The sequence below is a fragment of the Dreissena polymorpha genome, chromosome 11, assembly GCF_020536995.1.
Source record: "Dreissena polymorpha isolate Duluth1 chromosome 11, UMN_Dpol_1.0, whole genome shotgun sequence".
Taxonomy (NCBI): domain Eukaryota; kingdom Metazoa; phylum Mollusca; class Bivalvia; order Myida; family Dreissenidae; genus Dreissena; species Dreissena polymorpha.
Window position 1 is genome coordinate 58345737 of NC_068365.1, and position 60948 is coordinate 58406684.

At 34.1% G+C, this 60948-nt stretch overlaps 2 protein-coding genes across 2 annotated transcripts; both read right to left on the reverse strand.

Moving 5' to 3' along the window:
- Positions 1-22405: 22405 nt before the first annotated feature.
- Positions 22406-24861, reverse strand: LOC127851531 (uncharacterized). The gene is made up of 2 exons (XM_052385355.1): positions 24187-24861; positions 22406-23848 (listed from the first exon to the last, which is right to left on the reverse strand). The coding sequence occupies exons 1-2, from the start codon at positions 24783-24785 to the stop codon at positions 23743-23745; spliced, it is 705 nt and encodes a 234-aa protein (XP_052241315.1). The 5' UTR covers positions 24786-24861; the 3' UTR covers positions 22406-23742.
- A 6405-nt stretch (positions 24862-31266) lies between these two features.
- Positions 31267-59166, reverse strand: LOC127849867 (uncharacterized). Its single transcript, XM_052382621.1, has 6 exons — positions 59134-59166; positions 41901-41958; positions 40391-40504; positions 34486-34682; positions 33338-33442; positions 31267-32653 (listed from the first exon to the last, which is right to left on the reverse strand). The coding sequence occupies exons 1-6, from the start codon at positions 59164-59166 to the stop codon at positions 32252-32254; spliced, it is 909 nt and encodes a 302-aa protein (XP_052238581.1). The 3' UTR covers positions 31267-32251.
- Between the last annotated feature and the right edge of the window lie 1782 nt (positions 59167-60948).

Sequence of the window (60948 nt, forward strand, 5' to 3'; positions counted from 1 at the left end):
TTAACTTTTATTTTAATTTATATTGAAATATATATAATAAGTTTGTTACACAGTTTATATAAAATCATAAATATTTGACAAAATCGTATATACCCGCTCTAAAATGTCTAAGATAAAAAAAGGGGAACAACTTTTGGAATTTTTAACGTAAGATAAAAAATGACACATTCACAATTTCAAACTAAAATGAGCAATGCCTGCAAGTTTGAATGTCGTAAAGTAGATAACTGTATGAGAACGCCTCCGGAAAAATTATTCCGGAAACTTGATAGAAAATATATCGGCATGTTTGACAAACCACGTAGAATTCTAAAAGTTGACTTCTGTCAGCTCGCGTTTAGTATAAACCATGAGATAAACAATCTTACTCATAGTTATGAGTAAATTTATTATTCTCTATTCTCAAAATACTATTAAAATCTCATCATCTTTATAACCCATATCATCATCATTATAATTATCATACAAATAATAAACCAAAGACCAAATAGGAGTGAGTGCTTGTATTTGACAGGACTTTCAACATATAATTGCAAAAAACAATTCTTCTGACGCCCATATGTGTTATATGTGCAATGGATATAGACCTCAACGGCACCGCTCAGTAGATGAGTCTCGAGACGACTGGAAACGGTGTAACATCTTTGTTCACGTGTATAAAGAACTGAAACGATACTATTTAAAACTATTTAAATGCTGTAGGGCATGTAATTATGAATACTTCACATGCACATGTGTGTCATGTGAAAAAGTGCAAATTTATTCATAACAATTAGACGTCAAGTATATATCTCAAATAAAGAGTTACTGTTTGAATAAACTGATCCCCGCCGATGCCCAAAGTGCACACAGGACGCCCCCAATGCCCATCAATCACGCTAACTTGCTTAAATAGTATAAATTAACAAATGTGAAACATTAATTTGTTCAAAGAAGCTGCTAATATCTGCAAGATTCATCCATCACCACCAATCAAGAGAAGTCTACATGACTTCACGTGCACCCCATACAATAATCAGTAGTTATAAACGATTCAGGTAAAACCGCGAGCGGGATACGAAACCCAACTGTCATTTTTGTTTTCTTAATTTTTCTTTTAATGGCAGGGGGACGTATGAGGACCCATGGCTCGAGACCGGTGTCTAGGTGCCTTCATCACCTCCGGAAACCTCTAATTTGAGAAAAATCTACAAATAAGCAACTATTATTATACTGTAAACATTAAGTATTCTTTAGTAAAAAATGTAATTAAAACATTATCAATTTCATTGCGCAAATTAACATAACAAACAAACATTAAAAGCATCCCGCACACACCCCGGACATCAACAAGCAACACACAAATCACTCAAACCATAAAATCCATAAAGCACCTACAAAGAATGTTAATAAATCATAAGTATATCGAGAAATATATAAATGCATATGACGATTTTTTTTAACAGCTATATTAAACCGACTTAAACATCTAACAGGTCACACCAAATTAAAAAAAAAAAATAAGTAATCGTACAATAAGAATGTTTTTAAAATTAAACGTTCATTACGAAAGACAACACAAAATAATAACACTGACATTTAAACATACCAATATTTCAATAAATATGCTGGAGGTACTATCTCCAGGAAGTGAAAGTCTCGAAAAAACATGACACCCAGAACTTAAAAAACTTCATTCAAACACAATATTAAGTAAAAAATGAGTCAAAATAATCAAGAAAACTTAGCTGCTTCAGACTTAAATGAAAATACACCCATCGTCTTTCCCAGTAAAGGAATCGGTTCGTGTTAAGATCCCATCTCACATGGACTAAAAACCGAACTGAAAATATACTAAATATAGACTTGATAATTGCAAAATTATAAACATAAAAACCCTGTAACCAATTATTTAACCATACATATGTTCATTAAAGTCACTATCACGCTCACCAATACATACGGCTAGTGTATTATGCTATATAAAAACATTCGACAACAAGTAGTACCATACGATGGTTAATTACAATAGGAAGACCCTAAATACAAGTAACATTGATGTCAAAACGTTATATTACAAGCATTCGGCAAGTTTTAAGCATCTAAATATCTAAATATTGTTCCACGATGTAATCTACTTTCGCTTTCGAGTCAGGATCGGATTCATTCGGGTTGCATTCATTTGCATAATTTATACAAGCCATTTTCGCATTCGCTAAGTTCCAGTTACCCAGAATTCATTTTGATTTCACAGAATGATTATTCATGAGAGCTACGTCATGCTTCCGACGCTTACCGTATCCAATCTCGTGTTCGCCCGTTAATGTTCGGATATTTCACGGGAGATATAAATGGAATTATTTGTGGCCACAAAAAAATAAAAACGAGCATTTTGTATCTCGTTAAATTAATTCTACCAGACAACATCTAACGTTGAAATTTTGCATTTTGCTAAAAGGAACATTGATTTTTTATGGGTTAGCTTTATTTAACGAAATATTCGATATTTTTAGCGTGATTGTTACTTGAAGGGCGGACGGGCGGGGTTATCACCCTAACGTTTTCTTGTTCCATAACGTTTGCCTGTCAAATACACCCTCGAATGGGGACTCTATAGATGTGCAAATGATATATACCCCAAAACGAAAAACTCGTGCGCTTTCGCGCTAAAACATGCACACAAAACCCGTGCATTATTCGCGCTAAACCATTACCATAATCTCTCTTCTAAATAACACGTATTAAACCATACTATACCGTATTTATCAAACCGAGAATAATTTCATCTATTTACACACGTGATTCTTAAATATAAATGTATTTTTAAAGAAATCTTGAACTCCTAGCAATGAGACGCAATATTTAATAATAACAACGTACGCAACGGGATCATTTTCCGGCAACCGAAAGACGAGCGGACACTCTGTGTTTAATGTGTTGTCAATATAACAGAAGAACGTGTGTATGAAAATAAAAAAGACGTTGGGGTATAATGATTCAAACGATAATTGTGTGTGAGCATACACATTCAATCGAGGAACTAGATATTAACGAACTGGTGTTGGACGGCGACAGTAGTTACTACAAACTTCGAACTTATTGCAGATTGTCGATTGAAAAGTGGACGATCGGTGTATAATATGCGATGCTAAAATGTCCTCCGACTAAATAAAGCAATCTTTGAAGGAGAATAAGTAAGAGCACTTTCTTAGAAGTAGCATGTAGTACGCGGACTTTTTTTGTTAAATCAGTTTCGTATTTGGACGAGTTCATAAGGTAAATGTGTTGCATTTTATTTCAATAGAAACATAACATACTATCACTTTATACGATGAATTCTTCACTTGTTACGTCGAACTTGATCACTATATCAACGGCGTTCTAGGCTTTTGAGTCATCCTTTTTGGCATCTGCATGAACAGCTTGGTGTTACTGACAATGTCGAAGAAAAAGACCACCACTTCAACCTCCGTTTTCACTACTTCCTTAGCAGCGTGGGGCATATGCGTCTTAGTCGCTTCGCTAAAAACAATAACATTGCCAAACTTGAGCCAATGGTATTCAGCAGAGATCCAGTCCTACGCGACGAAGTACGTCTGGCCCGTGCTACAGACCGCACGGACCAACGTTATCTGGGTAACGGTCCTCTTTACCGTTTTCCGCTACATTGCTACGTGCCATCAGCTTCGGTCGCGGATCGCGTGTACCGTTTCAAGGTCCAGAAAATCTCTTGTTGTGATTTTGTAGTGGCTGCAGTGGTGAACTCACTTCGATTCTTCGAACAGGAACACAGTGCCAGACGGGACAACACGAACGTGAACTCCACCGACGAATTCGCCTTTGACACATTTAAGTATTATAACAAAGGTATATACGGGGTCCTGTTTCCAACGTTGATGGATTTCATTCCGATGTGCGTGATAAATGCGCTTAACACGCGTCTAATGCTGTCCACGAAACGGTCAATGAGTGACTTGAGGAAACTTCAAAGGCCAACAAAATGCGTCAGCAGACAGAGAAGCTTTAGAACTAAGAAGATGAAACAGTGCTCACGAAGAATGACGCAATCCGTGCTGATGGCGATCCTGACTACTTTGTTGTGCCAAATACCGGAATTGGTGTACGACGTGATATATTCATTTTCACTACTTTCACATGATAATACCTTTACAAGTGTGGCATTTATTATAAGAAATTTTGCTATTCCGGTCAATAGCGTTTTAAATGCCTTCATTTATTCCTGGCGCAGAGGTAAGTTTCAATTGATTCTGCGACATATATTACGGGCTCCACTACCAAACTTGATAATAAAAATAGCATACATATTAAACCTACAAGAAACAGGGATTTGTGTATCAACAAGCTTCGCTCCCAAGTTTGATGATCGAAACTGGCCGTTTCAAGGAACTCAAAATATTCCTGTTGTATCTTTGTACCATTTGTTTGATTATGTGATTATTATTTGTTTTGATTATGTGATTATTATTAAAGTTTCAAATAATTGCCGAGTGCATAATTATTATTCAATGACCTATGGTCTTGTTATCCATTGTAAACGCAACTACATTGGTCGACTAACACGCGTTGGTACGCTTGAGTGTAGCAAAAATGGTGTGCTTGATTCAATTTCAAAATAAACCAAGATAATACGGTATCGTAACAACTTCAACGTTCATATTGGGTCCGTTTACAGGGATCACATTTACTTCCTCGAATGCGATTACTTTCCCATAGGATCTCTTTAGTGACCACTGCCCCCGCATTAAAAAATTCAACGTTAGAGTATTGGTGGATAAGGGTGTTCGTGTACTGAGTGGATTACCAATACAGGTGTTTTATATTTAAAAAACGCCGTAAAACGGACACGATCCCAAACCGCAATTGTAAAAAATCCATTTTTTTTTACAAAGAGAGTCTTATGTTTATTATATCTCAATTTCATTTCATAAACATGTAACAAAGTATATATTAAACTTTTCGCGCGAATGGCATTTATTCCAAAATGGCGAGGAAAATGCCTGACGTGTCAAAATATGTTGATATAAAAATCCCAATTTGGTCCATTTTTTTCGATTTTTTTTCCAAACCTTTCTATTAAATCGATATGTAAGATTCCAAGGTGAACAGACTCCTTTTCCAATTATGGCTTGAAAAATACCTGTGGTTATTACGCTAATAAATTGACACAGCTGTATTTTGTCTTCAAATGTTGTAATACAGGACCCGTATGGGACCCTTATTGGTCATCCAAAAGAGTCAGTTCGATGTAGATCGCATAAGGGAACAATATGGGCATACCCATGTGGGTTTTCACAGAAAACGCCCCCAATGGAGCCAATGCATTAATGTCTACTGGGTCTGTACACACGTTAGTACAAAACTCGGGACACTCCCTTAAAGATATGCACAAACGCAGCATATCTTGATGAAGATATGCTTACAAACGCTGTACATATACACGTGCCGATACCAGTCACGTTCACTATCGTCTTTATACAAATATACACGCTAGGATACGAACCGTGTATTGCGATCAACCATTTTACAACTCTTATTGCACATGAAACTTCCTTCAAAAATATGTTGAACAATACGTAGCATCACATTATGGCGAAGGCCAACCGACAATCAAAGATAACTTAAAGTCCTCTTTTACACAAAAAGATCGATGTAAAATGTTTTTGAAAACGAGTTTGTTCAATGTTCAGAGATAAGTTTATCTACATGTATGTACATTTAAATTGTTTTTCTACAATAACGTAATTCGAAACTCGTGTGTGTAATAAATGTTTTTTTCATTTTTATAGAAAATTCTAAACAGACATAAAACGACCACAATTTTAATCAAAGTACTGACAGTTCGAGTACGACGATGCTTTTGAGGAGGATTGATATAAAAGCATCTATTTAAGTTTATATACATCACCACAATTGTGTATGTGGGTACGAACATTTTGGATAGGAAAATAAATGGGTTCGAACATTTTGGGTACAAAAATTATGCCCAAAATAATTTGGGTACGAAAAAAGATTTGGTTGCGAAAAAAAAATGTGGGTAGAAAAAAAAATTGGGTACGAAACAAAAATTTGGGTACGAGCAAAAATTTGGGTACGAAAAAAATTGGGTTCCAAAAATGTAGGGTACGAAAAAAAATGGGGGTACGGGGAAGTAGTACCCGTGGGGAACTTGAACCGTTCAGCGAGTTACATTCTCGATCAAATATAACAAGAAATATCTTTAAAAAGATGTTCGACGTGTATTTCTGTACCATTTATCTTAAAAAAACTTTCTATTACAGTAAAACGTTTGTGGGTTATAACATTACGTTTCAGCATATAAATTCGAAACTTGACATGCTCTTTAATTACACCATGCTCTTTAATTTCACATGTATTTCATACCAAACTTTATATTACGTTGTTTCCTTTCCTCAGTTAATGATTCTATGTGTACGGACGTGATTTCACATGCCCATGTTCATGAACATATAATTTTTCTCTTTTGATTAGTATTTGTTTTCTCTAATTCAATAAGCTTAGGCATGTTTGTTCGTTAAGTGCGGCAATAATTTCATGATGATTCCCGAAAGTAGGTATGAGCACATAGTCGTAAGAGCACTTGAATACGTGAGTTCGCCCATGAACACATGGTAAGGTTAACTAAATCTCCGCGATATGACCTAATATGTGTTTAAAACAGCAAACAATATCCAACAAACGAATGAATTATCAAACATAGTATGTGCACTGATGTGGCTCTGTAATTTCTGTTTGCAAAGTTTATTAAATATGCAAAATGAGAAAGCACGCATAAGAGCTAGTTTCACATATGTTATACGGCTAGTATGCTGTTTATATACCATAGTCGCTACAACGTTTACAAATGACAGGTTCGAAATAATTCGTTTTCTTTACACGCATGATCGCGTTGAAAGTTAATTATACACGTTTTAATTCGCAATTTATTTACTGAATCACGACAAATGTCAAATACAATACAGAAAATGCATAGTTGTTTCATTGATCTATAAACATATAATGGATTGAATATAACTGATTTCAAATTAACGCTTTCAATCTATTATTAAATCTTTTTCCCAGAATATGCTGTCATATTTATAGCTGAGCTTCCTATACCTTTATCAATGACAATCAGCGAGGTATGCCGATTAGAAAAATCGAGCTATCTCAATCGGACTGGATCGGTCTTTTACAAAGGTCGCCATTGTGTAGAATTTGTTCATGGTATGATAACTTAGACGAGCTGCTTCGCAACATCGTCAAAATCACATCTAAAGAAAAAGAGTCACTTAATAAAATAATTCGAAAACACAGTAATATTATGGGGTTTTGACTGATTAAATTCAGCTCATGTTTGATACAAACTATATTTATTTTAAAAATAAATAACATTAAACTGACAAATTAAATTTGTAATAAATTGAGTAACAACAGCAAGTTATCACAGAATACGTGGGGGGCAATTCTATATATTTAGATACGAATAAAAACTTGCCTCTCTGATATAAAGTAAATTGACTCAAGTCGTCAGTTAAAGCGAGACTAAACGATTTTGTCAAATATTGAGTAAACAACTTACTTTACATATATTTCAATATAAATTAAAATAAAAGTTAAGAAAAACATGTATCGAAAAATGCGAGATAAGCCAGATATTTAATTTTGAAATCGAAAATGTCTGTACAGTCGAATTCGTCAGCATGTATATCATGCATGTACGATGCGAACCTAAATTTAGTTTAACGGTTCATTTTAAATTCCTGCAACGATATCTATTCATACGACACACGAACACTAACTAAAAAGACGAATGATTCGGTTATTGTAGGAAAATATGTACGAAATATCTTCGTCACAATCGGCTCGGGGCGCTAATTTGTATTCGCTGCATTTCATGAAATTCGTCTTAAATGTATCATTGTTCTTGCCTAGTGTGTGTTATTGTAACATATTTTTATCAATATATTACAATTGAACACATATAAAAATCGTATAGTCTCGCTTTAAAAAAGCAATTACAATAAGTAAGCAAATACATACTTGTAAACAATGCTTCTTATTTCAATACAACCAATCACTTGCCTCTCTGATTTAAAGTAAATTGTTTCAAGTCGCCAGTTAAAATAGCAAAAATACTAAGTTATCAAATACTTACTTGTAGACAATGCTTCTTATTTCAATACAACCAATAACTTGCCACTCTGATTTAAAGTAAATTGTTTCAAGTCGCCAGTAAAAAAAGCAAAAATACTAAGTTATCAAATACACGTAGTTACTTGTAGACAACATTTCTTATTTCAATACCTGTCTGATATAAAGTAAATTGTTTCCAGTGGACAGTAATTACAGTAAGTTATCAAAGACTAACTTGTAGAGAATGTTACTTATTTTTTTACGACAAATGGCTTGACTCTCTGACAAAAAAATGAATTGATTCAAGTCGTGTGTTTAAAAAAAAGCAATTACAGTAAATTATCCAAAAGTTACTTGTAGACAATGTTTCTTATTCAATACGAACAATGACTTGCCTGTCTGATACAAAGTAAACTGTTTACAGTCGCCACTTTAAAAAAGCAGCAATTACAGTAAGTTATCAAATATTTACATGTACTTGTAGACAACGCTTCTTATGCCAATGCGCACAATGACTTGCCTCTCTGATACAAAGTAAATTGTTTCCATTCGCCAGTTTTCCGTAGATTCTCTTCCTCAAGACTAAACGATCCTGTCGTCTGATTCAGCTGGGCCAAGCCTTCATCGCGAATAGTCTCCCAAGTATTCTCCAACACATTATTGCCCCTCGCTTTGGGAAAACGGGACTTAATGCATGTGCGTAAAGTGCCGTCCCAGATGAGCCTGTGCGGTTCGCACAGGTTAATCTGGCTAGGACGACACTTTCCGCCTAGAATTGATTTTTTGTTTAGAGGAGACTTCCTTATGACGAACAATTACATAAAAGCGGAAAGCGTCGTACTCAATTAACCTACGCGGAATGCACAGGCTAATCTGTAATTACACTATATGCACATGCATTAAGTTCCCTTTTACAAGAGCTATAGTCAATTTAAGCATAAATTTTACATTGCTTTCCGAGTTATACCGCCATTACCAACATTTTGTCTAACATCAGTGTTATATTTGAGTTCGAGTTTTCAATGGCCACAAATTATCTGACTAATCAATTTCATGACGTTGTTTTGAATCAAAAGGTTGTCGTCACCGGGAAATGAAATTCCCGCCAGTAAACCCTGTTTTACTTTCTTAAATTATATTTTTGTCATGAGCATGGAGCCCTACAGCAACATCGTAAACATCTAGAAATTTAAGGCATTTACAGTCTTTTTTAGAGTTAATAAGAGCGATACTGGTCAATATTCATTTCTATCGATCAATTTACAAATAAAGCTCAATCAAGGTTTGAGAAAACGTTTGTGAAAGTTTAACAGACATTAAAAGTTGTAAAAGAGTTGTTTTAATCACAACACACTGATGTTAAATATTCTACAGCGGAAAAAAACAGACAAAGTACCATAATTCTGCTAAAACTCCTCGAAGCCAAAACTCTTTTCTTGACGATCATATCAGGGTTCAGGATCACGTGACTTTGTGGGATTCCGAATTACAAGTTAACGGATGTAAACAAACCGGTAAGTGGTGCTTGTTTTTAAAATAACTGTTATTTTTATGCTGCTTATGGCAATGTGAAATACATCAAAATTACTTTATTTAATAAGCCTGTGTTCTTGTTATGAAATTTCTTTTGTATTGCAAGAATATGCTTCACGCATCGTGAAATTTTGTCACCGATTTCAGGCGTATTCAAGGATTTATTCTTATACCTTAAGATATCGGCACAAACTGCAAGAAAAACTGTCTTTTATGCACTTAATATGATTGCTTATGTATTTCAATAACTTAAGATATTTACAAAAATAAAGTTCTTAACGGTGTGTTTGAATTCTGTTGAATTCTGATGATAATTGGCACACGTGAGGGTATCTGGGGATGGGTAGCGTCTTGAATGATTTTATCTCGCAGTTTTCAAGGGTGTAAATACAACGTATTTAATTATTGTCAAAGATGTTGACATGCCATTAACAGTTCAGGGTCTCACACTTATAGCGAGCATCTACGATTCCAATGTCAACATTTTAGTCCCGCAATCTTAAACAAACATATGAATATGACCATAAAATGTTAAACAACATTATTTATCAATCTTTATATAGAACCATTAATCCAATATTGTTCTTTCCAGTAAAATTTATAACAAGCAAGATAACGCCGATACCGACACGTTTACTCATATTTGTTGTAGAACCAAAATTTTGTATGTGTCGATGAACATATGTCCATAGGAATGGGGATTTTTCAATCGAGAACTTGTCTTGTGTACATGAATGAGTGTTCTGCTGTACTGCAGTAAATGGTTTGCAATTGAATAAAACATATTTCGTTCATTTCCCTGTGCTACTTCTTCTAAACTTGGAATAAGATCGTAAGGCAACTATCGCTTTAAGACAACAAACACAAGCCCACTTACGTTACATTCAAATGGCCAATCATTTTAATGGATAAATCCATATTTTACATCCATGATTATCCAATTAGAATTTAGTTACTACAATACTAACCTATTATACTTTGTGCAATAAGTATCAATTTAATTAAACTCGAAAGCATTTTCTTCAAACTAGCTTTATATTATTGATACTTCTTACATATATTATCAAAGTTTTGACATCATCGGAGTCCGTTCTGAAATGCAATACAAAAACCAAAGCAAACATTTTATCTAGAGGAAGTTATCCAACCAGTTTTAATATTGTTTTGAAATAAATGAGAATAACGGTCACATGCTTACCGGAAATATATTATACCTTATGAAAATAAACTGTATTAAGTGACCTATGACGTTCATAACAAGTATCGTATCGTTTAAAAAATGATTATTCCATCCTTTTTTCAAAGATGCATATAAAATACCATTTATACTTGTATTTTGGAAAGGTTTAAAAATCGAATATTCAAATACTGAACAAAACGAATATTCGAATATTATTTCAATATTCGTTCATAGCGCTATGGTAGCAAAACAATGCATCTCCTGGTGATGTTTGTGGAAATTGATTATTCCTATATTTAGTGCGATCTGCACGTAATGTCTTACTAAAAATCTTCCCGGAAGATGTTGAAATGTATACTAAAAGTATAACGTGAGGACTCGTTATGTGATCCTTATCACCGACATTTCAGATGACAAGAACCAACGTGTCAAAATCTTGCACTTAATTTAGTTGAAACCTATTTATTTTAGCTCGATTTCAAAGAAATACTAGGGCTTATTTGAATCGCTCTCGAGTCCGTTTCCTGGGACTAGAACCAGTACTTGGTTTCTATGGGGGAAATCTAAAGAACGCTTCAACAGTAGGGATCGAACCCGTGACCTCCCGATCGCTAGGTGGACTCCATATCCACTACACCACTGTGACCTAAAAAATTTGCAGTTGCACCATAACACACCGATCCATGTTTAGCCTTTGAGAGTCAAACTCTAATTTAGCTTTTGTACAAGGCGTTTAACCGCTAAAATCGAGATATCCAAACACATAGCTTGGGTTATATAGCATAATAAGTTTGGTTCGATTTCGCTAAAAATGTTTGGAATCGGATAATTAAACTTCATTACAACAAAATACATTCCCACTTTCAATACTATTCGCTGAAATATTGTTATGACCTTGTAAGGTCACTAAAAAGCTTCAATGCAGTTAACGCTATATTCTGTCTTCTCAAATTGTGTAACTCTTACGTGCATCGCTTTTTCATGCCTACGATCCAGTATTTTCTGTGCTTGGTGATTTATTCATCCTCCTATATTTCCCGCCTTCCTTTCTTCTATCCTCTGCCTTTTCCGAACTCTATCCAATCCCAAACTCATTTTTGTATAACTTGTTTCTAACTTATTTTCAACTGACTCTCTAACATCTAACTTATTTCCAACTGACTCTCTAACTGTTTCTTCCTAACATCTCACTGACTTTCTCCCCTTTCAAAACCCTTTCAACCCTAATACCAAGTCACGCCCACACGCATCACTGACCAATCATATCTATCTTTCATCCACTAATCACACAGTACCTTAATTCCTTACTTCTATAAGACTGTAATTAATTAGCACCTAGTCTAAGAATCTTTAGATCTTTAGTCACAGTCATTATTAATAGCTAGAGCTGATAAGCATGCAGCCTGCATCATGAGTGTGAATTCAACATGAAAAGACTTCCTAGACTGTAACTTACATAATGTTATTACAATTCAGGGCGACAAGCGATTGTAATTTTGTAATAACTTTATTACAATTGAGATTGTTTAACACATTGTTTTTGTAATTGATTTGTCGTATTTCGTTATTAATATTTTATATACATGTATACACTATATTTAGCAATAATTTGTGTTTAAAAATGCGATCAGATGCAATTTTAAATCAAGTAATAAGTTTATTACACTTTCGGGCGTTATTACAATTCAGGTTGTCAAGCAATTGTAATAATGTAATAACTTTATTACAATTGAGGTTGTATGAGAACACCTTTTTTTTGTCATTCATAGGTCGTATTACCCTATCAATATAAATTTTATATACATGTATGCATTATATTTTACAATAATCTGTGTTTGAAAATGCGATCAGATGCAATGTTAAACCAAGAAATAAGTTTATTACACTTTCGGGCGTTATTACAATTCAGGTTGTCACGCAATTGTAATAATGTAATAACTTTATTACAATTGAGATTGTTTAACACATTGTTTTTGTCATGGATTGGTCGTATTACGTTATTAATATTTTATATACATGTATACACTATATTTAGCAATAATTTGTGTTCGAAAATGCGATCAGATGCAATTTTAAACCAAGCAATAAGTTTATTACACTTTCGGGCGTCATTACAATTTAGGTTGTCAAGCAATTGTAATAATGTAATAACTTTATTACAATTGAGGTTGTATGAGAACACCTTTTTTGTCATTCATAGGTCGTATTATCCTACCAATATCATTTTATATACATATATGCATTATATTTTACAATAATCTGTGTTTGAAAATGCGATCAGATGCAATGTGAAACCAAGAAATAAGTTTATTACACTTTCGGGCGTTATAACATATCAGGTTGTCACGCAATTGTAATAATGTAAAACTATATTACAATTTAGGTTGTATGAGAACACTTTTTTGTCATTCATAGGTCGTATTTCCCTATTAATATAAATTTTATATACATGTATGCATTATATTTTGCAATAATCTGTGTTTGAAAATGCGATCAGATGCAATGTTAAACCAAGAAATAAGTTTATTACTCTTTCGGGCGTTATTACAATTCTGGTTTTCACGCAATTGTAATAATGTAATAAAGTTTATTACAATTCAGACCGTTATTACACTTCAGGTTGTAACACAGCTAAAGATCTACACAATTGTTTTAATGTATTCCTAACATTGAGACACATGGAAACTGTTAACACAGATATTAACGGCTATAATTGATATATTTAGCAAAGGTGGACAAGCTAATTATGTATTTTACTATAAAAACCACCCCATTGAAGTTGTTAAAAATTATAAATACCTCGGCATTTTATTCAATAGTAGTGGCTCTTTTTTACAGACAAAAAATGAATCTAGCCGAACAGGCAACCAAAGCTATGTACTGTCTTATCAATAAATGTAGTAATCTGGCTTCACAAATAGATATGAAAATTGATATATTTAACAAGATGATTAAACTTATTATTTTGTACGGTTGTGAATATTGGGGGTTAGGAAATAATTATGTATTATAAAACGTTCAGTTGAAATCATGCAATTGAAAGCGCTAAGTTTGATTGGATAGAGTGTATTCGGAACTGTTTTGTTAAATGCGAAATTATGAATATTTGGCAATCTCATAATTTTCCGAATTTTGCATATGGTTCATTCAAAGTATGAACGAAAAACTAACCAATCTGTTTATAAACGAATGGTACTCAGATGTAAATAATTCTAGTAAATGCTGTAATTATATATTGTTTAAAGAGACATTTGTTTTTGAATCTTACATAGTAAAAACTCCAGATAAATTTATTAAATACATTATACGAATTCGCACAAGAAATAACAGGTTACCCCCGTCGAAAAGGAAGTTGGCATGGAATAGAATTGAACCAAAAACTATTTAACTCCAATACTCATATTGGCGATCAATTCCATTATTTACCTGAATGTTATGCCTTCAATGATCTAAGAAAATGTGTAATTTTATATATATATAAAGGAAAATATTGAAACAGTTTTAATGGTTAGCGTGTTTGCTTTTCTATACTGCTTCGTCTATGCTTTCAATGTTAAAATAGTGTACGTATTTGTTGAATAACATGTACATATTCTCTCCCTTTACATGTAAAAAATTGCTGCATAGTATGTAGCCCTTCAACTATGTACCTATTGATGCACTTTGTATAAGTATTGCTCAAAATGTCATATTATGCATGAACTGAGCTTAAACTTAATGAACATGAAAACTTGGATAAAACGATTCGAGAACGTGGTTAACAGTTTGGACTCTTGAGTTGCCTTAAATTTTTTACCCACTGAACATTATAATATCTATTAAGGCTTAAAAGATATTATAATGTTAAGTGTGTAAAATGTTCAATGAAATGACATAACTTTGATTAGTTTTTCCTTTGACAGTTGCAGTAAGCTTGTTGTACAGCTGGATATGTTTCCGAATATAATGTTGTAATATCAGTTAAAGAAGTAATTGTATGTAATGTCAATTTTAATTTATCCGGCTGATTTCGTTGAAGTTTTCATAGAAAGAAAATTAACATTTTTAGGAGGTGGTTGTATGACTTCAATTTCAATCAAAATCTAACAAATGTATTTTTTTCGATTTTTTTACTTGCTTCTAGTAATAGTTGATATGCATCAATTGAATGTTAGGTTCATGCCTTTCAAAAGTCTTATTACGAATTATTATGAAAATATATATGAAAAGCCTATGTTTAGCGCTTGATAGCAGAATTAAAACTGTCGAAGATAGAATGTTGAAGCTGCAAGATGTAACCGAATGGTTCGATATTGCTATAGCGCAAGTAACGAGCCGAGTGGAACATATGGATAAGGAGCGAACGGACTTCCGCGACGACCTTTCTTACCTTAAGGCCCAGTCCATGAGAAACAACCTCATTTTTACTGGCGTGCCCGCAAAACAATGCGACAGAAAACGAAACACCGGAAGTAACGGAGAAAAAGCTACGAGAATTTCTCCACACAGCATTAAAAATCCAAAAGGAAGTTGCTGATACCATGAGGTTTGAGCGGGTACATCGAACGTCGAGTGAGCGCACTCCAGGAAAACCCCGTTCGATTGTGGTCAAGTTTGCGTTTTTTAAAGATGGGGAAACGGTGAGACGCCAGTGGAAGCACTTAAGCGGTACTGGATTTAATGTTTTTTAAACAATTCCCACCGGAAGTAGTAGCTAAACGCCGCAAGTTTCTGCCGAATATGAGAGATGCCAGAGACCAGGGCAAACGAGCTTGGATCGCGTTTGATACTCTCTACGTAAACGGCCTTCCGGTGCGAGATTAGGGACACGAGGGAGGAGAACTCCAAATTATTTCAAGGAATGTTAATGGACTCACTAAATGTAAGAAAAGTAACCCTTCTTTTGTAAATATCCTTTCCAATTTTAAGATTTGTTTTATATATGAATTGTGGACTAATTCTGATAGCAATGTAACGCTAAATGGCTATATAAGTCATAACTTTCATTGAAAATTTCAAAATAGAAATGCTAAGAGATGTAGTGGTGGTATCGTTTTATATTACAAAGAATGTTTAAAATATGGTATCCAAGTTGTAAAAAAACAGAATGATGCTATTATATGGTTAAAACTTGATGGTATATTTTTTGGTACTGATCGAGGAGGATATATATTTGTGTGGCTGCTATATTTGATGTGAAGATTCACCTGCTTATAACATTGTTAATGTGGATTTCTTTGATATCTTAGAAAAATGATATTGCATCTTATAATTATAGAGTTAAAGTGTTAATATTCGGTGATTTTAATAGTAGAACTAGTAATAAATGCGATTATGTTATACATGACACATTAAATATAGTAACCCAAGATATTGATTATAATCCCGATGTGCATTCGGTCAGGGACTCAGTAGATAAGTCCCACAATAATCACGGGATTAAACTTCTTGACTTGTGTAAATCCTCGAGTTTTCGTATTGTGAACGGTAGGATTGGTGATAGTTGCAAGCACACATATTTTTCACGTAACGGGCTATCTACAATTGATTACTTGCTATGTCAAGAACGATATTTTTCGTTGATTAAGGATTTTACTGTGAACGATTTTAACGAATTCAGCGACCATGCGTTTTTGTCATTTTCGCTTTATTGTAACAATGTTTCAGCAGATAATCCTTCGTATGAGGAAATCACATTTAAATGGGACGAATCGTTACGCAATGAATTCTTCTCGGGTATAATAGCCAAATTACCGGATTTTAATAAAATTGTGAACGATATAAATTACTATTGTTATGAATCGATTAAAAATGCGTTGAATAGTTTTACTGACGTTTTTCGCAGAGTAGCAGATCCGTTTTTTTCAAAAACTATTATTATTTCTAATAAATCTGAATTTGAAGAAAGTGGTAGCTTTAAGCGTGAAGATTGGTTTGATACCGACTCTAAAATCGCACATTTAAACTATACAAGAATGTTAAACTTATTTGATTCTGACAGAAACGATGTCAATAGAATGCAGTTATTAGAATACAAACGGGCTTATAAAACATTAAATTAACAACAAGAAGAAAGAATACTATCAAAGAAAAGTAACCGGAATAGAGAGTTTGAAGAATAAAAAACCCAAAGATTTTTGGAAATACTTTAAATCTAAAAGAAAAAACAAAGGTGGCAGTGGTATTTTTTTAGTTCGAGAATGATGAGGCTGAATCATTTTGCGCTAATAATAATTTTGATTTGCCAAATACTCGATTTCCGGAACTTGATCAACCATTTACTGTTAATGAAATAATTAAAAGTATTAATTCTTTGAAACGAAATAAAGCTTGTGCCAGTGATTTCATTTTGAATGAATATCTGTTAGAATGTAAAGATATTATTTCATCTCATATATGTGACCTATTTAATGCAATTTTAAACTTGTGTTTATCCAGAAAAGTGGACTGAGTGTATAATACTCCCTATACACAAAAAGGGAAATACCACAGATATTAATAATTATATGGGAATAACACTTCTTAGTTGCTTATCTAAACGTTTTACCTCTGTTGTAAATGCACGCATTGAAACCTTTTGTAACAACTTTAATATTATTTCGGACGCACAGTTCGGATTTAGATCTAGAAAAAGGCGGTCCACTGTTGATGCTATTTTTATATTAATGTCTTTAATACAAAAATATGTTAATGAAAATAAAAGGCTATATGTTATGTACGTTGATATGTTAAAATGTTTTGATACTATTTATAGGAATGGTTTATGGCTTAAATTATACAAGTGTGGTATTGAAGACGAACTGCTCAGAATTATAAAAAATATGTATCAAAATGTCAAATCTTGTGTAAGACATTTTTCAAATATATTCAGAATATTTTAGTTATGCTGTCGGACTCCGTCAAGGGGTAGTAATGTCAACTCTACTATTTTCGATATTTATTGAAGACCTATAATTATTTTTACAAGATAATTCTTCTTCCAGTTTGCTCATTGATGATATTACACTTATATTGTTGCTTTTTGCTGACGAAATGGCAATTATAGGTAAATCACCTGAAGAAGTACAATCTCATTTGGTCCGTTTACTTAAATACTGCAATACCTGGGGACTAAAGGTAAATATTACTAAAACTAAAATTATGGTTTTCCGTAAACGTGGTCGTCTCTTACCATCCATACATTGGACATATAATGGTCAATGTGTGTGGTGTGTAACCTTTGTGAAGTAAACAAACAATTGACTTGTTAAAAAAAATGAAAATGTGTGATTTTTAACGTGGTAAAAGGTTGGATAAATGGATGGGAATGCAAAGTAAGGAGTTCTTTTTCATGTTTTTGATATGCAATACAAAATCTAATTATAAGTAAAACTGTGAAAGATGACAAATTCTCCAAAACGTTTTTTTCAACAATTCAAATGTATACTGTTCAAAAAAGATATTGTGTTGAACAATCCTGAACAATCATGAATAGAGAATCGCGTTTAGATGAGGAGTTGAAACGAAAAAGAGAAGCGTCCAGTGTAAGTGAGCTAGATAGCAGTGTGTATGTAACACCAAAAGTAGAGAAACAGAAGAAAAAGAAATCAAAGCAAAAGCAAAGTAGTTACAATAGTGGTGATATGACGAACTCTCTTGAAGATAATCATGATTTTATCACGCAAATGAAGAAAATCAAACCAAGGTTAGATAAACTCGTTGACAAGTTGAACACGTTTAACAAAAAACTTGAAAACGTCTTAGTGAACGGCGACGGGTCTCTACAAGGAGCAATAAAGGAAAGCCTTTTAAAAATTAAGGAAGATCTTTTGAAGTCTGTGATTAAAAGCGTGGAAATCCTTGAGGGAAGGCTGTTCGAAAAGGAACAGGAAGTAGAAAAGCTCAAAGCTCAGGCAAAAACTCTGGACACTGAATTAACAAACCAGAAGGACAAAAATGACAAGGTGCTTCAAGAGCTGAAGAATGTCGATGCAAAAAGGCAAACATACGAAAATGAATGTGAACAATACTCACGCGCCAACAATATACAAGTACGAGAAATCGGAGATACAAACCTTAGAGAAACATCACGGGAATCTGCGGAGAAAGTCATAAAAACGCTTCGTGAAAACAGCATTTGTAATATATCCATGGCAGATATCGACATTGCACACCGACTTCCCAACAAGAACAACCAAAATAGAGACATTATTGTACGACTGAGAAGCCGGCAAACCAAAAGTTACATTCTATCCAACAGAAAGAAACTGAAAGGGAGTAACATATACATAAACGATGACCTGACAAAACAAAATCTTCAAGTGCTCATGTGTGTAAAAAAGAAAATGACAGATGAAATTAGCGCTGCTTGGTATTCTAACGGGAAGATCCTATTCAAGAACCACATGAACAAAACTGAAATGGTTAAATTTGAAGAATATGAACACTGGATAAATTTGCGATGGCCAAACAGCTCACCACGTAGAGCATAAATCACCCTTTTGTCGTTGGAAACACTTTCTTCTTGCCACAGTGTATTGCACTATTAATAATAGTCTCGCTTGAGTAACACTTTGTTTTTTTCCCTCAGGCACTATGCGCACGTATTGTTTTAATCTCTGTCAGTATGGTTGAGTGTAAAATACCCCATGCATGACCTTTTGTACCGTCGATAATATAAAAACTAGACAATCTGTCAATATGCTTGAATGTAAAATACCCTATGTATAACCTGTTGTACCGTCGATAATATAAGACAGACAAAATTTAAGTGTTGAATATATTTAAATTATTAAAATTAAACTTATTATTGTATGCGGTATTATTTTACCAGAGTTTTTTTAATCGACTATTTGCAATGCTAGTACAATAAAACAAAAAGTCGGTGAAAATATGTTATACCAACATCACTGTTGTCAGGGATAAAAAAATAGACCTAATGAAACGCTTAGGATATGGCTAACGTCGCTGTATATTTTTGTTTTGTTTTTTATAAGCATACACTATCTTGATATGGCATGTCTTATAACTCACACACATATATATAAACTGCCAATTAAAAATATCTTCAATATTTTGTAACATATCATATCTAGGCATCCGTTTAATCATTGGAAGATTACTTACATATGGAAACAGCCATAAACATAGTATTTTTTGCTGTTTTCGTTCTAAGTAAAATGCTATCTCTTAGCAATGAGAAATGTATAATTGATAAATATATATATATAAACAATATAAATATGCGTTAATAAATTAAATAATGTAGCCTAATATATATATATATATATATATATATATATATATTTTGCTGCTTTCTCTTCTAAGTAAAATACTATTTCTTAGCAACGAGAAATGTAAAATTTATAAAAATATATTTATACACAGTATATATATGCGCTAATAAATTAAACACTGTAGCCTGGTTTATTAATAAACATTTATTAAAATGGATAAGTTTATTAAATAAATTGACATTCAAATTACTTAAAACAATCTCCCTGTTTTCCTCTTTTGAAATAGACGTTTTTGTTAGAAGCCAGTGTATTATTTTATTATTGTTCCAAAAACTGACATGTGACACATCTTCACAGACTGATATGAATAACTGTAGTATTGAAAAAGACATTGGGATTCAGTGCAACAAACCGGAATTGGTAGCTGAAGATATTGTAAGTGACGACATGTGTATGTTTTACACCGGCTTGCCAAACAAGGAAGTTTTCAATGCAATATTTAGCGAACTGGACGATGCAGAGGAAAGAACCAACCGATCAGGAAATGGGGAGAACAAGGGACGGCCTAGAACGCTTCGACTGGTGGATGAATTTTTGCTAGTTCTGATTCGCTTGAGACTTGGTTTGCTTTTAGAAGACTTGGCGTACAGATTCCGCATTTCAAAAGCAACCTGCAGTAACATTAATAAGCAGTGGATCATGTATCTAAGTGTGAAATTGGCATCAATGATACCATGGATATCTAGAAGATTTATAAGAGAGAATATGCCAGCTAAATTTAAGAAGTATCCACACTGCAGAGTAATAATAGACTGTACAGAATTTTACACGCAAAATCCACAATCATTGGCTGCCAAAACATTACTGTACTCACACTACAAATCACACATGACATGGAAGGCCTTAATAGGAATTAGTCCCACTGGTGTGATAACATTTGTATCAGATTTGTGGAGTGGTGGTATAAGTGACAAACAAATCACTATTAAAAGTGGTCTGCTGGAACTCTGTGAGGCTGGAGATGCAGTTATGGCGGACAAAGGATTCTTAATATCAGACTTGACAACCCCAAGGGGGCTACACCTAATAATTCCACCCATGAAATTCCAGCGCTTTAATCGCCGACAGGTGGAAGAAACAAGAAGAATCGCAAATCTTCGCATAGATGTGGAACGTGCCATGGAAAGATTAAAGAATTTCCGCATACTTCAAGGGGTTATGCCGATTACAATGTCTAAACAAGCATCGCATATACTCAAGATATGTGCTGCCTTGTCAAACGTTCACCCTCCCTTGATACAGGATAACTAAATGAGAAATTCTGTAATGGCATGTGTAAAAATCTGCATTCAATGACTTAATGCTTTGACAAAGTTATAAAGTTCATAAACACTTGCTTTACTATTGCAACTTTTTTAATTCTTTGATTTAGTTCTTTATGAAGGGATGTTTCAAGGGATTAAATTCTGAATTGTGTGAAAACTTTAAGGAGCATATCAACAGTTTAACAGCAAGTATTCAAAAACGAACACAAAGTCATTTTAATAAAAATCAAGGAACAACACTTAATTAAATCTTATAGTTTTTTTTAAATGTATTACTTTCAGAAAATAAAATACAGTTTCTAGCTGTTGATATCCCCTTAAGACAATAAAACAATGATTATTCAAATTAATTGGTTTTAAAGTCATAAGTTTTATCAAATAAAAAAAAAAATGAATTAACCCTTTACCACTTTAATAGATACATATTTTGACGCATTTGTACTCCCTTAGAAAGTTACATTTAATTAAAGACCTTTCTTACTAGATTCAAGTTTTCAAGTCTTCATTTCCAACCCTTAAATACTGATGAACAGCAAACAGCATAAAACCTGAACAGACTGCGAGTTACTCGCAGGCTGTTCTGGTATTTTGCTGTTTGCACATAGCGATTTTATCTTCGCTTCTGAGTGGGAATGGGTTAAAGAGGTATTCTAATCATGCTTCTGATATTTCGCAGCATTTCATTGTGCGTTTGAATATTTAACGCGCTATATTTGTTTTGTTAATTTATTTGTTGTTGCTTGCATTGATAATGAATAAAGATACAAGTACCATTCTTTGGATATTTTGTGATTAGGCTCTAACAAAAAGTTATGTGTTTTATGCAATTAAAGATATCTGTGCTAAGCTGGGATTTTTGTTATGAGTTTAACTTAAATTATTATAAGTGCTTTTATGGAATGCTACATTTCAAGACTAAACCTGGCAAAACCTGCGTGAAACACATACTTTTTTTTTATTTGGCCATCTGTGTATGCTATCAGGTTAAAACCTTATGATATAAAGATGAATGTTGTATTCACGCAAGATAAAAGCGCACATACGGAGACACCAACTTTTATTTCCAGCATTTAAAAACAAAATCTAAACAACACATTATGTGTTGAAAACATACATAGAAATCAGAATATATTTAATAAATGGACCTCAATATATTCAAGTGACTTTAAGAATGAATGATCAATTGTCTTATTTACTGTCTTTAAGTTTTATCAAATTCAACTCTTGGTGTCACAAGCAATATGAATTCAATGAATGAATCAATCCATTCACACAGTTTGATGATTCACATTATCGGTCGAAGAATCCATTCACACAAGTTCCTTTCCGCGTTTAATACGCTCCGTAAAGAATTCTGGAACAACATAGTGTTCGTAAAACAAATTCAACTTTGATGACATTTCTTTCCAGAAACTAGCATCAAAGGGAATTCTTTCAACATAATGTCCTTTCAATGTCCAAACAAAGAAGTCACACCAATGTCGTCCAGTCAATGCCATCTGACCTTGGATTTGGTAATAGAAAGAATGTGTTTTTTTTAATGAAATCTTTCCTTTGAGCACAGAACAATAAAAGGATTTGTCTTGACAGGCCTCATAAACAGAAGCATTCCTATGTTTGTATGGACATTTAATTTCCAAAACACCACACCTGTCCTGGCATTTCTCACAACAGTCCACAACACCATCAGGACTTGTCCCTAAATGTGGGTGATCTACATTAATAACAAGTCCAGATCCAAAAACCTTCAATCCAGGATGTGATGTCTGAATGATATTCTGGTAAACTCGACGTGCTGCTGCTTCATGGTTTCTCCCCCACCTTGTAGCTTCAGTATCAAATGAAGAATAGTTCATGATGTTCTTTATGATACTATCAGGTTTTGTATCCACTCTCTTCTTGCATACAGTCCCAAACATAGAACTTGTAATGCGCCCTATCCAGCTTCCATCCATGTGTCGTTCTTGCTTTGACCTTTTGTCATTTTTTCTATTCGTACACAGTCCTCGCTTGTTATATGTAATGATGACATATGGTTTTGGAACGCTTCTTTACAGACTGGGTTCTCTATGCTTACACTGTCACGATACATATATGGAACTGTATGCAAATTTGGGAGTTTAAAATCCTCTGCTTGTTGCACAATTTCTTTTCCAGTCTCCATACTTAGCAGCAATGCTGCATTCGGGGCACAGCTCTTTAATTTAAGACATAGCGAATGAAGATTCAGCGGTTTTACACGGTCCATTGTACATGTATTCAGTTGTTGCTTGTGTTTGGGTTCACATTCAGTAGTCTTTTCTTCATATTTAATTTTTTTTAAAGTTATGTTTTGCGACTTCTGAGGACTGAGTTTTCGTTTCCGAGGCCTATTCCACTAACATGGTTTTGAGGTTGATGCTCCTGTTCCATCTTTCCGTTTATCTGTAATGTCAACTAATGCATATAGCAGCGCTGCCACATGGTTGCATGATTCGCCCTCTCTGAAATGAAATTAAACATAATTTTTATTATCAATTTCTTACTTTTCTCTAACTCTTGTCAATTGAAAAAAATAAATCATCACATGTAAACGTCAGTGGCCAGATAGTTGCATTTAAAACAACATATCTCAGGTTATATTTAAGTTTCAAATAAATATAGTTCGCATCTACATGAACATGTAAGTTGTAACTTGTTTCATAAAACTTTTAAATGTTTAAAGCATTGTGTAACAAAGATATATTTTATTCAAACTACATGGGTATACATATGTTTTTGAATCTCAAATCTTAATGGTTTTTACATGAATCTGATAGTCTTACTCTATCCTAGTTCTTACCCAGCAGTGCAGTTGCAGCCAGCAGCATGAACCATTCCTGACATCTTAGCCAGACAGACCCAAGCATCGTAATCTTTTTTCTTATTGTCTGTTGGAAGGGATGGTATAACCTTTGCTCGGACATAGCAATGTGAACACTCTGGGGTAATCTGGTGGTATCGTACACTGTGCACATGTCTGTCTTCGTAAAACACTGCCGCTTTCAATTGACGCTTGGCATTCCTATTTTCCTTGTCATGAGAATGATGAGTCCTTGATTTGCTTAATACCAAATAGTTATACAAGTCCTCTTTACGAAAATTTGGAACTTTATCTAAATTCTCATCCCAGCATTCTTTTATATCCGACGGTGTGGGTAATTTCTCTCCGAGCGGCGTTGTAAACAATTGACATTGACGAACATCATGATCGACGTTGTCCGAGATTTCAATCTCTTTTAGCGTCCTCTTTCCTAATTTCAAGAGCCCCCTGGCCCTTTTGATCAATTCAGGTCGATTTCCTGATACATTTTCGCCTCGATCTTTCAGATATAATCGTAATTCACGCACTGATAACCGTTCAAAAACTATGTCACACTCTACTTCATTGTTCGTCGCCATCTTGGAATTCTTTGCTAACCGGAAGTTGAATCAATTTAAGAACGACAACTCATCAGGGGAGGCTAATCACTTATTGAACTGGGCAATAGGTCATCCTTATAGTGGCTTACGTATAGTGTAATACAGCATAATACACGCATTTTTGTATCCAATTAACAAAAGTGTTTGTGTCTTACAAATCTAAGAAAAATTTACTTTGCAATAAACCTTTTCAACAACCATAGCATTTTTTTCTATGCATAGCATATGTATAGTTATACATTCACAAATAAGCATAAAAAACGTATTTGTCAATATATAATAATTTATGGTCGTTAAAAAGATCTCTTATGTTTCGCTTTTCGAAAAAGATGTTTTCTTAGAGGCTTTGATGCTGTCTTTGTTTTTGTTGTTTTTATGAAAACAGTTCCTCCGAAGATACCTCTTCATTCTGAAGGGATTTTCTATATAACGGAGAGTCTATATCTCTATCAGTAACCAACATGAACGTTAGAATAAAACATTAACATACTTCAGCAAATTTGTTAACATATTTTTTGCTTTTCGTAAAGAATGTAAATGCAAATATTGATTTATAAACGATGTATTATATAAATAATATATTTTGACATTATGGTTGTTAAATCAAGCTCTTATTTCTCCTTTTTCAAAAAGAGATGTGTTGTAATAGGCAATTTATCTTATTGCTATATATATATATATATATATATATATATATATATATATATATATATATATGTGTGTATATGTTTATATGTATATGTGTATGTATGTTTGTACGTGTGTGTATATATGTATATGTATGTATATGAATGTATATGTGTATGTATGTGTGTGGATTCTTGATTCATAACATCATATGTAAACGTTTTACATAATTCACTCTCGTCTTAGATGTTTAAACAGTATACTGGACAGATATATCATTACTGTATAACACTCCCCATACCATTATCGTATGCCTTTATCCATTTTTTGCATCTCTTTGTTTCAATTGTTTGTTGTTTTTGTTTATTTTGTGTGTTTTTTCTAGTGTTTTTTTTTCTTTCCCCCTTATTCCATTCTATATGTCAAGATGAAATTGTTACTACATGTATATTTGTACATACACATCATTTTTACATCAAACACCAAAACATATAAAACTTTCATTGACCTATGTCTTATAATAAAAAACAACTGGACAGACACTCTAAAAATTATCATGTACTTAACCATCTTTTTATATGAGTATTAAAATTTGTACTTTGAATGTAAAAGGGCTAAACAATAAAGACAAACGCATAAAATCTTCAAATGGTTAGATGAAAAAAAAATAGCATATGCCTTTTACAAGAATGTCACTTAACACATACTTTAGCACAAACCATAAAAGATGGATGGGATGGAGACATCTATCTCAGTGGACAACATACTAATAAACAAGGCATTGCCTTTCTGATTAAAAAAAATATAGGGATCACAATTGAAAACTTTAACGAAATAATAACTGGTAGACAAGCAAGTATAGATATAAAAATACACGAAACACAATTAACATTAATTAACGTTTACGTTCCTAACATAAATGAATCCAATTTTTACGAAACATTACAATCCTTTATTATAAATAACCAAGATAAAAACATTATAGTCGGAGGTGATTTCAATATTGTTCTTAACCCATTATTAGATAAAAGGAATGGAAACCTTTATACTCACTCAAAAAATAGAAACATTCTGAATAACATAATTGAAAACTACAATTTGATAGACATCTAGCGTACAGTTAATCCGAATGAGAGCAAATTCACATGGCACTCAAACACAAAACCAACAATATTTTGCAGACTAGACTATTTTTTAATATCTGAGTCACTGTGCAATATTATTGACTCATGCAACATAAAACCAGGATTTATGACTGACCACTCGCTAGTTGAACTTAAACTGCATAAAATACAACCTGAAAGAGGAACAGGATACTTTAAACTTAATAATAGCATCTTATTAGATCAACAATACCAAACGCAAATAAAACAGGAAATAACCAATACAGTTCAAGATAACAAAGATGCAAACCCGAACATCTTATGGGAAATAATTAAAGGTATTATACGTAACACAACAATAAGCTACACGTCATTTAAACAAAAAAGAAACACACAAACTTGAAACTGAAACCATAAAAATCATTTAAACACTTGAAAAACAATTGCACGAAACAAACAAAAATGATACCACCGCCATTGAAGATTTAATTGCTGCAAAAAACAAATATTAGAAGGAATCTATCATACACACCTCAATGGCATAATTCTTCGAGCGCGGGCACAGCATGTTGAACACAATGAAAAAAATTCAAAATACTTTGCAAATATTGAACAACGTAGAAGCGAACAAAAACGGTACACAAACTAGTAGTTGACGGCAAAGACATAACAAACAGAAATCAAATGCTAGAAGAACGACGTCTATTTTTTGAAAACCTCTACAAACGAAAGCAACGGATTACTGACTGAATATGAATGTGGATAAGCTCTTAAAGAAATGCAAAATAACAAAAGCCCGGGATCTGATGGCATCACTATCGAGTTTTATAAAGTATTCTGGAACGATATTAAAACACATTTAACTAATTCACATAATTATTCATTTAACAGCGGAAGTTTAACCGCGCTTCAAAAACAAAGTAAAATATCACTCATTCCAAAAACCGGAAAAACGTAGAATCCTTGTCGAACTGGCGCCCAATTAACTAATTGAACAATGATTATAAAATAGCAACTAAAAGTTCAGCAAACAGAATTAAAAAATATTACCATCAATCATTTCAAGATCTCAATCTGGTTTCATAAAAGGACGTTACATAGGTGAAAACATTCGTCTTATACAAGAATGGATAAACTATTTTAACAATTCAAATAATTCTGGTCTAATATTCTTTGCAGACTTTGAAAAGGCATTCGATTCACTTGATCATTCATTTATGTTCTCTTGCCTAGAAAATATGAATTTTGGTGAAAGTCTCATTCAATGGGTCAAACTGTTCTGCACCGATATTAACAGTATAATCATTAACAATGGCTTCTTCTCAAACAGTTTTAACATCGAACGAGGGGTAAGACAAGGATGTCCACTCTCATCATCGCTATTTATTATATGCATCGAGTATTTATCACATCACATCCAATCAAATAAACATATAAAAGGCATATCATTAGAACCTGACGACGAAATTAAACAGTCCCTATTTGCTGATGATGCAACTTATATCTTAAATGACAATAGTGACTTATTCCATAACCTAAAAGAGTCGTTAACCCTTTTCGGAACGACATCGAGTCTTGAACTAAACAAAAGTAAATGCACTGGGCTACGAGTAGGTAAATTTAAACAAAGTAATATTCATCTTAAAAAAGAAATGAAATTTAATTGGACATCAGATGAAGCAACAACGTTAGGAATAACCTTTACAAACGATGAAAATGAAACAATTCTAAAAAACATTGCCTAAATTACAAAAATTTAAAATTGTTAAAAATCATGTCAGCATCGTAAACTAACACTAATCAGAAAAAACACCGTGTTGAAAATGTTTGCGCTCCCTAAATTAATTTACACACTAACAGTTCTCTCAAACCCACCAAATTATATTATTGAAGATCAGATAAAATCAGAAATATTTAATTTTATATGGGACGGTAAACCTGGTAAAATTAAACGAACTCAGTTAATTCAATCTGTAGAAAATGGAGGTATCAAATTAACGGACATTGACTCATTCTTGAATGCAATCAAATGCGGCTGGGTTAAAAGATACCTAGATAATACCAATACGAGTAAATGGAAATTATTCTACCAGAAAATCTTAAAAAAATATGGTGACTCCTTACTTTTTGAATGTAATATTGACAATAATGTTTAAGATGAAATTTCAACCAAAAACATATTTCTATCGAATGTTCTATCGGCATGGTGTAAAGTTACTCATAATTTAGAAACCAAAATAAACAGTAAAATTATTTTATAGAACAATAAAGATATAACTACAAACAATAAAACGTTTTTCTATAAGCATTTGTTTGAACAAAACATAAAATATGTAGATCAATTGTACGACTACAGAATAAACGGCTTCTATTCTTTTGAAAACGTATGCTACATATACAGAACACCTACAAGTAATTTCCTGATGCACTACACATTGATCAAAAGTATACCCATACATATTAAAGCTGCTACAAATACAAATAACACACCATGTACTCAAAAAACATTCGTAGAAAACATAACTGCAAAACAAAACAAAACGAAACGAACAAAATATTTTACACACTTCAAATTAAAAATCCTGCCGAAATCTCCAAAGCTCAAAATAAATGGCAAAACCTTCTTGGAGAAAAAGAATTTAATTGGAAACAAATATTTATCATGCCGTATAAAAAAACTATAGATAGCACACTGAGAAATGTTCAATATAAATATATCCATAGAATCATAGCTACAAATAAATATCTTTTTAAGTGCAACCTATCCAACACTAATCTGTGTGATATGTGTAGTGAACATATTGAAACAATAGAACACCTTTTCTGGGAGTGTAAACATATTCAATCTCTATAAAATCAATTGACAATTTTTCTAGAGAAACAACAATTAAGAATAAAACTGTCTCTCTTAAATATCAGTTTCGGTGTAAATACTTTTAAAATACCAGAAATTAATAACCCTGTTAACCACATTATTATATTAATGAAATATTTCATATTCAGCATGAAATATAAAAAACAAAAACCTACTTTGAACTGTTTTATAAATTATTTAAAACTTAAGGTCCAAATTGAAAAAGAAATAGCCCTCAACAACGATACACTTAACATTTCTGAAAAAAAAATGGAAACACATTAAATTTTCATAATCTAGTCCAGTTGTTTATCTACCCCACTTTATGCAACTCATATATAGATTAATTATTATATATTAAAACAAACATTTATAACAAACATACAAAGCAAAAAACCCACAAAGCAACAACCTTTAAATTTAAAGAAAAACACAAGGTCAAAAAATATATATATATTAGCATATATTGTATAATATGTTTAACATTATCATTGCTGCATGTTATAACTTTGTTCTTGCTTATGTACATGTTTACATTATATGTTTTTTATTGAATATAAAAAAAAATGGTCAACCAATAGAGGTTGTCAATGAGTTTAATAAATTGGGTACAGTTTTTAATTATACAGGTAGCTTCTCTTTGAACCAAGAATATCAAGCTGGTAAAGCACTAAAAGCACTAAATATTTTATTCATTAAATGTAAAGAATTTGATTTAAACCCAAAACGATATGTCAGTTGTTTGGTGCTTTTGTTGGTTCAATTCTTAACTATGCATGCGAAGTTTGGGGCAACACAAAGTAAAAAGAAATAGAACGAATACATTTAAAAATTCGGCAAAATATTGCTGACTGTCAAACAGAACACTTGTAATGCAGCAGTATATGGGGAGTTGGGTCGACATCCTTTATTTATTAATCGCTTTATTAGAATTGTAAAATACTGGTTGCAAATTTCAAATTCTGATAATATTATTATAAAACGTGTATATTTACAAGCTCTGCAAGATAGCCAAAAGGGACAAAATAAATTGGGTTACTTATGTTAAAAGGCTGTTAGACACATATGGATTTTCACATGCTTTGATGACGTGAATTTGGTCGATGTTAACCTATTTTTACATCAATTTAAATGTAGAGTTATTGATACGTATATCCAGGACTGGCATAGGATTGTCTACAACAGCCAGGTTCTGGACATGTATTGTGTATTTAAACCTGTTTCGTATATGAACATTACTTTAATCATATTCCTAAATCTCGGAGGGCATACATAACTTAATAACGATTGTCAGTTCCTCCACTTAAAATACAGACTGGTAGATATGCTGCTCAAAACACACCAAGAAACGAACGGCATTGCCTATTATGTAACGAAACAGATTTAAAAGATGAGTTCCACTTTGTATGTAAATGTACTAAATATATCACTATCAGAAAGAAATATATAAAACCATTTTACTGCAATAAACCATATGTATATAAATTCCACCAATTACTAAATGGTAATAACACAAATGAGCTACTAATGATGGCAAAATATGTTAAATAAGCGTTAAAAGCAAGAAATACATTTTGAACACTACTTTGTAATATACATAGGGTTCTTTTCCTAAACACTGAAACACTGTATGAATACTTGTTATATCTGATATTCTTAGGCATTTAATTAAATGTTTTAACTTTTATTTAAGACGTCAATCTAAGTAAAATGAAGTAATGTGTAAATATATAATATATGTAGTTTTTTGTGTATTGTAAACCTATATCTAACCATAACACAATGTTAAACAAAATGTTAAAAATGTGACATCATGTATGTATATGTTATTGATGTATGTAGACGATGTACTCTGTACAAGTCTCAATAAAGTTTCTAGTCTTGTCTTGTCTTATTACATAGATAATTTATATTAATCGTTTACTAATTAATGTGTTTGAAACCTTGTGTTTGGTCATCGTTGAACACATCAACATTTGTTATTAACATAATTGTATCATCTCTTTTGTTTTCATGTTACACAATAACATTACATCTAGGAACACATTTTATGTCAATACATATTATTTATAAAACAAACAAAAAAAAATTAGCATAATTATCGTTGTAAAAGAAATTATTCTCTTTGTGTTTTGATATCCAATTACATACGTATACTGCATAATACGCGTTAACTGATGTTCATGCCCAGGCGGGATTCCCTTTGTATGACGAGTCCACGTGATGTTACACAATTTAGCGAAACAAACCGATGATTCCTAAAAGACGATGTATTTCAGAATGTATATTTGTTATTCGATTGTGTTTGCTCACTTTTATACTGCGTCCTTGTAAAAAGTTCAACAAGTTAAAACTTTTCCTTTCATCAATCTGTGGACAAAAATCCATTTAAGACTGTTTCAACAGTATGTACCTTCCTGAGTTGCTTCCGGTAATCGAGTAATATTGACAGTCCATATTGTTTTCCAACACAGTTGGTATCACAGTATTACTAGTATATCTATTACATGCTTGAAGATGTTCTTTGTTATTCAGGGTTTTTGTTGTTTTTGCCTGTTCCGATTGTCAAATTTCGTGAAATTGTCGAGTGTAACAATCTCAATTTATTGTGTATCTGAATTTATAAATTAGACATTTTAACATGTATATTATAGTCGGGATAGAAGGACTATTTGCATAGTAACCAGACACAAGCCTGATGTATTACAATACTACACTGCACAAATCTAGATGACAAGGGTTTTGTGCATTTCCCAAGAAATTCTACAGTATAGTGTGTTTTTTGTTAGACACTCTTTTAAAACGATCCGTCTGCATATCTGTGAATAAAACAAAGCTACATACTTTTAATCCAAATGTATCTAAGGCCAAGCCGGCCAAGGTAAATATACATAGTCACCTTCGTATCTTTCCATTCGTTTATATATGTCATAGCCGTATGCGCGATATAGCAAGATAGCCAATACGGACTGTTCATATCTGTGACAATCCCCATACACGTTACCGTGAAGGCCACAACGATAATACTTCTGCCACCCTTCGTGTGGTACAATGCAGTCAATCACAAGGGCGCAGGCAATCCAGGGCTTGAGTATATTCTGGACAACAAACGGCGTTGTCCGCGCAATAAAAAATCCCGCCTGTATTTCGGAAAGGTTCCGGAAGGTGCATGCTTTCTCTCGGAAAATCCGAACGTCACCGGAAGTGTCCGAAGAGCTACGGATCCGCCTCCGGGTGTGCAGATAACGTCCAAACGGCGAGCCATGTCGAGCAGACCAGATATATTACTTGTTTTAAAGCGGATGGATGAATCCATCCACACGGCGAACGGATACTCTTTCAAAACCATCTGAAATGAAGGGAGAATATGTTGGTTCCTTGTTCCGAGTCTCTTATTCCTTATTCAAGCTAAACGTATATGATATCAGCTTTTCAAGAAAAAGTATGCATACATTTCTTAAGTAAATGGAAACAATACCAAACGTAATTTAATTCATGAATTAATTTACGAATAAGAAATAATTAAATTGAATTAACTACCGTTATACAAATAAACTGGCGGATAATCTATGATGAAATATTAGTAGATGGTATAATGGTCGTTACATGCATTTAATATACGATACGGCTGATTTAATAAATATTTGCAAACATGCCAAAAGCGGCGACTGTATGCTTCAACGTTCAGAGAGATTTGAAATAACATGCATAAATCAAACGATAACAAATGGAGCTAAACTATTACTCTTTTAGCTTGGACCAAAGACTTTTGAAAATCTTAATGATCGATCATTATCGGTACGTTGAAATTAGCAATAGTATTATTAGCAAAATTATTATTAGCATAATGTTAATTTAAACTTTTTTGTACATTGTACTTGTAAAAGAAACATTATTAAACGTGTGCTTTGAACAAATTGACCTAATATAAACATGTGCATTCTTACCATTATCGACAACGGTTTCCACGCATACCCTTTCAGCTCCTTTACATAGGCCGGGAACTTTTCAAACGGAAACAGTCTGTATTCGCACTGACATATCGCTTTTATCTGAAATAATATTGAAAAAAAAGGGGGAAAATTGTACCTTATATTACAATCTAAATAAACACTTCGTCTAAAACAGATTTCGATTACATTTTCATTAAATATAACTACTATAGGAAAATGCAAGAAACTAATATGAAAACATGACGTTATTTGATATAAGACACATATAAGCAAAAAAGTCTGCACCATTAACATCACGACACCTGTCAATTTAACTTTTATTCAAATATCGATCCACCAATCAGTGATCGATAAATCTGCGAGCCGACTGCGTTCTGTTTGTCCGCCATTTTTCCTCGACGAGCTATGTCAATCTCTTGCACGACGGTTACATTACATTCACCTCTGTGTTGGGCTCAGAACGGACTATTGTTATGAAAGCGTCTCATTCATGTCATGATCATACCAAGCGTTCATCATTGAGGTTACAGTATACTAAACAATCTCTTACACGACGGTTACATTGCATTCACTGCATTAAAGAAAACCATCTCATACCATGATATCTTATATCAGTCTTAATTAATTATTATAAAATTGATATGGTTTTTTGTTGTTAAGAAACCAACAAACATACACACGTCGAAGCAATTCCTAACGTCACTCAATGAACATTATGTTCAATTATTTACATATATAAAGTGCGTGGAATGATTCCATCTGCGTAAATGGGCAATAAAATAGTTCCAAAGAGTTGCATTAAAACTCGCAAGTATTTGCACGGTTAATCGTACATTTAAAAGTCATATTTCTTAATTTAATGCATGCGATCTTAAATATCCAATCAAATATACATTGAATGCGTTTGTTCGGTTTTAGCTATTTTATAGACAAAATGGCGTGCTGAGCCTTTCGCAGAGTTGTATGTGAGAGCAAGGAACGACTACTCTGCGTGGAGATTGGAGCTATGTTTGTAGAGAAGCATAATAATCTCAATGGTGGGCGGGACTAAAATGATATTTTTAACGATGGCGGGTTTATTGTGTCAGCGTCTCCAATGTTTTTGTGCAATTGTGGCATACGAACATGTGGGGTAGTCTTACTTGGTCTAGTTCGCCGGCCTGCAGACCCAAGTCATAGAAAATCATCCGCACATTTGGTTTTATCTTCCGCACCACAGAGTTGAAGTTGTTAAACATAACAATGGACTCTCGAACGTGATTGGACGAAGCACCGGTTATGAACACCGGATCTGCGTCCTTGGGGAGCGCGTTAATATCTGCAATGCTTCCGAAAAAGTCTGCAAATAAATCACACATGGCAGTACTGACAATGCGCATAGGCTAATCAGGGACGACACTTTCCGCCTACATTGGATTTTTGCTAAGAAGAGACTTCATTTAAACGAAAAATGTTATAAAAGCGGAAAGTGTCGTCCCTGATAACCCTGTGCGGACTGCACAGGCTAATCTGGGATGACTCTTTACGCACATGCATTATGCCCAGTTTTCTCAGAACGCGACTCAAACAATCATTTCCGCGCGAGATCCAAAGAACTAATGATACCACTTTGATAAAACAGTTTTAACGATATCCTTAGAGAATGAACATGTGCATATTGTCTGGTCGTTCATTTTCAATCACTTTCCATGGAGATATTGCCCATTGAATAATATTGCGTTTACGCGTATGATCTCAGACGCTAATAATTATCCGAATAAAATGTATCGTTCTCGGCAGCATCCCTGTAGGATGAATATGCGCTTGTTTCAATATTCTGCTCGAATAATTTGTTCATGGATGTATTGTCATTTGATTAATATTATGACATTTGCTTATGATTTGTTGTTGTTGTTTTTTGTTTCTGCTCCAGACCTCCTGAACAAACGAACTAATGTTGAAATTTTGTATTGGGGTTTCATTTTACAGTGGATATGATCATGTCAGGAAGTAGTACTCCAAAGATTTTTCATAAAAACATTGCCCTTTTAGAAGTATTTTTAGCACGAGATCCCCGATGACTTTTTAAGAAGCTACAGGTCTTAGATAGACTAATAGCATGACATATGTTATTGATTATTTTGGTTCCCACGCGAGAACTTTTATCGATCGAAGTTGATTAAACTTTATCCTAACAAAATTTACATGCATATTTCGATGATGCTCATTTCGAAATGTTTTAAGAGGGATATTGTTATTTGGTATATACCATTTGCCCAAATTGTATGAAACAGTATAGCAGGTACCTCTATAGGATGAACAACTTTCAATTTCTGTTTACTGAAGGTGATTTTCATAAGGTGACTGACGATGATTATTGTGTGTATATCGTCAATCATGAAAATGATGGTGAATATTTTAATGATATTTGAAGACTAATGATGTTCGTGACGTAAGAGATGATGCTGCTGATTATAATGATAACTTAGTATAATGGTATATGAGTATATTTAACCCATTTATGTCTAGCGTCTAGAAAAAAGGCCTTAGCAAACAGCGTAGACCCAGATGAGACGCCGCATGATGCGGCGTCTCATCAGGGTCTGCGCTGTTAGCTTAAATGAATTTCTGTAAAAAATATTCTAAATATAGAAATAAATATACTAGACATCCCTAATTTTGGAAATAAATTGATCCATTTTAGAAGGATGGGAGAGTCCACTGGGCATAAATGGGTTAAATCGATTCGGTTAATCGCGATTACAAGACTCACAATTGCAACCCAATTATCATCAATATGACAAAATGTTTCAAAAATTGGGAAAAACATTCAAAGTTTGTACGATCTTTAGTTTTTATATAATTGTATATAAGTAACTATCCCTACTTGTGTAATTAGCAAATAGTTGATTTGGGAATGTACTACCATTTTGGATTATTTTTTTTGTCCCAAAACGCACTGACAATTTGCATAGTCAACGAGTTAAATACTATATTGCAGTCTAGTGCCTGTACTATATATTTTATTTAACAAAAAGAAAAGTGGCATTGCCATCAAGCATATTAACAAACCGTAAGCCAATAACCATAAGATTCTAAACGTTGTGATCGCTACAAGAACACATACACTAAAAGCGTATCCGTCATAATCCAAATACATTTTACACATTTATGCAAATTGTTTAACAATCTCAAAGTGTTGAATCGTTCCACATTACGAGATCATTAGAGACATTACACAAAATCAATATTCACATGACCTGCGCATAAAATTGAACATAAAAAAAACAACATTTTGCGAAATAATGCGCTGATTGTAAACAATCACGGTAGAATGACTTTCACGGTAGAATAATTTTGTATCAGCCGCCTGAAAAGAAAACACCCACAACAAACGGAAGAAAACCGCTTCGCTTGATTTCGAAAAATATTTATAATTTTACCTCGGTCTGTTTTTGAAATCTTACTATTTAAAAAGTCCTTTATCAGCTCGATCAAATGATTGATGGAGCCACAAACTTAATCCTGCGTATTACAAATGCCCTTCATCACCTTATATATTTTTAGTTGGATATTCTTAAATGAAAACTTCAAAAATCTTGCCCTCTGAAACTTAAAGGCCCAGAAATTTAATGTTTTGTTCGTAGCATCATATTGTTGCCCTTTACATAGTTTTTTTTCAAATTATGTCCCTTGGGTCCAAACTAGCCCCGCCCCGGACGTCACAGGTTTTACATAGACTAATATAGGGAATAACTTTAAAAGTATTTTTGTTTAAAATCACAAAGGCTTTCACATTTGGTATGTGGCATTATCTAGAGATCCTCTATCAATTTAGTTCAACTTAAAATTATGCCCTTCAGGTTTAAACTGGATCCGCCCGGGAAAAAACAAGTTTTAAGTTGACGCCTATAAGAAAAACTTTTAAAAATCTTCTTTTCTAAAATTGTGTTCATATTTGGTACACAGTTTTAAACAAGGAGGTTTTCTACAATTTTCCGTTCAACTTATGCTTCTGGGGTCAATGTTCGTCCGCTTAGTTATCTTTAAGGTCTCTACAAAGTGTGTGTATTGTAAAAAAAAAACGTCCCGGTGTTCACAGCTTGTCATATTTGATGTGTGCATCATCTAAAGGTTCTCTGCACATTGTTTTAAACTGTCGAATCTGGGGAAGGGGTCACCACTTTTACATAGCCAACAAATAAAAAGGTTGCATCATCTGGAGGTTCTGTACAAAATTTGGTTTAAAGAAGACCTTTGTGATCAGAACTTGCCACTCCCCGGGGATCCCGATTTTTTTATAGATTTATTATCGGGACACATTTAAAAATATTCTTGTCTTAAACCGCAAAGCCAAAAGCGTTCGTTTTAAGTATGTAGAATCATCTAAAAGGATTGTTCAAATTATGTAGCTGATGTTTTAACTGACCCCGCCCTAAGGGTGACCATTTTTACATACTTTTGCATAGAGCGTAAGAAATCTTCTTATCTGAAACATACATGCAAAAGACTTCTAAATTGTTTTCTAGCATCTTCTAAAGGTCTTATATAAATTTCGTTTAAAGTATGTCCTTTGGCTCAAAAGTTGCCTCGCCAAGAGGGTCCCAAGGTTTTGTTCTGTAGGAAAAACGTTTTAAAATCTTCTTTTCTGAAACGGTAAGCTATTCGTATTTGGTTTTGGCATTATGAAGAGGTCTCCTTCTACAATTGTTCAAATCATACGCCTTGGATTAAAACTTACCCCGCCCTAGGGGTCACAATTTTTACGATTACCGATGTTGGGAATATCTAAAAAAAAATCTTTTTATTTGAAATTGCGAAGCCCATGGCTTTCCTATTAGAAATGGGGCATCACCTAGAGGTTCTCTACGACGTATTCTCAAAGTATGACCATGGGGTCATAAAAGGCCTCGCCATATGGGAAACAAGTTATTAAAAAATGTATGTAGGCAATATCTTTTTAAAAAGCTTCCTGACTGAACCGGAAAAGCCCATTCAATGCTTTGGTATATAACGTATGTTCAAATCATTATCATTGGGTCAAAGCTGACCGCGCCTCAGATGTCACATTTTTAAATATGGGCATATTTATGTTGAATATGTGGCGTCAAACAATGGTAATGTACAACGTTTTGTTAACTTTTATCCCTGGGTTGAAAACTGGCCATACCATAAATGAAACATCTTGAATAAAGACTTCACCAGACAAATCGAACGACAAGGTCATAAGGTGTATCATTTGGTTTTTAAAACCCTCAAAGTATCCACTACTAAGCTGTATTAAATAAAGCCTTTTATGTCAAAATTATCCTGGCCATTTTGTTGTTGTGAAATGTTTAATACAGACTGACATGGTAAGAAACGTTTAAAGTCGTTCTATTAGCGTTAAACCTTGGGGTGTCGAGTATTACAACACTAAGCTACCTTTCCCCAGGTTAGCGTTCAATGAGCACCAGTGTCCTTTTGTTGTAGATAACGATACATTCGATTAACATAAATCATAACCATCAGTTTAATTAAAGTTTTCATCGTGGAATGTGTTCCATACTCTTAACTTGTTTATTTGCTACACTAAATTTATATTTAATCATATGACACAATTTTTGACGATCTTATCTTAACATGACGTCCATCGAAAATTATAATTAAAAAACAGCCAGCTATTTTGAGACACTTATACATGTTTGGCGAATAAAAATCGTATTTGCAATATTTTCCTGTTTTGCTTCAGTTTAAATGCACGAATGCAACATGACATTTGTAGTATTACTAATCCAAAATGATTGAAGATTTGTGATTTATAATCATGTTTTTAAAGCTGAACTAATCTTTAATTATTTGCAAACTGTGGTTTATATAACTTGCATTTAACATTTCATCGAACCATCAGACCATTTGTGTCAGATAAGTGTGTATTTATATAGCAATAATTGGATCAAATAACAGTTAAATGTCGTTTAAATTGTGTTACGCAAACATGTCAAATATTGTGAAGTGGTTGTTGTGCACTATTTCTCCGCCTACAAGAGTCTACTTTGCTTGGACAAAAAAAATAACGGTGTTGTTGCATAATCTTCACAAGGAGGCCTCGGTGAAATTAACAAAACCAACAAACGTTTATTGTATTTGTTAACAACACCTTATCAGCTTAACACGCAAATATGGCATAATATTAAAATACAACAATTGTAAAATATATAAAAAGGGAACAATACTCAAGTGATTTTGTAATTTTAAGTTTGGCATACATTTTCCAGGTTTTAATAGCAATTGTGTTAAGTGCATACACAAATGTCAGTACCTGACAATTGTCTAATTTCATTGACATGCAGAACAGAAATTGCATAAAAATACCAATATAACCGTCCCACGCAAGTGTGGTCTGGTAATATTAAAAAATTGCATTAATAATAAGCGATCTCTTCACGGTTTGGTAAATTGGCAAAATTAAAATTCAGGATTACTGAACATTTGCCATGGTCTTATATAGCCATTATATGCATCTTTTGACGATTTAAAAACCTAAAAATTATAAAGCGTTGCAACGCGAAACGATTGAATAATTTGGAGAGTTCTGTTGTTGTCGTTTAAATTTGTGAAACTACGAAGATTGCTTATATAAGGTATACAATACGTCTGCTATGTATGCTTGGCAGGATAGCTCAGTTGGCTACTGCGTTTTTACTCCAGGATTCCGGGGGTCACTGGTTCGAGCCCTGCTGAGGGCTACTTTTTTCCTTTTTTAAATTATATTTTTGATTTTTTACTGAAGCTTTTAAAATTTAATGTTAACATTTATCAATATAAAGCATTTACTGACATACTTCAAAACATGCCAAAATCTGTGAAAAGGCCCCTTTAATAATAAATACAGTCATTCAGTTCTTTATGTGAAATAATGTATTTTTCCTTTCAAGAAGATGTCTCTCTGATGCGTAATTATATTGCTCTAGTGATATGAATCTAAGTCAACAATACATCAACACTCTACATCGTTGTTAATTTGCAAGCTAACAACGACAAATGGAACATTATCTTTCAGTTAAAAGTTTAAGTCCATGTACATACCATCTAAGTAGTGTTGCACCTTGTCATAGTCCTTAAATAAGGTGGTGCGACGTGAATCGTTAATAGTTCCACTGCAAGGTTCACTGTAAACAATGGGGTCAAGTCTCTGTACACCTGCAAACGAACAAGACAAAAGTTGTTGTCATTGTGAAGTTATCAGCTCTCATGATTGGCATGTGGTAGCGTGAAGTCACAAGTCCACCAGACTATCAGTCTAACGGCGTGACTACAGCATTCCATCGGACTATAAGTGCAACAGCATGAAGTCATCAATCCAAACGATGGTAAGTGTAACAGTGTGAAGTCATCATTTAAACAGACAGTCTGACAACGTGACGTCACCAGTCCAGTAGACTGGCAGTTTGACGTGACAGTTTTTTTTCAGCAGACTAATAGTTCAGACGAAGCCTAGTGTAACAGCGTAATCATTCCAGGAGACTAACGGTTTGACATAAATATGCCGTCAGTCTAGAAAACCGAAAGTCTGACTGCGTAAAGTTTTCAGTCCACAACATTGGTAGCCATGCAGCCTGAAGTCATCAGTCCAGCAGACGGACAGTCTGACAACGTGAACTCAGCGGCCCAGAAGACCGACAATTTGCCTACATGGCGATATGATCTAGAAGACGGACCGACTGACAACGTATAAGCAGTCCAGCAGACTTACAGTCTGACACTGTGAAGTCAGCATTACAAAGCACTGACAGTCGTACAGTTTGGTTTTGCAGTCTAAAAGACATGCAGTCTTACAATTGAGTCATTATTCTAGAGGACTGACATTTTAAAAGCGTTAAGTCCAGCAACCTGTGGGTATGAGAGCGTGAAGTCAGCAGCCTGACTGACAGTATGACAGCGCGTGATGTAATCATTCCAGTCAACTTACAAAAGGAATTCTTGAGTCTTTAGTCCAGACGATTTACAGTCTGTTAGCTTCCATCCTGCAGACTCGTCCAGAAAAAGCTGTTGGTCTGACATCAAAAGTTACTTTTTCATAAGACAGGCAGTCTTAGATCACAAGTAAGAAGTACAGAAGACAGGCAGTCAAATAGCGTAATATCAGCAATCCATTTGACTATAAATCAGGTGTCAAACATGCTGGCAGACTCGGGTAACTTTAGTCAACATATTGGCTGTGTTGCAGATAAAGTATTGGGCTATTTTTTTCCTAATTAAAGGGTTTATTTAACCGACTAAACGATACATCATATATGACTTTGGATTTTGGCATTTTAGGTAAAAAACACACAATATTATTCCATCTCTGCACCGTGTCAGCCATTTTTGCAAATCTACAACTATATTTTAATTATGATGGTTTTGAATTGTGGTGGCTCGTTTTATAATACATGTATTGAAGGCGAGATCATATATGTTTTATATTGATTACTGTAATTATTTGCAACGAACGTCCTTATGTGTGCAATAATTTCAATCACCTATGAACGGATTCGTATACAGACATCCTAATTTCGGATATAAATACTGTATAAGTTGCCTTTTCATTATGTACGTTCTTGATCCAAGGTTAGCATGGTGTCATGGCGGTTGTCGCCCTTCTTCCTGCCCGACTGTCCGAAGTTAAAAGGTATGTTTCTATTAAATATTAATCAAACTATATATAACCTTTCAGACTTATACAGAATATGTAATTATTGTATATTGTTGTTGAACTGTTTGTTCAATGTTCAATGACGATTAAACGGCATTCATACTTAACGTAGTCTTCATTTCAATATTCGGATGAAAGCATTCACACCTGACTTAGCGGCACCAACGCGAAAAGCGATTTTCAACTGAATTTAGTATGAGAGTATTGAAGAAGAGTGTTGCAATATATTTTTGAATCGATGTGCAAACACAATGAACAACAAGTTCGGTTGCAGTAAAATATCAGGCTGATCATATAATATATTATAATTAATTGGTTATTCTGTGTTCGAATATATGATTTTTGCGGTGTAGTTGATTGAGCTTATTATATTTTACCAAGTTAAATTGATATAAGTAAGCAGCGGGATAGTTCAATAACGATCGGAAATGTGTGTTTTTTTGTACTTGAGGATAAGCAAACTTGCAACAATGGTTAAATGCTTATCAATTGCTGTTGCATATAATAAGCGATTACAATATAAATAAATATAAGCAACTGTTATTAAACAAATGTGAGCCCATTTAAACAAAAGGACTGGAACTTAAAATAATAATGACTAGTATTATTATCTGCCATACATTAAGTTTGTATTTATTCACATTATGATATTACAAATAAACAGACACGTCAATTAAGTGAAATTAACAAAGCTATATTTTGTTTATTTGTCATAGAATAGTAGATATTAAACTCAAACAAATACCTACCTAAAAACGTATAATGTCAAGTTACATGAAACATTATTGGCTTTTGTACAAATTATTTAAAGTACATAATATCTTTTTTTTTCAATGCACACAATAAACATTGTATTATAGAATGGCTTACAACTACTTATCAGGACAAAAATTGCACCTCTTTGATGCTTGGTATTAATACATGTGTTCGTCGTCTTGAATGTGCATTTTGTAAATAATGATGGTTCATCTGTAACTATTCAAGTTTTACTTATCGGATATACAATGAATTTTAAATTTATAATTATATTTTATTCGTCACTTATGTTCGCACATATGTTTGAAGAAACTGTGTGATTATTTAAACATAAGAGAAAAAAAGAAAAAGGGAAGATGGGTTAAGGATTCTAACACTTGTTGAACATATGAAGAAATATTTGCTTTCAACAAAAAGGGAACATTATCTTACCAACATCCCAATCGATGCCCTTAAGGGTTGAACTGGAAATAGTCTACCAGCTCGGTGTCACTGGTTGATGTACGTTTCCCGCTGTTTGTGTGCTTGTACTCTTGATCTCGGTCTCCTTAACCGTGTGATGAAACCATAGGGCAACCTGGTCGAAGTCAGTCATTAAACTGAACACTACTGTGGCGGCTGCAATAGGCAACATGTCCAGGTCAATATTGATGGTTGTGCAGGAAAGTGAGAAAAATAAGAAAAATAGTTTTATAGGTAGTATCATTATGACGGATGTTATGGTAGTAATATCAGCATATGCAGCAGCAGAAGCAAAAGTAACAGTAGAAGTAGTAGTTGTAGAAGTATTTGTTGTTATTCTAGATTGTGTTGTTTCTGTTGCAGTCGAAGTAAGTAGATTAAAACAAAATACCCGATGCATTTCAAACAGAAAGCTTCACCGCTCAACAAATTACCAAACATTAAATACTTTGGGTTCATGACTTTCCTATCTCAGACAGGTTTGAATACAGGAAAAGTAATATAAATACAAATGGCTGAACTTAACAAGAGGCAAACCACAAATTGCACAACTAATTATTCCGAGTATCCTTTCAACCGCAGAATGTTATCAATTATGTGTTTCATCCTTTGTTTTATTTACCCTGTTACATTTCATGTATGCATAGAATGAACAGAAACTGTTGTAATTATAGTTTTGATTGTGTTGAAAGAATTTATTTTTGTTAAATAAATATTGAAATGATAATGAAGTATTTAGTTTGGATGCTGTAATATGTACATAGTATACCATTCGAGATAATACATTACCTAAAGCTGCACAAATCAGCCACTTTAGTCGCCCATGCATCGCTCGTCTAAATCCCTGACCTGCAAAGCAAATGCATGTCATGTAAATGTAAAACGATTGTCTTTGTCTATCATAAGATAGCTAATAATCCCTTTGAAGTCCCAGTACATAGAAATTTACAATAACGCCCCATCGGTAGTTTTTCCAAGGGTTAACAGCAAATCAATTTCAATATACAAACACGGGCGATATTTGTGTAAAAAATGTGATATGATGATATATATTTTAAGTAACAACTAATTGTGTTCCGCAACGCATCCGATATGTGTTACATGTCTCTCGCAATACAGACCTATAGAAAACATTTTTCAAAGCATTAATTAAATTTAAAAAGCTGTTGCACAGCGAGGTCGCATGGAATTATACATTGCAAATACAACCGTGATAGGATCTATTACGGTTCGCCTTACAAAAATTAAATTAAATATTTGCATTTTCGATATTTCCCATCAAAGAAATTTGCTGAAATACTGATTTTGTTAGTTAACGTCACCAGTTGAAGATTATGCAAAAATAAAAAGATATACCGTGATAGAAAATAATCATATCACAACAAACTGAATGGCAGAACTGGTTCAGCAACAATGTGCTCTGCCTACAGTTTGTCATCCATGATGTAGATTTTAAGACTCATTTACAAAATTAAATGACAAATATTAAGAGTTCATCATTGCAATTCATGAAGCGTTGAATGTGTTTGGCAGAAATGTTTAATGAATACGAACAAAATAAATATTATGTGTTTTCAGTCTGCCATTGATTTTATCGAAAAAACAAACTATCATTATTTTAGCATAATTAAGTAGATAACCATGCTTCAATGATACGTCTCAAATACCTCTCAGTCCTGTCGTTTCAGATAAAAAAAAGTTTGTATAACCTTGTGCCTCGCGTGGTACTTAAACTCTTCACTTACAGGAATATATTGTCACATTTTTCTTTTGTAAAAAACGAGGCAGTTCAATGTGCGAATATACAGAAAATATAGGCAAAAAAGGAAAACTATAAATTATTACATTCTATCGTCCACATATATAGAATAATTCTTTAAAGCGCAAACTTAGTATCCCTATACAGTACACCAATATTTTGGCATAATTTTTTAAAATGTTATTCATTGGTCCTTTCAAAACATTAAACTTGCAAGTTTAAGATTTAAGACAATTTGCTAATATATTATTTTAATGATCATGCAGTGAGAGAATCATTCCTTTTGTAATCTTTAAATTTGGATGATTAAAATCGCAAATGCGCAACTTCATAGTGTCCAGAAACAATGCCTGAATGGTTGCATGTTGTGTGGTGGAACATGTAAGAGTACGCCTTCGGACTTAAATGAATTTTTGGATAAACAGACGGAGACAAACAGACCGACACAGTGACAGATAGACACAGTGACAGATAGAAACATTGACAGATAGACCGAGAAAGAGACAGATGGACAGATGGACAGACAGACCAGACAGACAAACAGACCGGACAGACAGACCGTACAGACAGACCGGACGGACAGACAGATAAACAGACAGACAGACAGACAGACAGACAGACCAGATAGACCAGACAGACAGACCGGACGGTAGGACAGACAGACAGACAGATAGACAAACAGAAAAACAGACCGGACAGACAGACAGCAAACAGACAGACACACAGACAGATAGACAGACAAACAGACAGACCAGACAGACAGACAGACAGACCGGACAGACAGACAGACAGGCAACCCAGCCAGGCCGACCGACGGACGGACGGACAGAAAGACAGACAGACAGACAGACACAGAGACAGATGGACAGACAGGCAGACCAGACAGACAAACAGACCGGACAGACAGACCGGACGGACAGACAGACAGACCAGATAGACAAGACAGACAGACCGGACGGTAGGACAGACAGACAGACATACAGACAGACATACATACATACAGACAGACAGACAGACAGACAGACAGACAGACAGACAGACCAGACAGACCAGACGGACAGACAGACAGACAGATAGATAGACATACAGAAAAACAGACCGGACAGACAGACAGACAGACAGACAGACAGACAGAGCGTAAACAGAGAGCAAACAGACAGAGAGAGAGACAGATAGACAGACAGACAGACCAGACAGACCGGACGGACAGACAGACAGGCAGGCCAGCCAGGCCGACCGACGGACGGACGGACAGAAAGACAGACAGACAGTCAGACAGAGATTGCATCATATAATTAAGAATATATCAACTCTTCACTTACAGAAATATATTGTCACATTTTTCTTTTGTACAAAATAAGGGTGTCACGATACGCTCACCTTACGATACGATACGTATCGCGGAACAGTGTGTCCGATACGAAACGTATCGCGATACGTATCGTCAGATGGAAACAACATACAAACCATTTAAAACCATTTTTCAATTTTATTTTAAGACCTCTACATATGTGTCATACAATATACAAAATACCATATAATGTCATGCAAGTACACGAATTGACATTTAGTTATTATTATTTACAAATCTAAAACTTTGATTAAATATGAACACGAAATTATGAATATGTTACAGTTACTTCCCTTGAAATGCGTCGTAGAAAATGCCGTACCGTACCGTTCGGACTCGCAGGCGTATCGTGAACCGTACCGAGGGGAGACTATTACGATATACCGTCCCACGGAGTACCGTAGCGTGAGAATTGCAAGACCGTGAATTTCCTAAGAAAAACTGGAAGTCTTGCATTTCTCACGTTACCCCCGTGAGAATTACATTAAGACCGATGTCCGATACAAGTAGCACTTATTTAATTTGAATTGTTAGTAGTTTTGTTTAATTTAAAGGTACAAAATGACTTTACATCAAGAATGCAAAAAACTACTGTTCGGATTGTTGTTATTTCCGGACATTAATGGTGAAAATTATTACTGGTAAAAATGAAAACGGTCCCGAGGTAAACGGCCTCAGAGGTTTAAACGGTCACTGTTTAAAATCAATGTGCTTACAACCGGACCCACTTTTTTATGAATATGTTTATATTAAAGTGTTACCACAAGTATACTTAAAACGTTTATATATCACACATTCTGTGAACGCTTTTATGTGGAAATATGGTTAATTCTTAAGGTATTAAGTATCTGTAAGTGTTTAGATTGAAATATAATGATTTGTTATCTTGGTGAATTAATTTTTAAGAGAGAGAGAGAAAGAGAGAGAGAGAGAGAGAGAGAGAGAGAGAGAGAGAGAGAGAGAGAGAGAGAGAGAGAGAGAGAGAGAGAGAGAGAGAGAGAGAGAGAGAGAGAGAGAGAGAGAGAGAGAGAGAGAGAGAGAAAGAGAACAGGATTTCGAAGTAATAAAAGTGTATACAAAACTCGGAGGTAGAAAATAATGCACTCGTCATTGACTGGCTGTAACATGTTATTTCTGTTTTGCAAACGTTTCACACTCTGAAAATTCGCGTTGTCATCACATACGTTAATGCTTTTTGTTTGCCTACGCGAATCCGGATTCAAATATAAAGAATTACAAACTATTTATGACTATACAGGCTATTAACCTTTTCGTTCTGGCTTTGACAGACTAGAGCTATAACAAGAGGTGGCGCAAAATTTTCTTTTAAGATGCTATCATACTTTCAATAATATGCAAGTCACCTACCCGGCCCGAATTGTAATGATTGATGTGGTTTTAAATTGTATAATTGCCTTTGATCATTGTATCATATTAAAACCAAAACACAATTTCCTTTATTTATTTACCAAATCATGTGGCAGCTTCGTTTCAATAAGGCTGTAAAAAAAAGTGTAACTGATATGGTTAAATCGTTTTAACGTAACATTGCACACAATGTGAGTATAATTTTCTGCTGTACACGTGCTTCAATTAATTTTAATTGTATGTCTTTGTAGATGAAAAGTAAACTTTCAAAGGCTAAGTATCATTGATCAAGCATTATTATGCGAAATGCTGTATGCAGCATTAAAATAATTTAATAAACTAGATGCATGTCTTCAAAATTACAAGCCGTGTGTCAAGAAGTCATGTAATTACTAAGCAAGCTGCACCAATCCCATTATTTGTGGTAAATAAATTCTTGGTCTTGCACTTCTCACGGGCAATACATATCAGCTGGTAAAGCCAAAAATAAGACACAATCACCACCAACATCTTTATTTCAAACAAATACTTGGTCTTGCACTTCACACGACCATACATATCAGCCGGTCAAACCTAAGATAAGACACCATCACCACCAACATCATTATTTCAAACAAATACTTGGTCTTGAACTTCTCACAGGCTATACATATAAGCTGGTCAAGCCAAATATAAGACACAACCACAACAAATTTCACGATTTTAGACAATTACTTGGTCTTGCACTTCTCATGGGCAAAACCTAACAGCTGTTCAAGCCAATAATATAAGACACAACCACCACCAACATCATTATTTCTAACAAATACTTGATCTTGCACTTCTCACGGGCAATACATATCAGCTGGTCAAACCAAAAATAAGACACCAACACCACCAACATAATTATTTCAAACAAATACTTGGTCTTGAACCTCTCATGGGCCATACCTATCAGCTGGTCAAGCCAAATATAAGAAACAACCACAACTAATTTTAGACAATTACCTAGTCTTGCGCTTCTCATGGGCAATACGTATCAGCTGGTCAAGCCTCACATAAGACACAACCTCAATCAACATCATGATTTTATTAATTACTTGGTCTTGCACTTCTCATGGGTAATACATATCTGCTGTTCAAGCCAAATATAAGACACGGCTACCACCAACATCATTATCAGGCAATTACTTGGTCTGGCACATTTCTAATGATAGTAAGTATCAGTTGGTCAAGCACAATTAAAAACAAAACCACCATCATCCTAAATTCATGCAATAACTTTGTCTTGCACTTCTGATCCGCAATAAGTATCAGCAGGTCTAGCCAAATATAAGTCACAACCACAACCAACATAACTTTATTTCAGACAATTACTTGGTCTTGAACTTCTCGGGGTCAATTTGTATCAGCTTGTCAAGCCAAATATAAGACAGAACCACCAACATCAATATGTCAGACAAATAATTGGTCTTGCATTTCTCACTGGCAGTTCCTATCAGCTGGTCAAGCCAAAGATAAGACACACTACCAATGCCAACATCATTTTTTCAGCCAATTACTTGGTATTGCTGGCAATAAGTATAAGATGGTTATGGCAAATTTCTAAGACAAAACTACCACCAATTTAATTTTTTTAGACAAATGATTGTTCTTGCACTTCTCACGTGCAATAAGTATTAGCATTTTAAGCCAAATATAAAACACAACAATCACCAATGTAACCAATGCAAGCCATGAAAAATATAATACATTTTCATTTTTACCAGTAATAATAATTTTCACCATTAATGTCCGGAAATAACAACAATCCGAACAGTAGTTTTTTGCATTCTTGATGTAAAGTCATTTTGTACTTTTAATATAAACAAAACTACTAAAAATTCAAATTAAATAAGTGCTACTTGTATCGGACATCGGTCTTAATGTTTTCACGGTCAGCGGGTTTGTAATTCTCACGGGGGTAACTTGAGAAATGCAAGACTTCCGGTTTATCTTAAGAAATTCACGGTCTTGCAATTCTCACGCTACACCGTGACAACCTTAGTAAAAAAAACGATGTATTTCAATGTGCAAATATACAGAAAAAAGGAAAAACTATAAATTATTACTTTCTGTCGAGCACATATATAAAATAATTCTTTAAAACGCAAACTTAGTCTCCCTTCGTATTTTGATTTAATTTTTTTTAATTTCTTTCCAATATGAAAGATGCATTTTGCATTCAAAAAACTTAGAGCATGACTTTTTAAAGATCTACATTATAACTAAAAATGCCAATGCATATTCTTAATTGTTTTTAGAATGTTTTTTTATTAAAAAATGAAATACCACTAAAACAATTACTGAGCATTCAAAACTGTAGATAAAAAAGATTTTTTTCAGACTTAGCGTATTTACTATTTACGTAAAAATTAATTGTAGCCAGTATAATTCTATGTAATGATGTAAACATCAACTCAATTCTTTAATTTTTAAGTCGAATAATAAGCAAAAACGGGCTCTAAAATTTTGGTCATCGGGTCATGTTATTTTGCACAGCCACGAGTCCTTGTATTAAATTGGAAATTAAAGTTACAAGCAGACCCGACTTATCTGAATAAAAATGCAACTTAAGTATAGCCATTATTTATCTCTGTAATGTGATACAAAATTTAGTGTGATATGTTCTGCAATATTTATTTAAATGTATCACAGTTCGTTCACTCGCATTACGCGATGATTTCTTGTTAACGTTAACATGGTCAGTTATGATGTAATGTTAGAACCGATTCAATACCAAAAGGAATATACGAGTTTACTTATGTTCTAAACAATCAAGCATTCTTCTCTTGCTTCAATTTTAAGGTATCCTGATACCGATGCTGCAGAAGGACGTTTGACAATGAGTATCATACATATAAAACAACCGCACTAAAATCGTAATATTAAACTTGATGTGCCATAATCTACATAATCTACGGCGTTCCGTTATTGTCACTCGTTGTTTCGAGAGAACGATACAAATGAGCAAATTCACGAAGCGATAACGCGATATCGAGATTCGATATCATGACAACAATATCGTAAACATGTGTCACATGATCTCGTCTTCTAACTCATGTTATTTGCTTAAATCGAAAATAAGATAGCACGATGCGAGACCACGATATGAATTTTGCGATCTTCCATCGCGTTCTTGCAACTCCGCATCGTGATTAAAGAATATCGCACAGTTATTTGGCGCTGTCGACCTGTTAATATAAAAGGTTATCACGTGAAAAAAAACGATGATCGATATTCCGATGCGACGTGGGAATCATGATGCGAGATTTCAATAAAACAATGCGTGAGCGCTATATTAAGATCGCAATTTCATGTCTTATTCTCGTTACCTTGACCGATTTATAGGTCGGGAAATATGTAACAGATACTGGCTCTTTTATGAAGAATAATTAATTATCGTAAGCATGCAAAATAAGCGTATTTATACATTTATAAATTTGACAGCTTACTAAGAGAATTATTTTATTTTATGCCGAAAATCAAATGAACACCGACGCAAATTTTCAACATCTTTCATATTATTGTGTTACCTCCATCAAAAATTATTCAATAGTACGTAGTTGAAGCACGTACACATGTAAAGTTCGTAAAATACACAGATACCTTTATCATCGCTATGCTTTTAGGATTGGCCGTGTGTAATTGCACTAGCCAAGTCCAAGTAAGCTCAGAAATTCAACCGATGAAAATTAAACTGTTACCTGTGGGTGGCTTTAAGGTGGGTTCCCACTGCCGATCCGATCAACTCGATCATCCCGATCACCAACATTTCCCGACCAAACCCGACCAAGCTCGACTAAAAAAAGGTATACACGACTTCTTCTCGACCTCTTGTTGATAACACACGACCCCCACACGACTCATTCACGACGTCCACTCAACCATCTTTCCGATTTCCGCTCAATCATCACGACCTATACCCGAGCGCTATACGATCTCAGCTCGACCAAGTGGACCTCAGCTCGATCGCCACAAGATCTTTACACGACCAGATCGTGATGGTCGTACTACAGTCGTACAAAGCAATCTAAAATAATTCGGGTAGACGTCGAGCGGATCTGGTACAGAGCTCGTGTATGGTCGAATAGCAATCGGGAAGTGATCGTGTACGGTCGAGTAGCCTTCTGGTAGCAGTCTAGTAAATCTGTACATCAAATCGAATAGAGGTCGAGTGGATCTTATTGCGATCTAAAATAAATCGGGTAGAGGTCGATCGGATCGGGTACAGATCGTGTAAAAGATGTCAGTCCGATCGCCACACGATTGCTTCACGATCACCTCGATCTTCTACTCGACTAATACACGACCACTTCTCGAGCGCTTCTCGATCCATTTCCTACTCGACCGTTACTCGATATTTTTTGACATGTCAAAAAATATCGGGTAGGAAGCCCGACCAATGCCGACCTACTCGACCGCCCCCGACCACTCATGCCGACCGAACCAGACCAGTATCCGACCGCTTGGTCGGGCTTGATCGAGTTGATCTGATCAGCAGTGGGAACCCAGCTTAACGGGGACCTTTACACGTTTTGGTAAATTGACAAAATTAAAAAAAATGTTTCAGATTCGCAAATTTTCGTTGTAGTTATGACGTTTGTAAGGAAAAAGTTATACTGAACATTGAACATGCTCTAAAATATACATAATATGCATCTGTTGACGATTTAAAAAGCTGAAAATTATAAAGTCTTGCAACGCGAAACGATAAGATATCTGGAGAGTTCTGTCGTTGTCGTTATATTTTGTGACACTACGAGAATTGCTTATATAAAGTATAAAATACATCATTCATCGTATGAGCATGGATGGACGAGTGGTCAAAGTCACACCGTATTGCGCGTCACGTCGATGACAGAGGGTTCCGTCGAAGATAGACAGTTGGACTTGACTGCGAGAAACAGGTAGGTTATAAATTCGGTCGGTATAATTATATCACGCAAGTAAGACCAAAATCATTGCTACGAACATATTGCCTATTGACTGAGGACGCCACCAGGTAATTTTGGACTCGTTGTTCAAGTTTTTTAAAGAAATGTGAACGAGTTAAAAGTGACAGTTTCCGAAACATAATTGAAAAAGTTTGAAGTAAACGACTGGCTTTCGTGTTATATACTTACGCATTTATCCCTTGGGGTTACGTAAGCCAATATCCGCCCCTTGAGTTGTTTCATAAACATGTCACAGGCGTCCAAACTGACCCCGTCGAAAAAAAATGATGCCGTAGTAAGCAGATATGTATTTTAAATGATGCCGATAATGGCAGAAACGCTGTAGAGGATACTTACGAAGATGACAGATTGTCAGAATAACTATTCTATTTATGTTTCTCTTTTTTTGTACTTTTATACACAATTAAGAAGCGAAACTGTCCTTTGTTATATATTCTCTAGACGGGAAGGTCATGTGTGTTGTAGGTTTGTCGAAAAGAAATTCTATGCACGCAGTTTTAGGAGAGAATAATAATTTGTACGATCAAACTGCTATGCACATACAGCAATTCACATAAAGACATTATTTTTTATGAAATATTTCAGATATGTACGAAGAACAATAAGGTTAATATCATAAACATGTCCCAGTTAATTAACAATGGCAGCTTACGACGAGGATATAGACGAGGCTGTAGGTGCGTTAGATGGGTCCTTCGACAAACCTACAGCACACATAACCTTCCCGTCTTTAGAATACACTTGGAGACTTTTCTAACGCAACACCAAGTACTAATATTCTGTTGGTGAACAGATTTAAAGAATTTTCATTGAGTGGCGGCCGCAATAGTTTCCAGTCAATATCAAAGCTGGCCACTGCATATTTGCGACATGTCACTACGTTTCAATAATTGTACCTTGCTTTGGCAAAACAATTACACTTGTTTCAATCTATTTCGATTTGGGAGCGTTCTTTCGATCTCCCCAAAGACACCAAGAACTGGTTCTACCAAGACCCAAGATTCATTGAATAGTCAAATTACGTCGATGATCCAGAGGAGACCAGCAATTGATGGGAAGAAGAAGAGTTGCTAAAGCGATTAAGATTTGCGTATCTAAACTTTGCAAATAATTTCCAAAAATCTACATAAACGTAAAATATACACACATTCAATTTATACTTATTGTCTGAAACTCTACGTAAAAAGGTTCTTTTAAACAATAATTATAATGACTTACACTGTAAAAGAGAACAAATGCCGTTCAATGACATTGGGTTCATTTCAGTTCAAGGACTATATTCTTGCTTAAGTTAAACTTATTGTCCATCAACCGTAATAGGGTTAACAAAGGGCCAAAAGGGACAAAGCGCGGCCGATTTCACTTTCAGTTCAAATATACACCATCTAAACATGATGATATTTACACTGAAAACAAAAGTTTCAAAATATGCATTATACCGACAATGTCGTTTTATGAGAACAAAAGAATAAAATGCATACCACAATGGCAATATTGTCATGATGTGTTGTTTTTCTTTCATTTTTCTATTGTCTTAATCGCGACATTTTTTCTAAATTGCTCCATTAGTATTCGATTGAAAAAAGTTATTCCATTCCATATATAACCAAGTGTTGACGTACATATTGAAATGTATGATTGACTTAACACATTAAATGTTAAATACCCAAAATAGTTAGCGTTTAGTTCTTACAGAAATAAGTCCAGTAACTGTAGAGATCCTGTATTTGCCAACATTATTCGTACTGTGTTATAGTAACGATAGCGCCGATGGCGCTGAAAGCATAGTTGCAAGATACAGGAAAGTTGCTGCTGAAGTAAATGTTTAGGTCAAAATATACTAAATAGTTATCATATATGTTTCGATGTAAAAGCGACAACTTTGAGCGAAATACAACATTTTGCACATAGAGACCCCCATAACCATACCTTTTCTTGACGGGCATTCTTAGCTGAATCGATTTAAGCAATAAAAAAGACATGTCATGTTCAAACCAAAAAAGAATTCGACTCAAATCAAAATCGACTGTTTTTGCGCCTTTTTTTCGGCGGTTTTCTAGTGGATTGTAACCTTTTGCAGTGCCATTTTTTACTTTAATCTCCAACTTTATCCTATTTCAGGGATATAGTAGTGAACACCTATGCTTACCCTATCAATATCTCCAAACGATAAAACCAGAACAACAGTCTAAAGTGTATAACATGCCTTCGAGGAAAATATGATGATTTGTTTAGAGAGTACAGACTCGATTATTTAGTATATTGTAACCTTAACGATTGCTGACATCACGAGTCGCCCCCCCTTGTTGGAATTCCAAATAGTGACGAATGTGAATGGTTACAAAATGACATAACTATGAAAATAAATACGTAGAATTACATTATTTCACGCATACCATTATGTAACCATCCGTTTTCTTTTCCGACTTGATACATTTACAGCTTTCCATTTAATATTTTACAGACACAACACTCGTCCAGAATTCGCGCGAATCCATAAAATCCGGTGCCACATTTAAACCGTTAGCTCTACTCGTAACGTTAATTTCTGGCTCAAAGTAAATCATTTTGACTTCAATTAACACATCTCTATTACTTTCAAACTCTACTTCATCAAATCCATAGAAAGGCAGGTCAGAATCCATGTCATACATCAGAAAACATTCATCGTACTCCGCCATTTTTTACACATTTTCAAAGAATAAAAGTGCTTTATGCCCCACTTCCTGCTGAGAATATGTTTTAATTTCTATTTATAATTAACCGATGAAATGTTACATATCCTTAAACCAGGGCCTTATGAATTCAGTTATGTAAACATTTGACCTCTCACAGAACAGTAAACAAAGGAAATAGAAATTAGGTGTGACGTCACTATCAACAAGAACAGAATTGTTTTACGAACGAAATTTGTTTTAGTTTCTTAGAAGGTTTTTTCACGTAAAACGGTCTTAGAAAAATTCACTAAAAACGGTGTCAGCAATATTCTTGGAAGAAAACGTTAGAAAAACGTTTCCAAAGAATAAATTGTAAGAATTACCATATACTAAATTAAATAGATATTTCGTCTGATTTTTGATCAAGTAAGGCTTCATAATGGTCAACCGATCGATGTGGGTTTTCGAAATGTAGCTTATACCGTACGCATAGGTGCGTTACACCTATGCTAAAAACGTGTTTAATTGAAATTTCTTGTTTGTCCAAATACAACACGGCTACAAACATTGTTTGAGTGCGATTTCAATATCAAGCTCGATGTGTTATTCAGATTACGTCTTGAATTGAATCCAGGCAATCTTTGATGGCTATTAAAATCACATTTTAATATTGAATTTAAGACTTAACATCCTGAGTCATGGAAGTCCCAAACACATACTTGTCAGCCTATGTATGGTCGACATATCTAAATAATCTTAATATATTGTCTACTTACAAACATCATTATGTTCAGCACTGTGTAGTTTGACTGCACACAATAATGCTAAGGTTTTGAAAATATTGCATCATAAACATAATTAAATCATCTTCAAGTGATAGCATGTATTTATCACAGCATACAAACATGCGTAGCTTTGATGTAATGAATTGCTTTAGTTGCATTTACGTCTTACAATAAACGACCACTAAATACAGATCTGCTACCCGGGGTGGCATATATATTTTGTTTAATAATAACCAAATATTTTACATTCATAGCTTTTATTAAAATCAGTCAATTTTCAAGCTTTGGTCACAAATATTATATCATGTAATATCTCTGTGTTTGTTTGTCAAATTAATATTTATGTGTAATACTGTTTATCATTTATATTATATCTTAATATTTGAAACTGGGCGATTTTTGTAAGAACATTCAACATTTAAAAGCTTTGTAAAATTATATTTAAATAAAGCCTACACAAGATATATACTTGAGATTTATACAGACAAAAGCGAATCTAGGCTTCTGAAAAAATCTACAAAATTGAAACTCTGTATAAACATTCCTTCTTTCGAACCAATTGCAATGGATTTATGATGTTTATGCCTGACCTTTTGTAGTTTTATATCTTAACAAATAAAGCGTGTCCACCCGACATGAACTTATTATTGCGAGATATGAAAACATACAGATTAAAAATACTTTATGATTATTTAATGTTATCTAACCTGTGGTCTGCAAGCAAACACACCTTAATTTCAGATCTTAAAATATTTTGTCAAACTGTATCCCCTATATGGTCAGGGAGAATGTAAGTGTTTGTGTTCGGCCAATAACCTTATTTTGCATTATGGGGTTTCAAAGTGGCACAGATGCTGTTCACACGAGGACGACGTGTCAGGGGATGAACTCGTGAACTTAAACGTTAGGGGTTAACGTTTGTGCATATTCTGTATATGTTTATAGTAAAAATAAACAACAATTTTACTGAACAAGTCGTTGCAGGCATCGCAAACTCATTTGTTCACTTAAAGACAATACATCCATTCGAATGTTTTTCCGTATGATAAATAAATGCAACAATTTGGTGCGAGAATATAAAAACTAAAAAAATAAGCCACGTATCAACATATAAACAGACGTTTCAATAGACATGTTATCACTAAAATGATATTTGAGAATGTGGATTTATCATTATCACGTCTAAATACCAAAGGATCAACTTTCAGGCGGTACATTTCCTCTGTTTGAAACACGATTTATAACAGCGTTGTAGACTTGCATTCCATCATTCATGAAAGAGGTTCATTACACGTATAATATTAAATTGTGATTTATTAAGCAAACCCGCGTTCTAAAAGTAGTGTGATTATGTCGCGACTAAACGCGGCTCACGCCGAAAATTTTAATAAAAAACGAAAACACAACATTTTCCTTATTGTAAATCATACATATTGTCTATTTGCATTCTTTATTACGACATTCAATGCAATAACAGCGACGTTGGATGATTTGCAGTTGTTCACATTGGCAGACGCTCATAAAACGTGTTTAAGTCCTCGCAGGTGTTTCCGTTCAAGGGAAATACTATTTTAATGTCGAATCAAAACTACATGAGTATTGGAGAGATTGAAGTTACGAATGAAATAATAAATAAATATTTACATATTAAGACAGTACACCGTTTCTTCTACGACCTAAACATCTTCTGTTATAATAGGAAACGCATTTATGTAGTAAATCTTGTCCTGGGTACGATTATTATATATCTGTGTATATACAATTATAAACTAACTATATTCGTCATCAATTCATAAATTGCTGAAGCCAATATCATATACAAATTGCAAATTACTAAGCCCTTTTCCCCGATTCGTTTAACCATATCTATCATAAAAGTGGACTTATCTATTGACGTCGGAAACGAGTTAGTCTAGTCATACTACAATAGAGTTTCTGCTTAGCATGTTTCAAATTGTGTTATAAGTTGATATTGAAAAGTAAAATTCGAATTATATCTGTTCAATGTGCAGAGTGAGTATTACAATTATGTATTTTAAAAATGTGAAAGGTTCTTTATTTAAAACACTGTGCTTTCTGGCGTCAAAAACAACATATGCTACACAGATGAATCGGTCAAATTTATGATATTTCATTAATATGCAAAAGTAAATATACATATAAATATCATCGTTAAGTTTGAAAACAGCATATGTCGACGATATTAAAATCGTATCATTAGATATACAACTTAATGTTAATTTTCACCTGATTTCAACTTCGACATTTTACAATAATAACACGATTGAAACGCATGATTCATTTCTATTTAAAATGTTCGGTTATCATCTAAACCATAGACCGGAAAGACTTCAACATGCTGATAATACTATTATAATAATAGTGTGCCAACTGGCTTCTAAAATCTTAACATATTTTAATTGGATGGAATCATGCCCCACCCCCCCCACCCAACCCCCACCCCCCCCCCCCCCCACCCCACCCCACCCCACCCCCACCCCCCCCCCCACCCCTCAACACACATGTCTCAAAACTTACAAACACATTTATTTTATGATTGACATGAGTATAATGTGTATTCTTAATACTTATTTGTCACATATAATAGTATAAAAACAAAATATCAGCTGCAAAAAATCAAATTGAATTTACTATTTTCTTCAGACTGTCTTAAAATTTACAAAATCAACATCTGAAAGCATAACACGTAACAAAGACGCCTTTTTTACAAACCTCATAATTCTTACACACCGTTCTACGACGAGGATATAGACGAGGCTGTGGGTCCGTTAGATGTGCAAAAGCGCCCGATTTAAACGGATGAATGATTTTATCGTTATCTCTCACAAAATATAGTCAAATGATCACATGCGCAATTTTTAATCAAAATTTTAACTCATAACTGGGATATTCAAGTGAGAAAATTAAGTGTTGCATTATAAAAGTCTCCAAGTGTATTCTCAAGACTGGAAGGTTATGTTTGCTGAAGGTTTGTCGAAGGACCCTTCTAACGGACCTACAGCCTCGTCTATATACTCGTCGTAAGCTGCCATTGTTAATTAACTGGGACATGTATATGATATTTACCTTATTGTTCTTCGTACATATCTGAAATAGTTCATCAAAAATAATTTCTTCATGTGAATCGCTGTATGTGAAAAGCAATTTGATCGTACAAATTATTATTCTTTCCCATAACTGCGTGCAGATAATTTCATTTCGACAAACCTACAGCACACATGACCTTCCCGTCAAGAGAATATATAACAAAGGAAAGTTTCGCTTCTTAATTGTGTATAAAAGTACAAAAAGAAGAGAGAAATAAATAGAATAGTTATTTTGACAATCTGTCATCTTCGTTAGCATCTTCTACGGCGTTTCTGCCATCATCGGCGGCATTATTTAAAATACATATCTGCCTACTACGGCATCAATTTTTCTTCGACGGGGTCAGTTTGAACGCCTGTGAAATGTTAATGAAACAACTCAAGGGGCGGATATTTGGCTTACGTATCCCCAAGGGATAAATGCGTAAGTATATAATACGAAATCCATTCTTTTATTTCAAACTTTAGATATCTTGAACAAAAATCAGTCATTTTCAATTATGTTTCGGAAACTGTCACTTTTAACTCGTTCACATTTCTTTAAAAAACTTGAACAACGAGTCCAAAATTACCTGGTGGCGTCCTCAGTCAATGGGCAATATGTTCGTAGCAATGATTTTGGCCTAACTTTGTGCGACTATGCGAAAACTAAAAATTATTACTTTCTGTCGTCCACATATATAGAATAATTCCTTAAAGCGCAAACTTAGTATCCCTATACAGTACACCAATATTTTGTCATAATTTAAAAAAATGTTATTCATTGGTCCTTTCAAAACATTAAACCTGCAAGTTTAAGATTTAAGACGATTTGCTAATATATTATTTTAATGATCATGCAGTGAGAGAATCATTCGTTTTGTAATATTTAAATTTTGATGAATAAAATCCAGAAACAATGCCTGAGAGGGTGAATGTTGTGTGGTGAAACATGAAAGAGTACGCCTTCGGACTTAAATGAATTTTGGGATAAACATACGGAGACAAACAGACCGACACAGTGACAGATAGACACAGTGACAGATAGACCGACACAGAGACAGATGGACAGACAGACAGACAGACAGACCAGACATACAGACCGGACAGACAGACAGAAAGACATACAGAAAAACAGACCGGACAGACAGACAGACAGACCGACCGACCGACCGACCGACCGACAGACAGACAGACAGACAGACAGACAGACAGACAGACAGACAGACAGACAGACAGACAGACAGACAGACAGACAGACAGACAGACAGACAGACAGACAGACAGACAGACAGACAGACAGACAGACAGACAGACAGACAGACAGACAAGACAGACAGACAGACAGACAGACAGACAGACAGGCAGGCCAGCCAGGCTGACCGACGGACGGACGGACGGACGGACAGAAAGACAGACAGACAGTCAGACAGAGATTGCATCATATATTTAAGCATATATTACCTCTTCACTTACAGGAATATATTGTCACATTTTTCTTTTGTAAAAAAACGATGTATTTCAATGTGCAAATATACAGAAAAAAGGAAAAACTATAAAGTATTACTTTCTGTCGTCCACATATATATATAATTCTTTAAAACGCAAACTTAGTCTCCCTTCGTATTTTGTTTTTTTTTTATTTCTTACCAATATGAAAGATGCATTTTGCATTCATAAAACTAAGAGCATGACTTTTAAAAGATCTACATTATAACTAAAAATGCTTATGCATATTCTTAATTGCTA

Excerpts from the sequence above, each read along its gene's own strand:
- LOC127851531 (XM_052385355.1), bottom strand. The coding sequence starts at position 24,785 with ATGGCGACGAACAATGAAGTAGAGTGTGACATAGTTTTTGAACGGTTA. Across the intron at positions 23,849-24,186 it reads GGCTGCAACTGCACTGCTGG|AGAGGGCGAATCATGCAACC; the intron begins GTAAGAACTAGG and ends ATTTCATTTCAG.
- LOC127849867 (XM_052382621.1), bottom strand. The coding sequence starts at position 59,166 with ATGGCAGCTTACGACGAGTATATAGACGAGGCT. Across the intron at positions 40,505-41,900 it reads GCTAACCTTGGATCAAGAAC|GTGTACAGAGACTTGACCCC; the intron begins GTACATAATGAA and ends GTTCGTTTGCAG. Across the intron at positions 34,683-40,390 it reads GGTGCAACACTACTTAGATG|ACTTTTTCGGAAGCATTGCA; the intron begins GTATGTACATGG and ends ATTTATTTGCAG.